Source organism: Acanthisitta chloris, unplaced genomic scaffold, assembly GCF_000695815.1.
Source record: "Acanthisitta chloris isolate BGI_N310 unplaced genomic scaffold, ASM69581v1 scaffold41177, whole genome shotgun sequence".
NCBI lineage: Eukaryota > Metazoa > Chordata > Aves > Passeriformes > Acanthisittidae > Acanthisitta > Acanthisitta chloris.
The window spans coordinates 14,225-84,393 of record NW_008683959.1 but is presented as its reverse complement, the minus strand read 5'-3'; the positions used below and the strand labels follow the sequence as shown (position 1 = coordinate 84,393).

General features: G+C 38.8%; 2 protein-coding genes across 2 annotated transcripts in view; one reads left to right on the top strand and one right to left on the bottom strand.

The window, feature by feature from the left end:
- The first annotated feature begins 13,090 nt into the window (after window positions 1-13,090).
- On the top strand, window positions 13,091-55,267 carry ATP11B (ATPase, class VI, type 11B). The gene is made up of 28 exons (XM_009079109.1): window positions 13,091-13,201; window positions 14,039-14,128; window positions 17,350-17,430; window positions 21,383-21,490; window positions 21,642-21,770; window positions 21,895-21,998; window positions 23,239-23,286; window positions 26,004-26,068; window positions 26,634-26,715; window positions 27,666-27,816; window positions 29,861-30,058; window positions 30,331-30,489; window positions 30,779-30,951; window positions 31,348-31,416; window positions 32,371-32,444; window positions 32,529-32,632; window positions 32,778-32,959; window positions 33,673-33,876; window positions 34,150-34,303; window positions 36,991-37,093; window positions 37,333-37,478; window positions 38,296-38,355; window positions 38,661-38,788; window positions 39,627-39,765; window positions 43,014-43,079; window positions 43,373-43,476; window positions 43,609-43,774; window positions 55,049-55,267. Exons 3-28 carry the CDS (start codon window positions 17,353-17,355, stop codon window positions 55,265-55,267), a joined length of 3,213 nt encoding a protein of 1,070 aa, XP_009077357.1. The 5' UTR covers window positions 13,091-13,201; window positions 14,039-14,128; window positions 17,350-17,352.
- Window positions 55,268-67,840: 12,573 nt separating this feature from the next.
- DCUN1D1 (DCN1, defective in cullin neddylation 1, domain containing 1) overlaps window positions 67,841-70,169 on the bottom strand; it is an 8,993-nt gene continuing 6,664 nt past the window's right edge. The window contains exons 4-6 of the mRNA XM_009079108.1: window positions 70,039-70,121; window positions 69,719-69,815; window positions 67,841-68,430 (exon numbers count right to left, since the gene is read on the bottom strand). Of these exons, the coding sequence (XP_009077356.1) occupies window positions 68,351-68,430; window positions 69,719-69,815; window positions 70,039-70,121 (260 nt within the window). The 3' untranslated portion in view covers window positions 67,841-68,350. The remainder of the gene's footprint in view (window positions 68,431-69,718; window positions 69,816-70,038; window positions 70,122-70,169) is intronic.

Below are 70,169 nucleotides of genomic sequence, written 5' to 3'. Positions count from 1 at the left end.
TGTTTGGGGTCTGTTTTCCCCCTGAAATCCCCCTGGCACGGAGGGCAGCGCCTTCCCTTGCCTGTGCGCCCGTTGGGAAGGGCTCCCCAAACTTCCCGGAGAAATGACGGTGCCTTTTTTTTCCCCTGGACTGACACTTCAGAGATTCGCAGCTTCTTCCTCCTTCCCGTTGCGAAATGTTTCAAGGCTCTTTCACCCGACCTGCGTCTGTCTCCTTAATTTCCCCGTACTCGAGAGCTTTGCAGCCGCTGTGTGCTGTTCAGGCTTGGAAAGTGACGAGAAATTGAAGGAAAACATCCGTGAAATCTTTAGGCGGGGGAAACCTCTGGAAAAAGGCTGCAGTGAGGGTGTCTGTGCCCCCAGACAGGCGCTCCGTGCTGGGGAAACCAGGCGGCCGCGGCTGTAATGTCTGTGCTGCCGTACCAGGGAAGTACCCAGAGGTTTGGTTTGAGGTGTTGGCCAGCTTCCTGCCCCGCGCAGCAGCATTTCTCGTGCCTTTTCTCAAAGGGAGAAATGCTTTCTAAATGTTGTACTTGTAAAATTGTAAAATAACTTGATCCGTTCATGGGAGTCACTTTGCATCACAGATGTCGTGCAGGTTAGTATGAGAGCTCATATAGTTAGGTTTATAGATTATAGTTAAATCTCCTGTCTCACTAATGATTGGTTTGATTTGTTGCGTCGCTTTTTACTAAAAAAAAACCTGATAAAGATTTTTTGCATTTTGGTTTTTTCCTGTTTCTTCCCTGACCTCATTTCCCATGGCCCACAGGTTTTCCCAGATCTGTGTCTGAAGCACAGAGCTTGTGGTGATGGTCTCAATGCCAGCTTGACAGTGCTCACTAGTTTGGTCTGACACCAAGTTATTGACCTGGAAATTAATTGCTCTGTTTGAGCGTTGACTGCTCTCTTCTGTTCCAGTCATACACATGCTTGCTAGAATAAAGCCTGTTCGGTGCAATATAGCTGTCATTTTTTCCACTTGAAGGTGGCTTGAGGTTTGTGTGTCTGTGGCTTTTAAAGCAGCATTCTGATGTTGTCTGTAGAGTTTAGATTAGGACTGTATCAGTGCTAACAACTCACGTATCAAACATGGTTGGTTTTTTCCCTGTGAGCATGCTGACCAGCTTTCCAGAAATCTGTTTGCCCTTAATAGAAAGTAAAAGCTTGGTGTAACAAAATGAGTAATAAACCCTGGCACTTGAAAGGTTTTTGTGCTTCTGAAGGAAACTGATGGGAAAATGACTGTTTAAAACTCGTACTAGTTTTGACAGGGAAGGATTAGTGTAGTAGAAAACCAGGGTAATAAAAGGTCAAGTTTCTTGAACAGACATTTAAATACAGTACTAAGGGGAAAAATATTGCAGTGATACATATTTTGTGTTTTCTTTTCTATAGACATCACTGATGTTAATGGCTTGGTTGTTTCACAGCTCACAAAGGTGAAAAATGGCCTAAGATAGGTATCACACTGCATGTTTCTTCCTAGGGATACTTAGACAACTCATCCCTATGTGTAATTGTTGGTTTTACATAGATCCCACCACACGTTTGCTGCCTCACATGGCTGTGATGTTTAGGTTCTGAAAGAATGTCAAAGGGCCAAGAACATGGGGAAAGATGCTGACAAAATAACCAGAGTGAGTGGGAAGAGTGGGGTGATAGAAGTATTTGACTCAAAGGGTGCCAGAATCTGTGTCTGGTTTATTTCTGATGGAAGAGAAGAATGTGTGGGTTTGGATGCCTTTAGAGGCTCTATTTGTACCTGTGCTTGATGTGGCGACAGGTTTTGACAAAAGTGTTCTCATCCATGCAGGCGGGTTGGAACCAGGCAAACCTGTGGGAGTGATGTAAGTGGGATGTTGTAGTAATACAAAAGAAAAACGTTGGTGTGCAGAAATGCTGGGAAAGTAGTAAAGGATTGGGGAAAGGGGGAGGGACTGGTACTTTGCTGAAGGTGCTTTTAGGTAGTTATTAAGTACTCACTGAATTGTTTTGCAACTTCTAATTTGTTTAAGAGAACAGCATTTCATATACTAAGTGCTCTGAGTGTATCTGGTCATGAGAATGCAAGTTGGACTTGAGTTCTTGAGTTGCAAAAGGGACAGGGAAAATGAGGCAGGTGATCTTAAAGTTAGGGAAGGACCTGGTATGGAATTCAAATTATTTCAGCTAAGTTTTTTAAGTGGTGACTTTGCTGTGCTTTGGTCTGTGAACATCTGTACATGCCTGTAGAGCTACAGAAAGGGATGACCAGTCCTCTGAGAACAGGAGACATGCTGAGAATGTAAGACTTCTTTCACTTTTATTATGGTCTTACAAGTGCATGACAGTTTTCCAGCTAAGGTGTTACATGGTTTTTTTGCAGTGATTTGTTCTATATCAGAAATTGATGATTAATACTGTTGCTCAGTCTTCAGTGCCTGTGTGGCACAAATCATCAGGTTGTTTGGTATCTTGGCCTTCAGTCTGATTTTTTTTTTTTTCCTCAGAAACAATTTATAGCAATCTACAGGGAGAGTTTATTAGTTTTTATTCATCTAATGCTGTCCCATACTAAATAAGCTGTGTAGTAAGTCATTTGCTTTCTAGATAATATTATATTATACTGTCATTATCTAGTTAATAGTTGGAAGTACTTAAGTTTTAGTAATGCAAAACGTAGAGACAAATGGAGTTACAATTCCTTGCTTTGAGTAAAATGCCCTGAGGTATTTCAAGACAAGCTCTGCTCAGGAAAGATGCTTGGGTTCCAGCTCTGTTACCTTGGGATCTCAGAGAGACAGTGGGCATGTGGGTTTGCTGAGGGTTGCATAATGCTACAGGTACAGCCAACTCTGCTTGAAAAAAGCCACCAGATAAACAACAGTTGATAGGAAGCATCATTAATATTCAGGAATAGTATAGTACATTTTATTTGCATTTCCAAATATGATGGGTTAAACTACATAGATAACCTGTACAGCACAGTGCCATTGTGGCTCTCCTAGTCAGGTTTTTGCAGTACCAACACAAAAAGAGAGTACAGAGTGGCATTTGTAATCCTCAGTGACCTTCTCTTCCACTTCTCATTTGATAGGTTTATTAGAATGTTTGTTTGGACTGTGTTGGTGTCCTGATGGAGTGTAGGTGTCCAGCATGGAGTGTAGGACCTGTGGCAGTGGTATTAACAGAAAAGAATGATAACTTCATGTGTCTGGTGAGGTGATCACCAAAAATTGTGATGGATTACCCTTGTATGTATGATTTTGTCTGCATAATTTTGACCTATTAGTTCTGTCAAGTGAAGGAGGATCTCTGGATTTTCCTTCTAGTTGCTATTATGAGGAGTTTGAGCCTTTTGATTAGTTATCTTAACAGCTCTATGATGTATGGAAGATACTGCATGAAGAAGACCTAAGAGCTACCTGCCTGGTCCCTCTTTTATAAATGGCAGTTCAAGATGAGCAGAATTGTGCTGTATTTGGCAGAGTATTTTTACAGTTTAAGAGCCTGAGTGCTGTTGTGCACAAGAATTTTTACGCTATGGAGAGCAAGGTATTGAGGCAAAAGCAGCTTTGCTGTTTAAGTCAAAGATAAAATGTACAGATTAACCAGAAAACATAGTTACCAGACTTTTATTTTGTGATTATAGGAAGGTTTAGATTAGGAGGGATGTTGGGAGTTCCTCTAGTCCAAAAGTTCTACATAGCCTGCATTGAGGGATGGTCATAGGGAATTTTTTGACCGTTTTGTGTGGCAGTCCCTGTCACAGCCCACACCCCCCACAGCCAGCACAGTGTCTGTAGGAGTGTTCTTCATCTTTTGGATATGTTCTAATGAAAGATTTCTTCTATTAATAGGGGAGATGTCCTCAAATAGATTAGCACTGGAGGACTGTATGTTTGGGATGTTTTTCCTTTCAGCTGTTGGTATCTGTAAAGATGTTCTGAGGGGACAGATGGTATTTTGTGATAACTTGCAGTTATCTCCAATCTGAACAAGGTGGACAGCATTTGCTCTCATTGTTTGCACTGACAAGTGTGTATTGTTTGCACTTAATCATTTTATGGAATGCAGTTACTCCCCCCTCCCCCAAAGAATTCCCTCTATTTTCTGAAGGCTCAGAGCAGTTTAAACTAATCCAATGACTGAGAGTGCAGCCTCTGAAATCACCTTGCTTTTCAGGAGTACAATTTCCCCCCCTTATTTGTCATTGAAGCCTCTTCCGTTTTTGGCTAAAATTAAGTGGATGTTTATTGTTGTATACTAGAACAATAAATGTGTATTTGCTCAGAAGAGTTCCCATGGTTCAGACTGCCCAGCTAATACCTTCTGAATTGTCACTGAAGGATCAGTAAAATGCCTGTTAGAACAGCCCAAAGGTTGCATTGCTTTGGCAGAGTAATTTGAGAACTGGGGGTTAGTGACTCCCCTCATGGAACTTCGCACAGGACAAAATGTGGCCCTTTTTTTTTTTTTGCTAGAGATATTCTTTGATCTGCTGGACTTGTCCTCTCATTGTGTTCAGGTCTTCTAACCTTATTTTCTTTTTTGTATTCTGCGACTGCTGAAGGCTAATACATTTGCAGCACAGTGTGTTCCAAAGCCTGCAGAACCTGGCCCTGGCACCAGCCAGCTGTCTGTTCCAAATGGAGACATCCGTTGTGTCCTGTGTGTAATTTTTAAGCCTTACCTCATAAAAATTGCACTCTAAATTTAAAAATTGCCTACCAAACCCTAATCAAACCAGTCTTGACAGTTTCTTTCAAAGGCTGTTCTTAAAATGGGAAGGTTGTCTGATGTGCTGCCTTGCTGTGAGACTTGGATATTTGACCTGTATCTTAGGGTCCTGCTCCCTTAATAACTGCTGTCTGTGTTTTATATAACTAAGGGCGAAGAGGGAGAAAAATAGTATTTTGTTGATGAAGAGCAAAAACTTTGTGTGTTCTGGTCAGTAGGTACTGTCTGGTAGGAATGGATATCTGCTGGGGGCGTGGGCAGGGTGGATGTCTCTGCTTATTGCTAAGAGATTGCTACTGAACTCTCCTCAGAAGGAAAAATCCATAATCTAAGGCAAGTAAATATGTGCTGAATTTAATAACATTCAACATGTGTTTTGAATATCATTGGTATTTGTTTTTCTAGTTCTGAATGGATTGAGTGACTTCATTAAAACTGACATTTGCTTTCCTCTGGGGTGGAGAGATAGGACTTGTGAAAGGAAAATACAATATTGTGTTTAAATTTCATTAAAGCCATCATGACTTGTGCCTTTCACTGGTGATCTGCTGTCTGTTTTTCCTTGTTGTCTTGTGGTGTCCTCAGCAGTTGTGACTGGTTTTGTAACTACTTCACTAGGAAAAAGGTATCTACAGTATACCTCTCAAAAAACCCTTTAATTTCTAGCACAAAATCTCTTTGTAAGCCAGCAGATAAGAACTGCAGCAAAATAGATCTGACAAAGTGCCTCTCTAAATGCAAGGTCATATCTTCTAGCAAAACACAGATGACATATTTGCAGCTAGAGTTATTTTTTTTTATACAAACCTCTTTGTGTTGCTGTTGAAAAAAACACACCTAGTAATAGTGCAGACGATGGTAGAAAAGATAGAAAGTAGGACCAACAGTTACACCATGGTTTCAGAAACAAACCCCTGCAATTCCTTGGCCTCCCACATGCAGTGACTTAAGAGGATTTTTTTTCATGTTTACCTTGTGTAAAAATAAACATGGGAGAGGAGAACTTTCCTGTAAATGGGAAGGAGATATAATGATGTAGACAAAAGACAGGCTGTTTATTCTCATCCTGAAATATTTTACCAGGGAAGGAAGTTTTATATGGTTTATATTGTAAAAATATATGTTGTTGTATGTTGTTGCATTTTGTTACTCCTTTGCATATATTCTTGTGCTAGTTGATAGGTGTCTGTGTGAATTTTTGCTGATATTTACATATCTGTTTGGAAAGAATTACAATAAAACGGAAAGGAAGCTTAAGATTTACCAAGCTTTAAGGATAAACTAGTTTGTACACATGTTTGAAAGCAGGACATTAAAGTGATACTTAGGTCATAAATCATGTTTGAAATGGAATTAAAACTTAAAGTGCTATTCGATGGATGGAGTAGACTCAAAACTGTAATGTTTTTACAGAGCTTTATCAAAGCATGTTACAAGGAAGAGCTAGACAGTTCTAGCTATGAACTAAATTCTCTTCCTGTGAAATTTGTTGAGCAGCAACTGTCAGTATAATTTTGGCACACATTTTGAAAAAGCTGTTAAGATTTATTATCTAGGGGTGATTTGGGGGGAAGAGATTTTTGGAAATGTTTGTGGGTTTTTTCCATGCTGAAGGAAAATGTGAATTAGACTTGCACAGCAGGAGCTGATTGGCATAAGTAGCTATTGCCTACTAGAACCAATCCAAATATTGAAATGGTGGTTTTCAATACTCTTATGGCATAATGGTCATACAACTAGCCCAGAAGAGAAGTCCTTCATGCTTGTGTAAAATACTTCTATAAATGGCTCCTCGAAGCAGCGAGTAAACAGCATTTCCTTTCAAGTGAAAGGGCTGTGTTAGAAAGCCTAACTTGCCTGCTCAGCTCTCTTTTCCTTTCTGATTTTATTGATGTTGCAAGACCAGTATGTTTGGCATCAGTGACCTGTGTAGAGAAGCTGGCGCAGGGAAGTATGTTAGCAGTGAATGAGGCCAGTTTACTTTGCTTATTATGTTTACAGATAAATAAAGAGAAGATAGGTGATTTTTCAGATTTTAAGTAGGGATTTTTGCCAGTTATTTTTGTGGGCATTTTGACAAAATAAGGTAAAACAAGAACAGCAACAGCCGAGTGTAACCAGGACTTTGTTCTGAGCACCAGTATGACTTTTCTGAGTGCAGTACTAGGCCTTTCTGTAACTTTGTGAAAGGAAGGATTATTGCTTCAGGATTTCTCAGGCTTTGTTTCCTAGAAGGTGTGATTTCACAAAATAATGTAATGTGGTTAAAGGTCATTTAGGAGGTTACAACATGGTTTATTATCATATTTTAAACAACTCTAAATACAGTAAGTAGAAAGAGGAAGTTGCATGAAGAGTGCATGGCTTTTAGTACAGTTTTATTTCTTTACTGCAGTGATATTTGAAAGGGGAGGGGCAAATTGCATGGCACTATGTACACATCAGGGTGCTTCAGCTGATTCACTGCTTTAGTTGTTAGAGCAGCGTTTAAAATTGCTGTGAGAGGCTGTTTCTTCCTTCATGCTAACCTTTGATATGGCAAATTCAGTTTGACTACTGCCCAGTTACATGACTGAAAGAATTATTGGCTGACTGTATGGAGTACAAATTTACACAGACTTCTGAAAATGTGCATGGAGTGTGAATAGATCATCTTATCTGACAGAGGGAAAAGTATTCTATGTATATGTAGAAGAAAATCCAAAGCAAGAAAATCCATTTCCTCAAAACACCTTTAATCAAAATATATCTTGACAGCAGTGTAATAGCAGACTTTTGGGCTGTCTGCCAGGAAATGTGTTCTGCTTATGCAGCCACGGTCAGTCAAGTCACTTCCTTAGGAAAAAGGGTTTCTGAGACTGAGTTTTCTTCTGTTTATTGGTCGTATTAAGTAGTATGTGATATTCAGATGGCTGTGAGGGGAACTGCTGTTTCTTAGCAGTGTTCAGTGTGGTTTTTGAAAAAGAGGAAGAGGCTCTAAATGAAACTTTCTTCTTTCAAACCCTTTTCACTGAAACGTGATCACGTACCAGAAGTAGTTCTGGCAAATATGTTTGATTTCCCCCCTGGCTCCCCCATAAAAGCTGCGAGTGATGAATAAGAAGCGCTGGGAGATGATGTTAAAGTGTCCTTGCTCCATGCAAATGATAAGCCAAAATTGCTTGTCAGATGATTTGTAATTATTGATGCATGTATTGAAAAGCTTGACACAGCAACTGATTTGTTGTGTGCCGGTCTCATGTCACTAATCCTTGCTGAAAGACCCGTGGATTTCTGCTCTCTGACTTAGCTCTGCCGTAGAGTGTGTGGGGAGGGTGTGCGTGAGTGCTGCTGTACCTTAACAGTGCTATTGAAATGTTAACAGTCTTGCAGTAGATGCATATATTATAGCAACAAGTTGACCACAAAAGCATCTGTACTTTTCTTTCTTTTCACTTTCAGGTGTTGGGAGGGTCTTTTTATTTGTAGTGCTGCTTCTCATTTGCTTACTCTGTGGTTGCCTAATTCGTTGTACGCGTCAATAGTGCTTCCTCAGCAGCAGTGTAAAACTCTTCTTTCACAGTGAACCCTTTTATTGTATCACCAGGCAATTGGCATGACCATGCAATTGTTTTAGGGAACTGACACAGTAAAAAAATTAAAAAGAACCAAGTGGGAAAATGATGAGGTTTTGGTTGGATCAGTTTTCCAGTCCACCTTACCCAATGGCTGCAGGGCAGTTCTCCTAGGACAGTGGTTGGGTTGGAGACAAAACGTAGGAAGTGGTTGTTTGGTGGTGGCTGTTGAATCTCATTTCTTTCATTAAAGAAATTGCATAAAATTGCAGTGAAATATTTCTCCTCAATTTCCCAGGGTGTGTTTTCTGTGCTGTTTTAAGGGGGCCTAATTATTGCACAGAGGATCTTTGTCTAACTTTTAGAACAGTAATGAAATCACTGCTGAAGAAGTTTAGTAAAAATTGCTTCAACTTTGCAGTCATTGCAGATTTATAAAAAAGGAAAACTGAAATCACTTTTTTTCCCAAAAAAAATTACTTAGATTTGTGCTTTATAAGTCAGCTTGACTCAAGCATCTGTGTATTGTGTGTAAGTGGCATGCCTTCAAAAACAAACATGTCAAGTTTATCTGGGTGCAGAACTTCTACTGGGGAGGTGTGTGCCAAAGATCAAATGAGAGCTGTATTCCAAGGGTAGATAATGCCTAGTTTGTGTTGATAAATCAGCTGAAGGGCTGAACTTTAGCCAATAAATCTAGATTTAATTTGCAGCATGAAGGGAGAAAATCAGGTCATTTTTTCTTATGTTCAATTTTTATTTCAGGCTGATTGATTTAATATATATGGCTGTAATATACCTGATCAAGAATGGCTGTAATATACCTGATCAAGAAGCCTTAAATACCCAGTTTTCTAATAAACTCAGCATTATTTGTTATGAAGTCAATGATTTGTGCACTTGAGTAGAAATCACTTCTCTAAATAACTTCAGGAAAACTTAACTTCTTTTGAAAGATATTGGTGACAACCGTTCTGCAAGATCCAAACTTTAATTTAGGGATTCTCTGCTCATGCTGTTTAGCTGCAGAAATCCTTTGACAAGGGCATGTTACCCTACTTTTGCAGCTGAGTTTGAGAATGACGTTAGAGAAAGAACTGTCTAATAAGTGTAATTAGGAAACTGTGTGCTTTCTGCACTGCTTTGCTGGCTGGGTATAGTTACAAAGCAAAATTTCTTTGCTGGGCAGAAATCTGGATGTACAGATCAGTTTTGTGTCAGGAAGAGGCTCTGTGACCAGCACCGTGGTTAGAGAAGTGTTAAAGGCGTCTCCGTTCATGGACAATTAAGTTCAATGTCTGTGCCGAATTTTCCTTGGAGAGATGTGTAATTAAAATTTCTCTGGAAGATCTGCTTGGTTGTGGTCTCACCAGCTAATTATGTCATGACAGGGTTGTTGGGTAGTTTCAAATGGCCTTTAGTACTTGCAGACATGAAACTTAGGAAATCTGGGTTTTGTTCCCAGCTCTGACACTTATTTCCTGCTGTGACTACAGTCAAGTCACAAAGGTTGCCGGGGATGTGTCCTTTTCCAACCACAGCTCTGACAACTGAAGGGTTTTTGTCCCCAACTTGCCCTGCGTGTGCATTGTGATCTGCTGACTGCACAGCTTCTGTGCTTCCTCTGTGGCAAATGTCAACAAAACGGAATTAAATGTGTATAAACTGCAACTTTAAGCTGTTTTAGCTGCACAACTGCACCTATAAACTTTTATGGCCTGAGTTTCTGATTTGGATGATAGATTTCTTGCTTATAATCAGTTGAGTCTGCTTCAGCAGAGGTATTCTTCTCTGATGGAAGTGCTTGTGCAGTTAAGCTGGAGTTGTAGAGAGGTCTTTTCATATGAAAAATGTCATCAAACTCATCAACTCTTCAGGTGCTCAGATAGTGGCCTGAAAAGGGCATATGAAAAATTCAGTGATACCCTTAGTCTCTCTGAAATATTTCATTTATCTTTTAATAACTTTCAGTAGGTGGCATGGAGATTAACATTTATCACTGTCAGAAAGAAGACTGCCACTTGTTTTTTTGCTTTTTCTGGTTTTTTCCCTTGCTTTACATCTGTTTGCTTTAGAGTGGAATTTTTTCGGCTGTAGAGTTTGACTTTCCAAAGTGAGGATGTCTGGCATTTTGTGAGTGCCAGACATTTTCTGAGATAGAAGGGAGCTGTGTACCTAGTCCTACTAATTAGGCACGTGTTTTCTTGCTTGTAAAACACTTATTGTGGCATCTTCTGGGCTGATTTAGAAATAGTGTGTCACTAATATATCCAAAATGCTTCTGCTACAAACACTGTTCTCTCTTAAATTTTGTGTCAGCACTTAATGGGTTCATTTTTTTTCATCTTACTTTCATGCTTGTATTTTTTTTCTTAAAGCTGTGAACAGTTCCTTTCTTTATGCTTTTGGCATCCTATGTACTTTTTCCTGTCCTTTCCCCTATCTACTTTTTGTGTCGATGCTCCACTGTTATCTTTAAACAAGTTTTCACCCTGGAGCATGTGACTGGACCAGCCTTCCACTGCTAGTCATCTAAAGTTTATTCTCCTTCAAATCTCTTTGCAAAATCTCCCTTCCTTACTTTCCTCCCTTCTTTCTTCTGGACCTCTTTCTTTCTGAAGCAGAATGTTTGTGTAGTAATGATGCCAAATACCAAAATGTGTATGTTTGAGAGGATGTTTTAATTATTCCTTTACTTTAAATGACACCATCCTGAATGCGAACATATCTAATGCCCTGTGGTAGAGAGATTAATGGATTAAAAGAAAATTCTTGATTGGTTATATGAACCACTTTTTATGTCACTCATTGTGCTCAGTGTTCATCATGGGTAGTTTGCTAGTACAGAAGTAGCTTCTTTTGGAGTTCTCTGAAGTGTCAGTTTTAATTTGACATGAAGTGTCAAAGTGCCTGAGTGATTTCACGAGTGAAGCAGTGCAACTCCAATGTAGTTTCCTCACCTGCAGCAGTGGAATTGGTAATGCCCTTTCTAGCTGTTCCACCATTTATCCTTTCACTTGGCATCAGAGAACAAGGCACTTGTGTATACAGTGCAGAGTGGGTTCTGAGATGTGTGTGATGCTGAAATGCACAACTTTACAGACAATCATTGATCCCTCATCGAACAGCTTAACAGTCCAGATTTAGTTTCACTGGTTTATTTCATCTCTTAAAGCTATCTGCTTTATATTTTAGCAAGTTCCTTGGCCTGTTGTTGGAATTAGTACTGTTTTATTATCTTGCTTGTTGTCTTTTGCCCTCACCTGCTTCTCCAGGTCAGAACATTACTGCTAGGAAGGATTCCGGTGAGTCATGTAGCCCCAGGAAAGGCTCAATTAAAGAGAGACTTGAATGACCTAGATATAAGCCCTTGTGTTACAGAGACATTGCAACCTTCCCACGTGACTTTTTTTGGTTTTTAATTATTCCTTTCCATAAGAAAGGAATTTTTATTTGTTTCCCAATATCCAGACTTGAGTTTTGCTACCTGCAATGTAAGCCTACCTACATCTGTTCTTGTTTGTCCTTCAAATTACCCATTTTCTTGATGGAACAGTCTTTTGTATATCAGAAGATTTGCTAGGATATCCCAAGTTTCCTCTCCTCTAGGCTGAATGACTCCAGTTTGTTTGCTCTTTGCTTTTCAGATTGTTCAGCCTTGCATTATATGTCATGTTTTCAGGATCTCTTGTGGCTTATGTTCCACTCCTCTGGGTGCTGTCCAGTTGGTTCACAGTGCTTCAGCAGTGTCTTCCACTCCTCCTCCGGCCTCCTCAGCTCTGAAGGCCTTTTTCTCAGTGGGATGACACAGCTGACTCACATTCAGCCTGTGATCTGCTATTGCCTTTTAATATTTTTCTACAAAATGCCTTTATGGGCTTTTATTGTCATTTTCTAGATGCAGTTACCTGTGGCTAACTGCTGGATCTTTCAGTATTCTCTGCCAGTGGTTGTTCAAGATAATTTTGAATTTTTTTCTTGTTATTTGGTGTTCTTGCAGTCCCAGGGTGGTGCCATATGTAAGTTTAACACCTGTGTTCCCCTTTCCCTCAGAGAGGCAGTTGATGAAAATACTGACCATAGCCCCAACCGGACTTTGGTTCTAAGGAACTTCACTCAGATCTTCTTTGGCAGGAAGCTCTTGATAAGTATCCCTGAGTATGCTTTTTTTCCCTATGACTTTGTTTTCAGTAGTGCTACCACTCATGTATGAATTGGTGGTAATGGCAAGAAATCACATTTGAGATTGGACAAAATGTTTGTTCTTGGAGATAGAACTTGTTTGGAAAAATATTATCATCTAGTCAGATGCATATGCTTTTGGTTTTTAGCTTGTGAGAATCTTTTCAAAATCCAGTTATCACAGCATACTGTATAACTTGCTTGTTTTGACCTTTTATTTTTCTCAATAGTTGTTTTATTAGAGTTATCAGGAGCACAGCTGTGAGGTTTTCTAATTTATATATGTTTTCATCTCCATTTTTGTTTCTTTTTAAGTTTCATAGGGCTTCAAGTTTGCATGGTAGCAAGTGCTCTATACTTGAGACAGAATTTTTTCTCTTCATTTTTCGGAATGAGTACACAACCTCATAACTGAGATTTATTTTTTCCCCAATTTTTGAAAATTCTTTGGACACAGCCTTCAGTTTACACATTACTGTTCTTTACTATTCAAAAGCCACTCTTCTAAAACTGCTGCTTGATAACTGGGTTTCATTTTTCAGCACAAGGATAACAATTCTGAAAAATAGCAGTTAATTAAATAGTGTCTCTTGATCACCTTTTTTTTTCTTAAACTTTTTTTTTAGGGTTTTGACCCACCACATCAAAGCGATACAAGAACTATTTATATAGCAAATCGTTTCCCCCAGCATGGCCATTATGTTCCTCAGAAGTTTGCAGACAACAGAATCATATCATCCAAGGTAAGGAATCAGTTCTTGTGGGATAACCACTTGATGTGCTACTTAAGAAGTTGTGTAGCCAATGTGCATGCATGTATTATGTCTAGTGGCACATACTCAACATTCAAAATGAAACAACCTCTAAACTTCCTTGAGGGAAAGCCAGGTTGCTTCTTATGTAGTTTTTCTCCTTTTCTCATGTTTCTTTCCTCAAAACCTGTTTAAGTACAGAGCAATTGAACATGATGGTCAGGATTTCTGAAGAAAAGTAGGTTTTAAACCAGTGTTGCCCATGTCTGGATGTGATGCCACAAACTACTTAAAAGGAAGGATGAAGCTAGTTGTGATTTTTTTTTTTAAATAGCCAAACTGAAAGCTGCATAAAATAAATCAGCACTGGACTGCAGTTGCAGATTCCCTCCTAGTGTGTCCTTGGATTGAAATCAATAGAACTGATGGTGGGGATGTGTCTTGTCGCTGTAGTGTTGGAGAGAATGCTACAGCTGCAAGGATTAATTTCTTCTTTGCTACCCAGGATACAGGCAGCCAAGTGACTCCAGCTGCCCCTGTCCCAGTTGGTAGGAGAACATTTTAACTTGGCCTGTAAAGCCAATGCAGTTGCTGCCCTTGCTCCCCTGCTAGCTGTACTTAAAGCAGAAGGGAAAGAAAACAACCACAAAAACCGGATACAGCAGTTCTGTGTGGGAGAAGAGCAAGACCAGAAGAAGGTTTGGGGGTGGGAGGATGGAGAAAGAAAATATTTAGGTTAAGAGAGTTTAATGGGAGCAGAACTGAATTTCACTGAAAAATTGTTCAGTGTGTTGTAATTCTTCTCTCTCTCTCCTTTTTTCCCTTCAGTATACAGTGTGGAATTTTGTCCCAAAAAACTTATTTGAGCAGTTCAGAAGAGTAGCCAACTTTTATTTTCTGATTATATTTTTGGTTCAGGTAAGTTGAACAATACTCAGGAAATTGCAATTTATGTTGTAAATGCTGCCACTGATTTTTGTTCTAGGAATTTAACTTCACCACTTTTATTCTGTCTATAAAAGAACACATTTCTAGTTTCTCTGGGAAAAGAACATAACTTTAAAAAGAATTATGTCCAAATTTAAGTATTATCCTGAGGTTTTATATTCATTAGTGCTAATGTATTTAAATGTGCAGCTTCAAAGTCCATTGTACTGCCAGCAAAGGGACTCAATTGTCTGCCTCAAAAATGCAATTTGAAATCTCTTAAGTTAGTAATGAAATTCCAGATATGCTCTTTATTTTTGTGGGCATTGCTGGTGTTTGAATAAACCAGGAGATTTACTCTGTGTTTTTAAGTAATGCAATGCAGACAAATAAGGCAGTGTGCTTGCTCTTGATCTGAGCAGAGATTAGTGAATATTCTCATGGTAGGTGGAATCTCACTTTTGTGACGCAGTTCTAAGATCCTCAAATTCAATTTGGTCGGATGAGATGAACACATCGATATTACAGTTAGCACTGACAGTTTCAGTTTTGAAGACATCAGTTGGTGCTGTTATTGTAATGCAGACAAATAAGGCAGTGTGCTTGCTCTTGATCTGAGCAGAGATTAGTGAATATTCTCATGGTAGGTGGAATCTCACTTTTGTGACGCAGTTCTAAGATCCTCAAATTCAATTTGGTCGGATGAGATGAACACATCGATATTACAGTTAGCACTGACAGTTTCAGTTTTGAAGACATCAGTTGGTGCTGTTATTGTTACAGTGTGGGTCAGAAGTATTGCTGTGGCTTTTGCAGCAGAGTATATTTCTATTAAGAACATCCACAAGTATATTATGACAGTCTGTGAATTTTTGTGATCTTTGCACCTCCAGCTCTGTAATTGTACTTGCATTCTGTGGGGCTATTCCAGGCTTAGTAGGTGAAGGATGAGTGGGAGAAAGGTTCTCAGGAGACATAGTTACTTGTGAAAGATCAATCAGTATTTGAGATGGAGACAAGATTTTGGGGTACACAAACTTTTCTTGCATTGTAAAACAGAATGCTTTGAACATGTGCAGCCCTCCACAGTGATTAACCAACACAGTATGCATCTGAAAACGATGGCACCTCATTTGGCAAAAACCAGAGACTGAAGAATTCGTAAAATTTGCCTGTGGTGGTGCAAGATGTCAGTAGCAGGGACAGTTCTGCAGTTTTTAATCCACTGCCTCCTGTGTCCCTTGATCTGTTTCTTTCACATTTAGAAAGAAGAATCTTTCTAGGCTGAGAGTTCTTGTGTTGGGAATTAGTAAAATCATGTAGTTCTAACTTAGTCTTAACACTGTGTGTTGTCTATCACGTCTTCCTAGTTAAGAATATTGACTGTGTCATTCCTGTTGTGATGTTTTATGCTGTTTAACATATTGTAGCATGAAGAAGATGGGGCTGTGCTGGGGATGAACACAAATGTTACTTAAAGTACCCCCTGACACCTTTGCATTTGTTTCTTTTTAATGCAGATTTACCTCTTCAGTTCAATTTTGTCACATTTCTTTCAAACTGGTAGATTTCAGTCCTGTCAAAATGTGATGTCCATGAACAAATACTGATCTAAAGGCATAACTTTTATTCTTAGTGTAATCCTGTTCCCTCAGTTCTTGACAAGTGGATGTCCTCATGTGTATGGGAAATGTCATCTATGTGTCTGTGTTCTTGGAAACCAAACAGGAGAAAGGCTGCAGTCATTTTTGTCCATTTGTTAGAATGAAATTCTGTTTTCATTCGAATCCCACTTGGAAGTTCATTAATATCTAATACTTTTTTCTTTTTCTAAGGCAAAAGTGCCTTTCAAGTTGATCACCATGGTATCTGTCCTGTGAACCTCATGTGACCAAGACACAGTGTCTGTCATTACCACCTTATTCCACCAGGGATGGCAAGTTCTTGTGTGATTTAAACATATGCAGCACAGTCCAGTCCACACTGTTCACTGCACATATGCATGCCCAGAACATGGTGACAGACTGTGTTTTGGTCACATGAGGCTCCACACCAGGTGTGTGATGGTAGAGGGCCATGGTGTTCTGGTGAAAGAAGCAAAGGGAGCAGGAGACCATGACAATTCCACCAGCACAAAACCTGCTTCATTTTCATACATCAGCCTCTCTTGAGAAAGTATATGAGAGTATAGGTGACAGAAATGTAATGGTTAACCCTATCCAGCCAAAAAGCAGATGCATTTAGCTTGGGTTTTCTTGGACAACATGCAGCCAAGCTGAAATCACAATGCTATAGTTGAAGAACAGACAATATTGCAGGCTAGGTCTCATTTTTGTTGTGTTCTATAAATTGTCTGTTTCGATGGAAAAGAAAATAAACTCTTGCATGTGTTGTAAGGTGGCATAATCTGTGTTTTCTCTGTGAGGTTTTTGGCTCTTAACAGAGTAAACTTCATGTATGATTTCTTTTTTCTTCTTTAATGATTCCCAAAGCAATGCCATAAGTCTCAGGTAAAGTGGATCAAATCAGTGTCTGTGGTTTGGAATAGTTCTTGTGTATATTTTCTTTACAGCACTTGACTGTGTTGTTTTTTTCCAGCAGCAGAGGAGAACCACTAACATCCCCCCACATACAGAGTCTTAGTGTGTACACTGCACTTTTGGCATGCTAGCAATGATAGCACAAGTTGTACAAACTGCATGTTAACTTGGGGGAACCAGAAAGATGCAGTCTGAAAAAAGTGTTCTTTAATATCCAAACCATTGGGAATTACTGTTTTTAACTTTATTTTCACTTCCAAAGTGCAAGATGTTAATCTCTACATTGCTGTTAAGCAGTAGATTGTATAGAGTGTTGAAGCAGCTTCATGAAATGTAGATTTCCTTCCTTTGTAATATACTTTTGAATTCATCTTTCTAGGATGAAAATACATTTTTTTAGTAAAGACTGTTAAAATTGTCACATGCATTACAAATGTGACTAAGGCTGCTCTATGCCCTAGAACCTTTGTTTGCATCATTATTGACATGTATTATTTAGTTGTCAGAAACTGAGTTTTGCTCCAGAAATACTGCAGGAAGTGCAGTAAAAATACTCAAGGTTATAATGAGGGGTTTGAAAAATAGTTGTCATCTTGCTTCATTGGGGTTTTTTTGGAAAGTACAACTATAAATATAAAATTTAGGCTAATTTTCTAATTTTTTCTCTTTTAGCTCATGATAGATACCCCTACCAGTCCTATTACCAGTGGATTGCCATTATTCTTTGTCATTACTGTGACAGCCATAAAACAGGTAAAGGGGAAAAAATCTTGTGGCATGAAGTCTTTCAGAGGTGAAGTTACTCAACAAAGTCTGACCAAGATAATGTTAAGATACTGAAAATACATAAAAAGGTCTAATTATTAGGATTTTGTATTTAATGTTTCTTGTTAGATGCTTGAGCTTCAGTATTTGGTTAGTTGTCAAGCACTCAGTGACTCACTGCAGTACCCTTAAATGGACAGTGAATGACTGTCAGGCAGCATTTTTGTCTAAACATTACGTGTCACTTGTTATAAGACGTTTGCTGAAAGCTCCTCACTTATTCCTTTGGCACACCTCGCTGCATATTAAAACCAATCCTCCCACATCACACACTGAGGAGGGAGCTTGGGTAGGTGAAGCAATGGTGCAGACCATGTTTGTCAGTAGTTAAAAGGCAAATTTTGCCCCAAGGAGTGTGTTTCATGGTGTGAAATACGTGTTCACCATAGTCCTGTTCCAGGTAAAAGGTCCAGTTTAGAAAGCTTCTGGTTTTGTTTTCTTCTTTTTTTGTTGCAGAAAATATTTTGGAGTGCTTTATAGCACTTGAAGTAAGAAAAAATCTTCTGAGTTTAATAGAAATCTTGTTCAAGCACCATGCTGCATTGTTCTGAGGCCTAGAACCCCTAGGTTGAGAATGTAAAATTAAAAGAACAATAAAGAAAAAAACTGTTTTCTTTAAGCCCTTAAAGCAAGAGGAGAAAGAAACAAGCTCATAAATAAAGAGGTGATGTGGCTGGAAATGATAATCTCTTCTGCAGGGAGGTAATTTTCAGGAACTATCCCCTTCAAAGGGTTTGACAGTGCTGTCTGGGGAAGAGATGCAGTCCAGCAACTGAAAAATAAGCAGGAGACTGTTATGGAGCTACAACTGGAATTTCAATTTGCCTTCTGTGCCAGTAAGACTGAAAGCCACACAGAAATAGGGCAAAAGTAAAAATAGTTCTAGCTGTCAAGCAGATAGAATAGTGTTTGGGGCAGAGGGGTTCTTAATGCCAGAGAAATTTTTGAACTAGCATTTCATCTTGCTGCTGTGCAATTTGTATATGTAGAGTGCTTTAATCCTATTCAGTTGCAGTTGTTACCATCACCCCCCCAAAAAATCACATGTTCAAGAGCTATAATCATAAGTAGGCAATGGATAATATTCCTTAAAGCTGTGTGAACTCAGATTATGAAACAGAGTTATAAATATTAGATCATTTTTTTCCAGAAAGAAGTTGGACTTGTGTAAGTCTAAAATAGTATGAAATAATATAACACCACCTTGTTTCCAGATGTCCAATCTTATATCAGGAAATTTAAGTATCTTACCATCAATTGCAAAGAGTAGAGATTCTGTCCTTCCTTCTGGAAGCTTCAAATCATTCAGGACTTGCCAAGCATCAGGAGATTTTCTGGGTGTCTCAGTATCTCTGCAAGGACTGTTTGGAACCACCTAAACTGATTTAATGGACTCTCGTGTTTAGCCTACCTGCTGCAAAGTAGGCAAACAATATTCTCAAGGTATCAGCTTGGAAGGACAATTTAGTATGGCATTTCCAAGAAGCTGCCCTCAGACAAGGAAGAAAGATAAATCTTCACTGAAATGCAGAGGGGAAAATCCCCAGTGTTGTTTCCAAGTCAGCCCCCATTTTCTCTCAAACTAGAAGTGTAATAGGAAGCAGATTTTAAGGAAAGAAACCCCTTTGGAAAGCTGCAGAGCATTGGTTCTATACACAGTTATATCAGGATAAATGTTAAACTATAATTTAGTATTCCCTCAAAAGATGAAGGGGGAAAAATAGAAGCATTAATCATATGCAGGTTTGAGAAGCTTAGCAGTGGGTGGAAAAACTCTCCTCTGCTTCCAGAAGACCAGCTAATGTGGCACCTCTAGCAAACCTCAGAACTCAGCCTTATTTTAATCTTAGCCAGGGAGAACAGAACTTTTTCTTCACAGAAGTGTAATTGCACCTAGGTCAGAAGAAGGACATACAAGACTGCAAAGTGATGCAACTCATGCTGTGTCATTTTGTCTCTTTTGTTAGCCAGAGCACTTTCCTCCTTGTGCCTGTGAAGATCTGTATGCAGTCCTCAGAGGAGTCCAAAAGTAGCAAATAAATAAAAATAAAACAAAAAGTTAAAAGACACAAACTAAACTACAACCAAATAAAGGTATTTCCCAAGGAACTTTAGGAAACTTAGTCCATTTCACTAAGTTCATAGCTATTTAGCTGACTGAACACAGGTGTTTACTTGACTATCAGGTAAATTACAAACAACTACTTTGCAGGTTTTGGTGAACTGTAGACCTAAACTGAGAATGAAAAACCTGATAATATAAAATGCAGGCATTTTCTCAAACACACTGATGCAGTTATGTAACAGGACTTAAGAATAAAATTTAGTTGAGACATTTTAGTCTTTAGTTTCTTTTCATGCAATTAAGCAACATTCCCTGTGCTCCTAATGCATCTTTCTTTGTCACAGTATTTTTCCAATATTTGCAAGTGAGGGTAAGGAACTCTCCAAAATGCCGCAGTAGGTGAATTTGGGGGGAATTTGAACTGACCACATTAAGTTGGCTCTTAAGAATTCCCTGGTGTGAGGTGTCACCCTTGTGTTGTAGGCAGTAGGTGTCAGATGGAGAAAGCGCTGAAATCTGTACTTTCTAAAGAAGGTAAATTTCAGTTCTTTGCCAAATGCCCATATTGCTCAGCTGTTCAGGTTTATGAGACGAATGCCCCAAGGTTACTGGATGTTAGTTAAATCCTTGTTTTCTTCTGTCAGTCACCTTTAACAAGGAGCTGTAGGTACTGACTTTCATTCTGATTAGAAAGGATTCTTAAGGAGTCTTACTTAGGGGCTTTAAAATTCTGATTTCCCAGCATCTCTCTGTATGGCTGCTATTACTACACACTTCTTAATAATTTATTTTTAGGCATTTGGCATACGCAACATCTTTTCTTTTTGCCTTTCCCTCTCTCTTCTTTCTTTCCAAACTCAGGTAGTGCAGTTGTGCTGTCCTTACTCATTTGTGCTGGTAGCAGTGGAGAGGTGCATGAAGGTAGAACTGCAAAACTGTACTTTTACCATACAAAATTCATCATGTAACTTTCTTCCAAATTCCAGTAAACCACAGAATTTTCCGAACTGCTTCTGCTTCAGTACTTTTTGTATTATGTTGTCATGTTTGTAGGATGAGTTCAAATGATGCCTGCGGTTTCACACAGCTCACTTCTTCTGTCTGCAGACTTCAAGGAAGTGTTTTTAACTCTTTCACAGTTTTTATACCTACAGAAAAGTATTATAGGACGTCTCTTTATTACTGTAAGTGAGTCATGGGAGTTTTGCCAGGATATACGAGGCAGTTGAACTTCCTGTATAGATTGATCCATTTTTTGTGCTTCCTCCTGGGGCTTTCCAAACAGTACCTGGACTTGGGGATCAGAGATTATTATGTTATCATTTTCTAATGCTATTGCATTAAATAAGTAATGTGTTAATACTTCAGGAAAATAGGAGGGGAATAAGATACCTGGATTAACAATCATGAATATTTGCCCATGTGTGTGCATGGGATAAAGAGTACTTAAAGAGGTGCTGAATAAAGGAAAATGGCTTAATTTATCAATTAAAAGCTCAGTTGCTGCAGACTCTTCCATTAGGACTCACAAAGAGCTAAAACCTCAGTCATCTTCTCTTGCTATGCAGAGCTGACATGTCACACAAAGTTAAGAAATCTTAATATTTCATGCAGCAGCTATGGCAGTAGCTACAAGAAGTGCTATATGGTATGACTTGAAGTAATTTCAGTCTGTTACTTCCTTAAACTTGAGAGAAGTTAGTAGCTATATTCAGACTATGCAGGAAGTAATTTGAAGCACATTTGCTTAGAAGATATTTAGTGTGGTTTTTTGGCTTTTTGCTTAAAAAGTGAATTTGTATGTGTTTTGCACAGGGTTATGAAGATTGGCTACGACACAAAGCAGACAATGAAGTAAATGGTGCTCCAGTTTATGTTGTCCGAAGCGGTGGCCTTGTGAAAACCAGATCTAAAAATATTCGGGTATGTGGCGAAGGACAACTTGGAAAATTGTTTCTGTCACATAGCTAAAGCTCTTGTTTCATTACCAATCATTGTGGCCTGTGTTTGGTAATAGTGCTGAAAGGAATGCTGCTCTCTTACAACTCTCTTTGCATACTTCTCTCTTCATTAGGTGGGGGACATTGTCAGAGTAGCCAAAGATGAGACTTTTCCTGTTGATCTGGTGCTTCTGTCATCTGATCGAGTTGACGGTTCATGCCACGTTACTACTGCAAGTTTGGATGGAGAGACCAATCTCAAGGTCTGTGTTACCTCTGTGAAATACAATGTAGTTAATTTGTGATGCCATTTTTATTTCAGCCTGTTGACATACCCACCCTGCTGCCTGGTAGTCCTGTACTAACTTCCTGGGCACTGTTTTACAGACACACGTTGCAGTCCCAGAAACAGCAGTGTTGCAGTCTGTTGCCAACCTGGACAAACTGGTAGCTGTTATAGAATGTCAGCAGCCAGAAGCAGATCTGTACAGGTATCATCTTATTAGTAAATGTTTTGAAATTAAATCAAAATGAGGTGTTTAATATGAAGAATGTTATGGTTCTTGCTGAGATAAAAATAGCTTCAGACATCTGCTGCTGATGAAGTTGGGTTTTAATAACTGGATTGTGTTTATACATATGTGTTTGCTGAAACTTACATGTAACAAGTTAAGTGTAAGTATTTCAATAGTAAACCAGAAATTATAGTATAATATTTACCTTTTGTATTTTAATTATGTACATTTCTATTCTAAGCAGTAAACCTTCTTCCAGATTTAAAAAAATTAAGTGGCCTACAAGTCTGAGCAGGGTGAAGAAAGAGTTGTATAAGGTTCTGCCAGGACATTTCAGTACTATATAGGATATTTTAAATTGGAGTTAACTCAGATCACAGGAAATTGTTGTAAGCTTATGTTAATTTTAAGGATATGTGTCAGTCATGTTTGTTTTGCGTATGCTTAAGAGAAGATCTGAACTCCATTCTTCAGCAGCAAAACTTTAGATTAAAAACAGGGATCTGAGTGCACCTTAACATCAGCAAGCAATGTCACAGACCGGGTAAAACAGCATCATGGGTAGCAAAAGTTATATTCCTATCCAAGTTTCTTCTGAATCGTATAATTAAGAAGTAGTAACTAGTAGTTTCTAAAATCCAAGAATATCACAGCAGCTGCTCATAAGTAAGCTTTGGGTTCCTTGAGAAATATTAAATTCTTTAAAACTAAGACAGCTTGAACAGTTATTCAAACACTTGATAATTATCAAGTTAAGGTACAATCACTATGGCAGTTTGTGTCCCTTTCTGTAGTTGTGGTCAAGCTGAATGTGCAAGTGTCTGATTTGAAATGCAGAGTAGATTTGTTGTATTAAATGAAAGTTATTATTCCTGATGGATAATATGCTAACTTCCATTTGTTGAGGAATTCTTACTGAATCATCAAGAAGTCACAAACTGTTTTAAATGAGGAGAAACAATCTTTTGTGGTTCTTAATGAAAGCTAATAGGCTTTCCCAAATGACTATTCTTTTGAAGGATAAATGTTTCTGTTGTTAAATGTCTCTAGTAAAATAATTGCCAGCTTTGAAATACTGGTTTAGTTTGATTGTTAACAAAAGTTGATTTATTTTGTACTTGGGAACCATTTCAAGAACTTTCTTTTAAATATAGAGAGTTTTTTACATTTTTGAATCTTCATGTAGATATTTCTAAGACATGTCCATCTTTCCTAGATTTGTTGGAAGAATAACTGTAAGTCAACAAGCTGAGGAAATAGTAAGGTAAGTAAAATTTTATAAGATGATTATTTAGAACACATGGAGATGGTTAAAATCATGGCCATCACAAATAAGAGTTACTGTTGGATATATGAAAGGGAGAGGTATTTTTTACTTAGAGTATCAGTTATAGCTGGATACTTCAGTTGGAGATGAGGAAAAAATTAGTGAAAGAAAATTCATTGCTACCCAGTTTTTCAGATTTAATCCAACAGTTCTGGAAGGCTCGGCTGTTCTGGAGTGGATAATTTTTAGGCATGCAATCAGCTGGTGACTTTGCTATTTGCTAATTAAAGCATTTATTGATCTGAAACAATTTCCAGTGGCTTATTATGTAGGCTACAACACATCCCTTGTTATCAGAGGTAATGAGGAGGAATTTTTGCTGTTGAAATTCCTAGAAATTCCTGGTCTAAAAGCCTCTGCTACAAATTTTTAGCTTTTATTACATGTTTCAAGCTACAGCTGGACTGTACAGATAAGTGTTTACATCTGGGATAGTCAGCACATAATTGTGTGCATGTAATCATGTGTTCACAGCCTTTCCTTGTGCAGTCACTGCAAGTAACAAACACATGTGAAAATACAAAAATGAAGATGTGAAGCCACTTACAGACCAACATGTGAACTTCCTGAAAAGATTGTTTGGTTGGCCCCAGCTAGCAGCCAGGCATCCACACAGCTGCTCAGTCAATTCCCACCGTGACAGGGGAGGAGAGAAAATAGGAAGAAGAGGAGGGAGAAAGATTGTGGTTTGCAAGAAAGACATGGAAATTACTCACAAGAAATGGCAAATTTTCGGGAATATTTAGCATTCAAATTACTTAATTACTTTGTCTTGAGAGTTGTGGATAAGTCAGGCTTTCAAGAAACCTTGTCACCTCTTCTGAAGAGGTGAAGTGCTGTATTATGATATATAAATTTGTCATAGAAACATGTAAATCTGTTATGTTTCTTTCACTTGTCTAACATACAAAATGTTATCTTTTATACTTCTTTTTAGTGAAATTTGACTTGAATATTAAAGCAGTACTATTTTCCATGTTATGTTTGCCTTCAGTCTGAAGAACTGAAAGTCTCTTGTTAAGAGAGCCTCCTCTGAGGCTGGCAAACATCTGACAGTTTTAGATAGGAGTGGCACTAGAATCAGTCAAGGATTTGTCAGTGTTTTTGCAAGAAATATGGGTGTGTAGAAAGCAGGTCACTTGGCCCCAAGTCCAGTGCCTTAGCCACCCCCACCAAAACCCCCACCCATTCCACCCCCAAAACCCCATTCTGCTGGTTTTTTAAGGTCGCTTTATGTGCTATTTCACTTAGAGCTCTTCAGAGTTCATTACTGCCAAGCCTGTCTGGGATAATCTATCAAAATAATTTAGTTGACAACATATAACAGAGCCAGTTTAAAGGGAAAAAATAGTTGCAAGTTCTGACTGCTAACAGGGCTGTGTCTTCTGTCTGTCAAAGATAAACTTGTCTGGTCTGTGTTGCACTGATTCGGGGTTTGTATTTTAGGTTTGCCAGACTGGTTTTACAAACTTGAATCCAGAAATATAAATTATGTTTCTAGGATGAAAAGTTTAAATGGTTGAGCATTTGGTCCCTTTTAGTTCAGTTTTGCAGTTAAAGTTTCAGTCTAGCCTGCAATATGCACATACATATGTGTAATCTAAAGAACCCATCATAATGTGTGTGCATAATTGGCACACATGGTATTTGTGATGGTAATGCTCACATTTGCAGTAACATGTAAGTTAAACGTTTGACTGTGGGAGGTGAGTTGTTGGTTTGGCTTTTGGGGTTTTGTTGTGTGACTCCGGGTTATACTTTAAGAGGAACTTCAAGTGTTTGCCTAATAGTGATCATGGCAAACCCAAGGGCTTGTATGGCAGAGCACTTAGCATATGATCTTTAGTTCTTTTGCTTATACCCAGTGTTGACCTGGCCACTGCAGTTGTTAGATTTCTGTTTTCATTTGAAACACTGGCAATAATATTTTTTTCAAAATATCAGTCCAACTCTGCTGGCAGTTTCTAAAGATGATACAGCTGCTGATGTAGAACATGTGGCTCTGACCTTATATTGACCTTGCTTGTAACTAGACCTTCATTTTCATAGCACTGTTTACAGTTAACTTAGCCAATGAAATTAATGTGCTGTTGTGGTGGGATAGGTGTGAGTTAAAAACAGGAAATTTTGCTCTTGTGTTAGGAAACAAAATTTGCACTGCCATGATAGTGGTTTGTCCATCTAGTTGTTTGTCTCTGTTGGTATGAATAGCTTTTGAAGTTTCTAGATCATCTTAGTTTGACAGGGAGGTAGAAGTAAGATGGGCTGATTAGCCAAATACTCCTGGTGCACTGTGAGCTTGACTGGTTTCTTGCCTACTTGCTTCTCAAGTAACTTGCAGGTCCCTCTGAGCCAGCCATTTGGGATATTTAGCTCAAGCCCTAGTTATGGGATATGGAACAGTGGTGAGTGAGTATGGCAGTGACCAAAGGAGACATGAAAGGAAATGGAGAGCTCTGGAGATGTGTGGGTGAGGCGTGGTAAAAGGAATAAAGATGATTGAAGGTGGACCTCAGTGAGGATGGGGTTGGAGTTGTTGCACTGGGAATTCCTAGGGGACATAGGAGCACTTTGCATAGAATACTTTATCTCAGTAGTTCAGTGGAATACAGAGCAACTAATTTTTAAATGCTGATGTGTCTGTTTCTTTTTAGACCTCTTGGGCCTGAAAGTCTCTTACTTCGTGGAGCAAGATTAAAAAACACTAAAGAAATATTTGGTTTGTAGACATCTAAATATTTAAAGAGTATTCTCTTTTAAAGCATGTTGATGAACTGCGTTTTAATTCTGCTTGCACTGAAGAAATTGTAATAATCTTGCTGTCTGGTACCTGAGGGGATGTGATTATAGATGAAAGTAATGATATTATGCTGAAGAATCTCTAAGGATATAAAGTTCCAGCTCTGCTCTGTGAAAATATTTGAAGTGGTTCAATAAAGGAATAGCTTAACTTCAATGGATAAATGACTGTTCTTACTATTACCCATTGTTCAAGACTTTCTCCTGAGATTTACCATTCTGATTTCCATAAAATACATATTGAAGAGCACTACAGTCATAATAGTGAACAGTGTTGTAGTAGGTGTTAAAATAACTTCAGTAGTACTGTTTTACTATAGCAAAATATTGTAAACACCTACAAAATACTCTCACCACTGTACTGGAGTAAACACAGACGTAGTATCACCTCTTGATTTTATCCCATGTCTCTTAAAATGAAAAATTCTGCAAATTGTATTTGTGCAGAAAATAAAGTATAACTCTCTCCCCCCCTTCCTTCCCAGGTGTTGCAGTGTATACAGGTATGGAGACAAAGATGGCATTAAATTACAAGAGTAAATCTCAGAAACGGTCAGCAGTAGAAAAGTATGTTTATTTTCTAATGTCTCTCTTATTTGTAGAGTTTTAACTCAGCTTTTCCTCTAACTTTTAAACCCTGATGGTCTTGTCATTGGATTATAGTCAGGGGAAGGGAGTGTTACTTGCTTTATCTTTATAGATTCCTGTTGAAGGCAAAATGCATTTCTTGACATTTTATGCTTTATTGATTCTTTAGTAGTGTACAGAGTAGCAATACCCAAGCTTGCTCATGGTTACGGGGTAGGTGTTACTGTCACAGAGATTTATATGTTGAATCTCTTGATTTATTTTAAAATGAACAGGACTTCTGATGTGTTGCCTTTATTGCAGTTACTAGAATTCTGAGAGAGCCTCCTGGCATTCCTACCCAAGCTTGGAATTGATTATTCTTTTGTAGCTACATGCAAACAGAACTGTAGCATGCACAAGAAAAGTTCAGCCATCAAAGCAAGGGGTGGAGAGATGGTCTGGCTAACATTACAGAATATAGATACAGGTTTGAGTATGTCCTGGTATAGCATGAACTGGAGTAAATAGTCAGATGCACATGGCAGTGCTCTTCTAACTGAAGAAAAAGGGGCAGTCTTGAGTTTCCAATGTGGTTGTTTGTAATGCGTTCACAGCCTTGCTTGATGCTAGGTGAAATAGAGAAGGCTAAGTCAGCCCCAAAATCTTGGGCAGCAATTGTGACACAAGTCAGCTATTGTGGGGTATTCCTGCACCTTAGTCTAGTCTTCATATTGCTATATAGAGAGTTTATGTTAGTCAGATGTAGGATGTCTTTTCCATTGTGTTGCTTGCTTGTCACATAGAAACATCATATCAGGCTCAAGACGTGTTTTTTTTAAAGTGTCCAACAGGTTTTTGATCAATTCATGTAACCAGTATGGCAACAGATCAATTAAAATATACTTATGGTGCTTGCCTTTTTTTTTTTTTTTTTTGCCTCTTTGTAGGTCCATGAATTCCTTTTTGATTATTTATCTAATAATCCTCCTATTTGAAGCCATTCTGAGCACTATATTAAAGTATGCATGGCAGGCTGAAGAGAAATGGGATGAGCCTTGGTATAATGAAAAAACAGAGCATGAAAGGAACAGCAGTAAGGTAAAGTAATTCTACCCAGTTGCCTATGTGAGGAATGCTCAACCAATATCTACTGAACACGATATTTATTATGTCTCTGTTCTTGATATAAGTGTAACTACCATATGATCCACTTGCAAGTTTCTGTGCTGTTCTCTCACTGGTTTTGAGAAAGGTAGTGCTATGTAGCCTACCCATTGTGTAGAAATATTTCTACCTCTGTTACTGGCTGCACTTTTCTTTATGAAAAGACCGAAGTTTCTGAAAATTTAGGGCTTCATTAGGGCATATTTCTGATGTTCTTTGGTTTTGTTACTGATCTTTTGGGTGTGTTTTGTCGTTCTATAAATGAAAAGAGGAGGATGCCTGTTGCTGTGTATGTTCTATTGCAGTGACTTCGCAGTTCAGGAATTTTGTACTTTCTGTGATGTTGAGATGGTTCAGGCAATTTTGTAAGGCTGTAATTTTGCTCCTGCCTCCTGCTTGCCTTCTTGCTTTTCTGTAGAGATTGGAGGGATACTTTGAAGTGTTCCTGAAATCTGCAGTTCTGAGGAGTGTCTCTTTTTAAGTCACTCTTTATTTTGCTGTGTTCTGTTTAATTTTTGATTTCTGTACAAGTCTACCTTTATCCAGAGGAGTTCAGGAGCTTTAATTTGAAGTAGTTGCTATGCAAGTTAGACTAGCCTGTGGAGGCCTTTCAGTTCTGAATAGAACTGGGATAAGTATTTCCTCAATCTTTCCATTCTTTTATCTTTGCTATCAAGAACATAGAGAGCCACATGTATTTCTGCAGTGTCACTCTCCTTCTATCATGTCTTTGTTTTTCTCTCTCCCATGTTTACTTCCACAATCTGCTTTGCATTCTCCACATACTGACATCCTTACTTGGAATGTTTTCCCTGTCCATCTGTCCTGTGTGTGCAGATTGTTGTTTCACAGCCAGTGCTCGAAGAACCTCACTAACCTTAGTTAATTGTCACTGCTTCCAGTATGTCTTCTCTTATATGAATTACTGGTTTCTGTCTTATCTTTTCTGGTTTAGGCACAGAACTTGCTGAGTTCTCTGTCAGACACCTTAATTATTGGTATTGACTTCTATTAAATAATTATAGCAATGCTCCCTAATTAGGAAGAACAGACATTTAGCCTTGCAAACGGTTGTCTGCTTCTATACTCCCTCTATTTAAAATGTTCTCCCAAACCAATACCTGGTTGAGCTGAAAGAGATGACCGCTTTTTTCTCATCTCTAATTTCCCTTGCTCAGTATTCAAGTGTTGGTAAGAGTCTTCCTGAAGTACAGTTTAGATACTAAGCTTCTTGTGCAAATGAAAAAGAAACTTCAGAGACCATAGTGTTGCATTTCAGAGATCGTTTAAATTATCTTACCTAATAAAGGGAAGTTTCTGTCCCATTATATAGGTCTTTGCCTGAAATGTATGTGTTGAACACAATGATTTGAAGAGGCAAAAATGAAGTCTGTGCCATGGGAAGTCCACATGGTCCCTTTCATGTCATGTAGTCTGGATCACTCACATCACTGGGGAATGCCAGCAGACAGGAACCCTCTTACTGCTGTACTGTCCTATAACAACACAGATTCCTCTGACAGCATGGAGTATCAGTTGTTTATCTTCACAATTCATGGTTCATTAGGAAAGCCTGTAGGAATGATGCTATGATGGAATGGGGAACGCATTAAGTTTTTTTGGCTCCAGCTCTTCTTGAAAGAGACATTTGAAAACAGTCACCATGACAGTGAATATTAATTGGCAGCTCTCCTGACATATTCAGCAGAAAGACAAAAATTAATGAACTTGTGAATTGAAACGTTCAGTCATAGCTTAAGGCAGACTTTTTGCATCAGTCTGAGGGTGTGTTACTGGGGCAACCTGGAATTGCCTGCACTGTCACTGGGAGTGTTGTCTCTCTCGTATGTACGTGGGACTTGGTCTTCTCTGACTCTCTCAACTTGTCATTTTTCATGCATATTGAAACACAACTAAGTCATCATGTTTCACCTGATCACTGTGGTAATCTTTACATTTTTTTCTTGTTCTTTTGTAGATTCTGAGATTTATTTCAGATTTTCTTGCTTTTCTGGTACTTTACAATTTTATCATACCTATTTCACTGTATGTGACTGTTGAGATGCAGAAGTTTCTTGGATCTTTTTTTATTGGCTGGGATCTTGACCTCTACCATGAAGAAACAAACCAGAGAGCCCAAGTAAATACGTCAGACCTCAATGAGGAATTGGGACAGGTAAAGTAAAAAATACATTTTTTTCTTCTTTTAACCTATTTTCTACTTAGTTTTTAGTATTAAAATTCATTCCTGCAGGCTTTTTATTAGTTGTGTTTTGATTTCTGATTAGTTTTATAATAAGGTAAAAATTACTGATGACAAAAATTAAAATTCTCACATGATCCAAAAAAAGATGTGTGGTAGAAAGTATGAATTGAGATTATTTTCTTTTTTTTTTCTAATAAGTGCATGCAATTCCAAGTCTGTTTATTTGTTTTGTTTTACAAAAGGTAGAGTATGTGTTTACAGACAAAACTGGTACATTAACTGAAAATGAGATGCAGTTTCGGGAGTGCTCCATTAATGGCATAAAGTACCAAGAGGTCAATGGTAAACTAACTCCAGAGGGATTTTCTGAAGATTCTCCAGATGGAAATAGGCATAGTTTGGTAAGACTCTTCAGTTTTCCCACCATTAGTCATCCTAAGATAAGAAAGTGTTTTCTGTCAGAGAAATGCTCTTGTACAATTAACATTAAAAAAACTATAAATCAGAATTTCTGAATAGTTTGATGTTATTAGGTGTTACTGAACAATTAATATTTATTAAATGTGTTGAGATGTGATTATTTAACAAGAAATACTTGGCAGATTTTTAAGTAAAAACGTTTTTATTAAGTATTTTCAAAAGAGATTTGGGATATAAATATTACAAACCAAGCTTTTTCATCTCCTGTAGGTGAAAGAGGAAGAACTCTTCTTGAAAGCAGTTTGCCTTTGTCATACAGTGCAGATCAATGCAGATCAGACAGATGGTGCCGATGGTCCCTGGCATGCCAACGGAATCACATCCCCATTGGAGTATTATGCTTCTTCACCAGATGAGAAAGCTTTAGTTGAAGCTGCAAGCCGGTGAGCTCTGCTGCCAAAACTAACACAGGGATTGCCTACTAGGGCAGGCAATCCGTGATGAAAGCAGCCTTCAGAATTGCTCAGGGTGTTCGTAAAATCCAGGGCCTGGCACTGTCACTTTGCTGGGAAAACATACAAGTATAAAATGCACAAACCCCTAGGTGTATTATAAAGTGAGGATTTAAAATATTTATGGAAATCCTTGAGAAATGACAGTGGTCGGAGTATGTTGCAAATAAAATACTGCAGAAAGTGGGCATTCTGAAATTTCTCTAGAAGTAGAGAACAGTAATGGGGTATAAGAGTCCTTTTTTTTTCCTGCCAGCTCCCCCTCCCTCCATCAATAGGCATTTTGTCTACAGTGATAATTACCTCTATATTTTCCTTTCTTTTTAGGGTGGGAGTAGTATTTACTGGAATAAGTGGTGACAGTATGGAAGTAAAAAGTCTTGGAAAACCAGAGAGGTACTTGTTTATATTCCTTGTTTAATTTAAAGGACAGAACAGTAATGAAGATTAATGTAGTGTTCTCAGTCCTCTCTGCTCATAAGCAAACCTTGCCTTTGCTCAGCATGCTCTATTTAATGCTTTTCCCTTGATGTCTTCAAGCCAGCTTGCATCTTAGTCCTTAACAATTGTAACTGAGATGCAAGAATTTTGAGTTCCTCTGTGTAGGTGTGTGTTGTAACAGTTTGTCTTTGCCCATTCCTCAAAGGTTGAGACTGTAATCAAGCAGGAAAACTGAATGGCTTATTCAAGTCTTAGAGTTTGTGCTTTTGGCTCTAGAAGTTCCCAAAGTCAGTGTCATCTATGCATAATTTAATTACGTACTTTCAACCTTCCCAAAGTGAGTAGAAATATTATTGGCAACTGTGTATCTGCAGTGTGTCATAGCTTCTTTTGCCCATTTGATCTGTGGCAGTTGGCACTACTTTAAAGTTAAATGTCTAAATTCATTTTCTAAACTAGTGGTAACACAACAAAAACTAGTCCAGTTATCAGGGCACACCCACTCTTTTTTGATAGCATAGATTGTTTGCAAATGTTAGAAACAAAATTTAGTTTTCAGAATTACACTTGAAGTAATCACAGAAGGATAAAGAAATAAGTAGGAGCTGCTTATAATCTCCAGATGTCAAGTTAGTATTCAGGAAACTGTTCCTATTGGTAGAGGGACCTTTTATTCTTACAGAATGAAATTAAGTATATATAAAGTGATGGAAAGCGGTGAGTTGCACAATGACTAATAACAGTGGTTGTTGAACAGTGGTGATATTGCTTTTAGAATTTCTGTGTAAAAATGACACCTGGAGGAAAGGTCTGTGGTGTAACAGTCTATTTATAAGTAATTGTCTTTGGAAAATGCTTTCTAAAAATGTTTTCTTCTTCTTCCCTCTTTTATTAAAACACAAAACACAGGTATAAATTGCTGCATGTTTTGGAGTTTGATCCAAATCGCAGACGAATGAGTGTCATTGTAGAGAGTCCCTCAGGTAGGTGATCAGAAATTGCACAAGCTACAGTTGAGTAATTCTTAAATGGTATATTCTTAACTTCTGTTCTGGCTTACTTTTTAGGGGAAAAGCTGTTATTCACAAAAGGGGCAGAATCTTCCATTCTTCCTCGTAGTAAGAGTGGAGAAATAGACAAAACAAGGATACATGTGGATGAATTTGCTTTGGTAAGTGTATAAGCTTGCCCAGCAGATCAGAAGGAAATTCATCCGGTATAAATTCTGTGACTTGAAGTGAACAAATTGCAGGTGACAACTTCTTGTTGGATCAGAATCTTGTCTGCTCTGAATGTGTTCTTTTGTTTTCTCACAGAAAGGACTAAGAACTTTGTGCGTAGCCTACAGAAGATTCACACCTGAGGAGTACCAAGAAATTGGCAAACGCCTTCATGAGGCCAGGACTGCCTTACAGCAGCGGGAGGAAAGATTAGCAGACGTGTTCAACTTCATAGAAAAGGATCTGGAATTACTTGGGGCTACAGGAGTAGAAGACAAGTATGCAATGGAGTTACTGCTAATTACACTCAAACCCAGCGGGTTTTGATTTATAACTGAAATACAATGTATGGAAAACTCTCACATTGTGGCCAGAAGTTCTGTGCTATTCTTGTTTAGTATGTTTGCCACTCTCTGGATTGAGGAGCATTCAAAACACAAATTGTACCAACTGATTTTTGGCTTAATACTGATAACATACAGTGTGGTTTCATCAGGAGAGTTTTCATGTATGTGAAACAGATTAGTTGCAGTTAATGTTTAGGGTAGCAGCTAATTCATTGGGAAAACTTCTATACACTGCAACTTTGCAAAGCATTCTGCTTGCATGGGGAATATTCCCAAAGTCGGAGGGTGTGTTGTACATGGGAGTGTACCAGATGGGGCACTTAGAAGCTTGTCATGTACCACAGTACATAGTGGTTGTTGTGGACTGATTTAAAGCTTCTCAAGTGCAGTGATAGTGCCTAATTTAAGTCAAGATACTCGTTACAAATTTTTTGTCCCTTAGCAGGATTGAAGTTTAGGTTTTGTTTCTTCAAGGCCTTTGTTTTATTGCTGGTAACAGAACATCAGCTGCCAGACTATGATTCTCTGAAAATGCATGCAACATTGGAAATGCAGCCTTAGCTCATCGTGACAGTGGTAACATGGAGTTAGTGTGAGCTTTTTTTTGGTAAAGACTGGTTATTTAAGATTTTTCTTGTTTCTAGACTGCAGGAGAAAGTCCAGGAAACTATAGAAGCCCTCAGGCTGGCTGGTATCAAAGTGTGGGTGCTCACTGGAGACAAGCACGAAACAGCTGTCAGTGTCAGTTTATCCTGTGGACACTTTCACAGAACCATGAACATCCTTGAGCTTGTGCAACACAAGTCAGACAGTACCTGTGCAGAACAACTGAGGCAGCTAGCCAAGAGGTAAAATACCAGAGATGTCACTATCTCAGTGATGATCTTAGCTTGGTTTTCTTTCATTTTTAAATTTTATGACAATCTCTTTGATGTATGTGCCAAAGAAATGAAGCTGTGTTTTAAAATAAATGATTTATTAATATAGTAACAGGCTTGAAGAAGCAGTCTGTCTGTCAGGCTAACCCCTTTGCTTAATGTGTGGCCAATGACATAGTTTATAGCAAAACTGAAAATTTTCCATGACACCAATACAAAGTCAATGTTTTTGTCCCTGATTAGAATAAAGGAAGACCATGTTATCCAGCATGGACTGGTTGTAGATGGGACCAGCCTCTCTCTTGCACTCAGGGAACATGAAAAATTGTTCATGGAAGTCTGCAAAAACTGTTCTGCAGTGTTGTGCTGTCGCATGGCACCCCTTCAGAAAGCAAAGGTAAGTGAGAATATGGTCAGGATTGCCTCCTGAGTGTTTTTATCATGCTTTGAGGAGCCAGGGATTTCTGAAACTGCTTTGTTTGTTTACCTGACCTTTTGTGTGGTTTTGGAATCCTTGTAAAGTTCAGTTGATCTGCAGTAGTTTGCTCAGAGGTTTCTACTTGAGCGTTTGAAAATTTTCAGGTGAATGGAGAAGTCAGAATCCTGCCACCATGCAAGAAAAGGCTGATCCTTAATCTGCCTCTTGAGTGTTGTGTAGGCAGCAGCTATCCTGATGACCTGCATGCTTTTGCCTTGCCTGCTCCATTACTTCTCCAAACCAAAAAAATCTAAATTGAAAATTAATGAACCTGTAAGGAAAAAGTGTGCTTCTCTAAGTGCTTTAAAGTTTGAGGAAGAAATAAAAGGGAAGGGAAGTCAAGACTTAGTCTCCAGGGGAGGTTTGCCTTAATACTCTTAAGACCATTTTCCTTCACACATAAAATTAAGAATTTTGCTCAAATATAGGCAGGATAAAATTCAAATTCAGATTGTGTGATTTTTATGGTTTTTTTCACTCCAGAAAGCTAACCTCTGAAGGACTATAATATTTATTCTTTCCTTTTGAAATTCTCTCTCTTCATGAGAAGACACCTTATTACCTTAAAGCACTAGGAAACCCTTACATGAGGTACTAGATGTGCCAAAGAGGGCAGGCTGTTCTGCTATAGCATGAGACTTGTTTTGAGGTCACTTTTCCTGCTTCCAGCACTTTGCCAGAGTTCTAATGCAGTCTTTTCAATCACTTCAGTGTAGAACTGTTCAGCTGGTATAATATTGTTTTTGATAAAATGTTAAAAGGAAGGTGTAACTACTATGAGTAAAACAATTTGTTGGATATGTCCACTTTATAATGTTTTAGATGAAATTTTTACCATCCCTTCTCTTTAAGGGGCAGATAGTTGCTGTGTTAGTTATGCTGTCCTCATTCTTGCTTTGTCATATAACTTGATTTATAGTGTTCTGTACTGCTTTTCTAATTCCTGTCCTGTCCAGCAGATAATGGAGATTACAGTAAAATGTAATTTTGATGGCAGTGACTTTTTAATTTCAAACATTGAAGTATATATATCTCTGAGACAAATGCCATACAACATGAAGGGTAGGGAAATAAGTGTAGGGCAGTTTAGTCTAGCCTTGCACATGATTTTTTTGCTCTAGGCAACCTTTTTGTCAGCTTTATTCCAAGGTTAAGCTGGAACTCAGATTAATGGTTCCTGCATCTTTAATGCTTGTTAATATATGATTAGCGGTCTCACTACTAATTTTGATGTGTTTTATGGCTCAAAATCCTTTTTTAACATCACCATGTCAGTCATTCAGAGCTGCTGTTGATTGCTGCTGCTGCTGCTAAAATTTGCCAGAGGATTTGTCTTGACCTTTTCACGTAGATGTTTGCCTTGTCTAAATTACCACAGCCTTGGGGAATCTCAGGAGAGCTGATCTGGGTGGCACAGCCTTGTTACCTCCTTAAGGCTGTTTCCTAGGATCTAATGCTAAATGTACTTGAAATAATTACCCCTTAGGAATGGGGAACCTTTTAAACTTGAATATTAATACCTGCAATTAGGGAATGTATTCCCACAATCAGGTGGATTTCTCTGAGCTATGGACTGTATTTAATCACCATTGTGTTCCTCCTGTGAAGTGAGTCCCTTCTCCTGGGAATCGATGCCCTGACACTGCTACAACTTACTTTTTCCAATACAGCTTTTGGTGTCTGCTTACCTCATGCAGTTGTTGCTCTGCTGATACATCCTCTTTGGGCTTTCTGGAACTTCAGGGGAAAATGTTTTTTTCATACATATTTATTTTACTGTTTTTAGAAAGCCTCTTGGTCTGCATTCATACCTTTAGCTCTGCAGCCTGTTTACAGCTCAATTAGTGAAGCTTTTGCTTTAAGCTAGAGCTCTCCAGGAGGTCAGTGAAATACTAATTCTCCTTAACCAAAAGCATTATCTAACTAACTCCTTTGTATTTAGAATATTGTTGGCACTTTCATTAAAGCTTTGATTCCTTCCTGTGATGAGCAAGATATTGCTGCTCCTCTTCTGAGTATTTTAGGGCTTTATATGTAAACAATTTTTTCCTCATTCTGTCTTCTTTGTCTTTTCCAACTGAGACTACCCATTGGTGATAATGAAATTGCTTTAAAAAAGAAACTGTTTTCCTTTATAGCAGCACATTGATCTTTTAGCTAATGCATTTGCTTTTTCAAATTCCTCTTTTACCTGGATTAGTTCCATTAATTATAAATATGAAGAATCTGAGCCTGTCTAGTAAAAAGGCATGAAATCTGTATTATTCTGTATTTGTAAGCAAATTTTCAGTTCCAAGTTTTGCTTAACTGTTTAGTATGATAAATTAAGAGTTGTAAAAGAACACTGGAATAAAAATAGGAAGATGAGCCCAATGCAGGCATAATATTTAAATAAGGCTTGTGCCCCAAAACAAGCAGGTTTTCTAAAGGGAGTGAGTTTGTACATGTAATAGCCAAACATGTTTTATTTTATCCAAGCATACATGTTCATAAAACACATGAATTATATTTGCAGGTAGGTAGCTAACTGAGATACTGGGGAATTGGGGATATGGTTTGCAGATAGACTGTCCAGTCTGAAAATGTTTGATTTCTTTTTTTTCCAGGTAGTGAGACTGTTAAAAACATCTCCAGAGAAACCTATAACATTAGCAATCGGTGATGGTGCTAATGATGTGAGCATGATACAAGAAGCACATGTTGGCATAGGTAATTTTGTCAGAAGCAATAAAAGCTTTTTTTATTTGAATCAGCATCAAATGAGCAGTTTTCCTTGGCTGTGTGAGGAATAAGACCTTCTTTTGCAACAGAAAGTTGCTGAAATCTTTTATAATGTTGAAGTGCAGGAAAATGGCATAGTAGCTTCAGATGAATGTTGTTGAGGTTTTTAAACTTCAATTTTTATAATATTTAACCTGTTTTCTGCTTTTGTTTCCCAAACATTGCAGGAATCATGGGCAAGGAAGGAAGACAAGCTGTAAGAAACAGTGACTATGCAATAGCACGGTTTAAATTCCTCTCCAAGTTGCTTTTTGTTCATGGGCACTTTTACTATATTAGAATAGCAACCCTTGTACAGTACTTTTTTTATAAGGTGAGTCTTCTAAGAGTGCCTCTGAAGTTTATAGAAAAATGTGTAACTTTTTCTCAGCAAGAAATACATTTCAGGTCTGAGATTTTTGTTGCGATCAGGTTAAATATCTCTGCTCAAACATGGTTACTGGGCTTTTTAAAAAAATAATTTACAACCAAATGCAGTAGTTTAACTGTGAAGTTGTTTAGTCCTTCCACCTAGAAATAGATTTTAAATACCACAGTGAGTTTATCTAGGCTGAGAGGCAGATGTTTGTGCTCAGAAGGCAGCATTTCTTAATTTGTTTGTTTTCTTGATCATCAGTTTTCATAATCAAAATTCAGTACCATACTTGAATTTCATCTGTGATTTCAGCTTTGGCTCCCAAGTCACTTTTTCTGTTCTTTTGTTTCCTTTCACTTAGAGGCAGCAGCATGGTGTTATGTTTTGTTTTCTGCTTTGTCTGCTCCCATGCAACAAGCTCACATGTGCAGGGCACAGCTTTCTTGAATGAAATGTGGAATATATTTTGCAAAGAAATTCTTAGAAAGAAACTGAGGGGAAAAATCAATGAGTTTCTTCTCCTTTCATACTACTTAGACTCCCATAGTGAGATGTGTTCAAGCACATATAAGTAAGTTCATACTTTGCAAGTCCCAAAGGACAAACAAAATATACTTTCAAGCAAAGCGTATTACTTCACTTTGCCAAGTAAAATGCTGAAATATTTTATGCTCTCCCTGTGTCTTTTTACCAGCTTCTAAGAGTTAGTCTTTCTTTAAGATTGTGAGGAATATATTGAGGATTAACTGTTTTCTTCACTTTTCTTTTTTTTCAGAATGTGTGCTTTATTACACCACAATTTTTATATCAGTTCTTCTGTTTGTTTTCACAACAGGTAAGTACTGGATGCTTTATATGTTGGTAAATGTATTGATATTAGCAATTAGTCATTATTAATTATTAATAGCTAATAATAAAATAAGGAGCTACAAAGGAGTGGCACATATTTTACACTTAGCAAATATCCAGCTTCATTTCCTGTATTTGATAGTTTGATATTACTAGGTGGTTGTGTGAATACAGGTTTTTGCCTAACAAGTAAATTCATCTAAGTAATGATCTGTTACTGCTGTTTACAGTGCATAAACAAACACCTTTGTTCTGTACAAGACTCAGAATAATTTTTGTTCTCCTTTCCAGACGCTCTATGACAGTGTATACCTGACTTTGTACAATATTTGTTTCACTTCCCTGCCTGTCCTCATATACAGTCTGTTTGAGCAGCATGTGCATCCGCATGTATTGCAGAGTAAACCTGTGCTCTATCGGTATGTACAGCTTCCATATGTTCTCCCAGCAGCACATCAGAGCAGTAGTGGCCTCTGCAGAAGTCTGAACTTGCTGTTAGGACTTACTGCCTTATTTTTATCTGTACTTTAGGCATTTTTAGTAACTATCTTCATGAGGAATCATTGCAGCTACATAGCTTTCATCCTAAAAGTTAATTACAAGAGTATTTTAAGAGAAACATCTTTTGTGTCGGTCATGTTAAGAATGGAAGAGCATTGAGCACTTGGTTAGCTTACAGGATTGGCAGCCTCCTCCATTACATGCAGGAGGTGAAAATCACTCAGACGTGCAGATGAAAAACTAGGGCACTGTGGTTAGGGGAATCACCACAAAAAAGTCCTTTATTAAGAGAGATGATCTCCTGTAGAATTAGATGTCCTCCCAGTGGTAGCATGTTGCACTGCATAGTGCTTTTTGAAGAAAAGGATGTATTTCTGTTAAAAGAGATGTCTCTCAGATGTTTCTCTTCTCGTAGAGGTCTTTTAAGCAGTACAAGGGGTAAGTATCAGGAGATCTGGCTTTTTCTTCCTCGTGCAATTCCACCTCCAGGGACAAGAATTCTAGTTTGTGCTATTCTGAATGTGACCCATTAGAGACCCATGCCATTGGTGACTGCTGCTTAAAGCAGAGCCAAGGCACGAGAGCTCAGAGTTCTTTTTGTGCCCATGATTTATGCATTCTTTTCACATCAGCATTTGTTATGTGTCTCAGTGCAGTGGAAAGTTTCATTTATTCAAAGCAGTAGCAGTCATGCAGTGAGGGTAGCTGGTTTATATAAAGACCATATGAAATCCAAAATCTGTTTTATTTCTGCAGAGACATCAGTAAAAATGCCCATCTGGGGTTTAAACCATTTCTTTACTGGACCATCTTGGGCTTCTTTCATGCATTTGTTTTCTTTTATGGCTCGTATCTTCTAATGGGAGAAGACACTTCTCTGCTGGGAAATGGCCAGGTACAGTATCATGAGTATTATTCTGCTGCTGTGCTTTTGGTGATATTTCTTCAAGTGGCCAAAAAATTTTGTTCCTGTGAACTACATAATTGTCCAAGATCCATTGTCAATATTTGGTTGTGCTCTCAAGAGTAACGTTTCTTAGTGTGGAAGTTTTAAGACATGTTGTCAGAAAGTGTATGTCCATGAAGAACATATCTTTCAAGATAATAAATGTATAATGGTTGTCTTAAACTTTGTTTTGTTTCGTATACTGTTTTTGTCCAAATTGTATGTCATAATGTCAGTAGATGAGAATTTATATTCGCTCATTCAAAACTCATTTTGAATTGGACTTAATTGCAGTGTCAGGCAGTAGCTTTTCTTTAGTAGCTGCAACTGAGACTTAAATCTGAAAGTTGTAAAAAATTCTTAAATCTTCTCCTGAAAATATATTCGTTTAATCGCTCAGAATATTTTAAAATCTAGAGGTGCAAGCTTCTTTCAAATTATACTTCTCATTCAATAAATGTTTTTAAGACCATAACTTAATGAAATTGTCAGATACTAATTTGACACTTTCTAGTTTGAATATGTTAAAGTTCACAGGAAAAGTCGTTTAATAAAAGCTCTAAAGCTTGGATGAAACCATTGCAAATCTGTTTTCTCATTTCCCCTGGTTCTGAGTTATTTGAACCAACTTAGAACAATTAGATACTGATTTTTTTTCCCTCATTAAACATAGGTAGTAAAGTAAAAATACATTTGCTTCTCATTATGCTATTCTTAATACTGACATGAAGTACTTGCTGATTCTCATCTACTGCTTGACAGAGTTGGGAAGGTATGGCCCAAGGTACAGAGAGAGCATCATGCTGAATTCACAGAGGTTACCTGGTGATGGGGAGTGTGCATGAGCTCAGGAAGTTTAGTCAAAACTACAGTTGTGTACAGACAGTGGACAGAATTGTCCTGAGTGACTGAAACCAGAGAGCTTGGGGTTGGCAGCATCCCTGCAGAGAGAGGAGCAGTGAAGAGGAAGTGGTGCAGCCAGCTGGAGTACCTATTTCAGCGTGGCATGTTTGATAAGAACAGCAAAATAGTTGTTCTTTAGACTAAAATGTTTCTTCCAGCTGAGGTATGAGTGTGTCCTCTCTTGTCACTTGTTACCAGCTGTGTGATTTGAAGTTCTTGTGAATTGGTAAAAGTCCTTCAGGACCCTTCTAATGAGGTAATTTTAGTCTATGAATCAGTGTGTTTTGGTGCATCCATCTTAAGTTTTCAAAGCACCTCACTTCAAAATTACTTAGTAAATGTCCACAAGGCAGAAACAGACTTACTTTGTTGTATTTAGTAACAGCTTTAGTTTGAGGAATTGGCAGATGCCCTTTGGCTTCTCATGTCATGTGACTTCAGACTCTTCTCTTTTGAAGTTACTCCCCTAGTTGTTTGCTAAATGATGATTATTGGAACTGGTAGAACTGTGTGTTGCAGTAAAATATCTGCAGTGCATAAAGTTTGTTGTAAATTTAATGTGTGCCTGAAAAAGCCAAAATTAAGGGCAAGAGAAACTTGTGTACTCCTGAAGTGCTTTCTGAGTCCTCAAGAAGTGATCACCTGTACAAGTCTGTGATACAGGGTAGTGTCAGTGCAAGGCCTCACATTTCCATTCCAGGTTCTCAGTTCAGAGCACAGTAGAATAGGAGAGATTGTAAATAATTTGTTAATACTGCTGGTTTGTTAGGTTTACCTCAACACATTGTCCAACTACTTGATCTTTTAGTTCTTTTTTCTTCCCCCTTTCTCATGCTGTGCATGCCGTCAGATATTGAAACCTAACAGGCAAATGGTAAGAGTTTAGAAGAGGAGGAGATACAAAATATTGTATCTGTTACTTCACAGGATTAAAGGATGCAGCATCCACGGTGTAAATGTGTTCAAAAATACAATGGTGGCAAGAACCTGTTTGTGTTTTGCATTCTAACTCTGTGACCATTGAGAGCAGTGTTAGCAAAGACACTTTCTTTCACAGGGCTCTCAGGAGAAGTTTAATTTTACTTCTAAGATTATTATTGCAGCAGTTAACAAGAAGCACATTATTTGCTAACCATTGCTGTCAGTGTGACAAGTAAACAGAAGGCCTCAGATGATGTGCTGTAGCACAGATCTATAACATTATCAGTAAATCCAGACTCATGACTGCCTCAGTTTTGTACCCTGTGTATCGATGAGAGAGGCAGTTGTGAGACCTGTCATCAGGCTGTTGGGATTTTTTTGTCAGAGCTCTGTAACAAGAACTACAACTGTGTGAATCCCAGTTCCGTGCCTCTATGCCCTACTGACAAATCAGCCCTAGGATGACTCTGGTTGCCTGTCTGCATGTGGTACCTTCCTCCTTGCTTGCTTAGTCTGCTACTGGGAAATACAGAGTGGAGGATTTGGTCATTGTTCAGTTTGTCAGTGGCAAAAGTAACTGTGAAATAGCAACCTCTTCCGTTTCAGCTCCCAACCTGCTTACAGGAGCAGAGCAGTGGGACCTGATATAGAATGGCAGCTCTGTTGGAGTAGCATGTGTGTAGATACATACAACCTCAGCATCCCTGCTTGGTTGTCAGAGCTGAGATTTTATTGTTGTAGAACTTGTTCAGAGTTTTGATAGTTTAATTTACTTGCACAAGAGAATACAAAAGCGACAGATTCAGTGGTTTAGAGTTGAAACTTAATTTTGTCTTCATTAGCCTTGAAACAAAGTGTCTTTTCCTAGAATTTTCTTTGAAAAATACAATGGCACCATTATTTTTGAATTTTAAAATTGTGCTTGGGGTAAAAGTGAACCTTCAGGTGATGCTGCATGTTGAAAATTACCTGGAAATGTTTAAACTCAAAAGTGTTTTGCACTTATGTTAAAGTCAATACCTTCCACCCAATGTTTCCTTTCTATTGGTTTCTTATAATTAATTGATCAAATTGATACCTTCATTTTCCTATCATTTCATGTTACTGTTTTAGACTTTTTTTGTACTTCATGTAGCCTTTGTGGTGATTTGTTTTGAACCAAGAAGAAAGATGACTTGTGGGTTGTTAATTTTGCTCTTATCATAAGCTGTATTTTGTTCTGGTAGTTTGTGTTGTATCCTCCTTGCTTTTTCATGACAATTACTTGTCACAAGCTTATGTCTACAGACTTATTTCTTTAGCATAGCTGACTTGAGAAGAATCTAACTTACCATGAATGCTCTTAACTGATTTTTGCCTTGCCATTTTCTCAGATGTTTGGAAACTGGACATTTGGTACTTTGGTCTTCACCGTTATGGTTATAACTGTCACGATGAAGGTATGAAGTTACACTAAGTACTCTCACTGTTTGGCTATAAAAGCAAATATGTAATAAAGCAATAATTTAACTTCTGAATCCATTTTATACAGAAGTAATTGATTTTTGAGGGTTCCATATAAGTGACTTTTATGTTTAGTTTCAACAGTGGTTGAAATTTTGCTTTCATTTTGTGTGTTTCAACAATGTGTAGTGTTTGGGCTGGAATTTCATAAGTATGTTCAGACTGGTGTTTATCATTTTCTGTGAAGTGGATGGTAAAAGGAAGCTCATTGAAGTTATATCTATTTTAGATGGCACTAGAAACTCACTTCTGGACATGGATAAACCATTTTGTTACATGGGGATCCATTGTATTTTATTTCATATTCTCCTTGTTTTATGGGGGAATTATCTGGTGAGTGATTCTTTTTTTTTCCCCCATTCTATAGCTGCTTGATGTAAAATAAGATACACTTGAGACAGCCTGTGCTGTACTTTTGTTTCCAGAAGTTCCTTTTAGTAATTGCCACTTCTTTTAACTTTTCAGGCCATTTTTACATACCCAGGACATGTACTTTGTATTTGTTCAACTGTTGTCAAGTGGTTCTGCTTGGTTTGCCATAATCCTCATAGTAGTTGCTTGTTTGTTTATTGATGTTGTGAAGAAAGTGCTGTACAGACATCTACAACCAACAAGTACTGAAAAAGCTCAGGTAATGTTTTGCTTTTGTATCTAACTTGCCCAGTAGTTCTCCTCTTGCATTGCTGTCATGTTTAATGAGTAGAAGTGTTCTCATTTCAAATTATAATTGTTCCTTTAAGCTTACAAAAGTGAGGACACCATTTTACAAGGCAGTAATGTTTATGTTTAAGTAACTAATAATAGCAAGATCAGAATCATTTATGAAAGGGCCACTCAGTCTTTTGCATCTCAGCTTGCAGCTGTATGAGAGGGTCATACTACACGTATTTGTACTGTTTTAAAGGTGGCAAATTATTCTCATTTTTGTCTAGGTATTAGAAGCTAGAACTGTAATTGGCACTGAATAGTTCTTAAAATGTGATGGAAACAATAATTTTACAAATTACTTTATTGGGACTTGTTTTAATTGGTGTTTCATACATCTTGATCACATCACATGCCGTGTGTTTGATGATTCTGTAATTAAAGCTAATTACCTGTGTGGCATTTTCACAGATCATAGACGAAGTCTGTGCTGTGATGAATCTACCTTTTGCCTGACATAGGCTACAAAAAAATCCTTTCAATCATTCTGTTGAAATTAGTCTGTCTTTTAGGTAAATATCTTGTCTCTGAGTGTTTTCTTCTTTTTAGTGACAATTAGGAGAAGTTGTCTTGACCCATTGTTCTAACAGTGACTGTCTCTCTGGTTTCAGTTCTCAGCATTTTCTCATTTTAAACTCTCTTTGCTAAACTGAGAATCCTTCTCTTACAGTTTTTCTGTTCATTCACAATTAGGTTTGTGATCAAGTTAATTTTTGCACTGATAGGTAGATTGGACTTGCATCTTTTGTCAAAAAGGTTGTTTTAAAGTCTTTTCATTATTCTTGTGTTTCTCCTGTAATCTTCACCATTCCTCAACCTCTGCTTGAATTTTGGATTGCTCCAGTGGCTGCAGTATTCCAGCACAGCTGGCATCAGTGCCAAGTATGGGAATAATGAATCCCCCAGCTGTATTCAGTGTACAGCACACAATGCATCAATAACGTGTTGTCTTCTACATCTCCTACTCATCTGCAAGTGATGATGTTGGTTTCTTTCAGGTCATTGATGAGAGGTCAAATAGCATAGGACTAAAAAAAAAAAAAGTGAAAGTGAATGAAAACAAAAGACATCCCACATATAGTTATGTTCTGAAACCTGTTAGCAGTTTTTAGTCCATTTGTGTGACAGATTGATTTTGTGGTGTCCTAGTTGCTTAATCCAAATGACACTGAGCTCTGTGCCATGCAGAACTCCTGACTGCATTGCATCAGTGCTGTTATCTTTAGCATCTAACCTTGTAATTGCATTGATGTAACTGCATGTTGATTTATTTAAATTATATTACCCTTCTAATTTGTACGTTAAAAAAAAATTCTACGTGGGATGTTCTCGTAATTTGCCTAGGATCAGCATCATGCTGACATGCCTAGTGCTAGTCAGAATATCCCAGTAGTCCCATTTCAGAACTGGACTGTTAGCTGCTTTTTCCTGTCTTGGAATTTAGGAGCTAAAAGCCAAGGTAAATAACCACTAGCTTTCAGCTAGACCTGCTAAGGCTCTGGGTTACAAGTTACTGCTCTTCTTGGATTAGTCTTGATGTAGGAAAAATGCTATAGCTAATGATACTTACCTATCTTTCTTACTCCCTTCAGAAACTAGTGCCAATATTCTTCAAACACTGCCCTTTCCTCTCTTCCTGTACATCAACTGTTTGACAGTGTTTCGGGGCAGTTGTTGAGGTTTTTTATGTTCCTAAAATGCTCAAATTAAAACCCCAAAAGCCGCATGATTTTTCCCTGCCTTTATCTTTAAACTTCTTGCTGCATTCTTTTGCTTCCTGAATCAATTCTAATGAATTTTTGGGCTCTGTTTGCTTCCATTACACTTGTGTTGTCAAGGACTCAGTAGAACTTATTATTAAGAAGGAATCTTGATGAATGTCTAACACCTTTCCTGTGGCTATAGTTGGATTCCTAGCCATGGGGATTTTGCTTTGTGCATCTCTGTTAGTCATCTTTTTTTATTCCTTATTTGCTCTCTACTTTGCATTGACAGAGTCAGCATTAGGGTCTGTGTTTACCAAAATACTGTCTTTCCTTCTAGACACCCTTAATTCCCAGCACTGTGAAGTCAAGGTATCTAAAATCTGATTTGACCAGAAAATCTTCCGCAGCCATCCTGTGGTTTCTCTGTGTCTGTGTGATAGTGAAATCAGACTTAAAGATGTATTTGTGAGAAGAAGGCACTTTTTCCTTTCTTGAGGTGTAACCTGTTGAGAATTTCCCATTCATGATGGGACAGTCAGCTCCACTGAATTTTGTCCACTATTCCTGTAGCAAGGAAGTAGACATAAGTGAAGATGAGCAGATGATCAACTTTGCACATTTATTGTGAAGTGACAGAATGCTTCTTTCCTGATTATTCCTCATTAGATTGATTTAAAATTTCTAGTAAATATTTTTACTTTTGTTTCAAAGGAGAGGAAGGGACTCTGACTTTCAGATAGAAAGGGTTTGGAGAATGTCTTTGTCCTAAATGCTAATGATGATGACTAATGACTAATGCTAATGACTTATGTGGAAGTCATTGAAAGAGTAAATGTGGAACTTTGTATCTTCCCCTTTTAAATGTTGTTTTCCATAGTGTAGGTGCACCCTGTGTGTAGCTGAGTATTTTAAATTATTAATTTTAAATTGTAGGACTAAATTAGTATGTTTTCATATTGAGGGAAAGAAAAAGTTTAGTTTACAGTTACCACATTTTTATCAGGACAAGATAAATTGTTACATGAACCAGTCACTTGTTTTTAAATCACAGCAAATGAAGACATTTCCTTCTCTCTGCCATCATTTAAATTCTGAACTATTCCCAGGAGCAATGAGCAAAACAGGTTTCTCAGCTGAAAAAGTTTGCCCCTGTGGTTTTAATTTTTCAGAAACCAAGAGCACATGAGTTGGGCAGCTTACCCAGCTTAGTGCTCTGAATTCACTGGATCTGTAGGCATCTGCCTTACTCTGCTTAATACATAAGGATGTTGATTTTGTATCTTTTTCTTGGTATAAGGTCATAGCATCAGCAGTCAGTCTGTCTCTGATCAATTAAGTGCTGCATGTAGCTAAGTTATTCATAAGAGAGCAGAGAAATTTAACTGATATGAGAGAGAAACACTTGATAAACTTGTAAATGTAAATATTGTTCTGTCACAGCAACTGTCTCATTTTGGGAAATCAGTGTATTAAAAATTTGACAGACAAGCATGAGTTGACTTCAACTTCTCAATGCACTTAAGGTGAATGTGTGTTATTTCACTTTTACTGTTTTCCAAGGCTTTTTTTGCTGGCCTAAAGAAAAACCATCTTATGTTTGATTGAGGTCAGCTGCCCTAAAGTAGATTATGGGTGATTTCTCACTAGAAGTCTGTTACAGGGTCATGTAGGAGGAAGTGGACAGAAAGGTAAATGTGAATCAAAATATAAATCTTTGGGTAAATATAAATCACGGCATTATTGAGGGGAGAAAGTAATACAGAATAAAGATGTCTGGTAAAATACAGTTGTAAAAGTGTATAGGCCTTTTTTCTCAGCATGAAAGCAAAGGTAGAGTTAAGAATGGTCCTACCAAACAATAACTGGCTGTGATGATCCCAGGAGCTGTCTCGAAGGTACCAGGCTTGTGTTCTGTATATGATGTGTATTCCACTTGAATAACAAATGTCTTGTCCTGTGTCTTTCTCTTAGAAGATTACTGCTGCTACTTACTGACATGTATGTTCCATCCCTTCTCTGTCCAATTGTAGATGTACTCCAACAGAGTTGCTTTAAGTGACGAGTTCATCGCACTGCAGCCATTGTCCAGGGCAAGGAATCAGCTGAGCAAAATTAGGTAGAGTAGGAGGGACAGTTCCTCATCAACTCTTATGCATGCTAAAGGTGAACTAACCAGTGCTGAGAGAGATGGGAAGAGGCATGAATATTAGTGGGTTGAGAGGGCAATACTTGTAGTGCAGAAACATTCAGTTTGGTTATTTCTTGGCTTTGCTCTGTGTTTTTGAGCCAAATGCTTCTCCTAAGTAGCATGTGTTGGACGTGCTTATTTGTTTTCCAGAAAAAACATCCCTAGCATGATGCTCAACTTTCAGAATACAGATCTAGCTATTCTTGCATCCATTTTTAAAGAATCATAGTTTCTAGCATGGTTATAATGCGTTTAATTTGTTTTTGATAAAAATTAACAGTGCTTTTTGCATGCTGGATTATTTCAGCTTCATGAGGCCGTGACAGGAAAGTTCATGTATTTCAGGGAGCAATTTCTTGCAAGTTGTTTGCCCATTTTAATTTGCTTTCACTTGTGTTGAAAGAGCAGAAAATATTTTAAGCTTGGGTGCATACATACCCTTGTGCAGCTAAGGCTTTTTGTGTTTGTTTTGTGCAGCTATAAAGTGAGTGTTGTTTGTTTTCAATGTGTATAGATACATATTCCTAAAGGCATTTGGCTACAAAGTCCCAGAAAATTATTCAAGAAAAGATCAAAGTGTACATGTGTCTGTGTAGGTAAAACATGATTCTTGAAACTCTTCAAATGCACCAAGTTTAGTACATGAAATGCTGTCAAGTGCTGGTTCTCTTTCTAAGACTGAAGCACTCATACACATCCGCGATGTCTCAACCTGTTTGATGCTTTATCCCACCAGTAGCTACTTCTACATTGTATAGAAGAATTAATGCAAAGATCTGATTCCTTTTATATATTTTGAAGGTGACTTTGTTGTTCAAAATGTACAAATAGGTGCAAGGAGAACCAACCAGCCTACATTTGGGACTTAACTGCTGTTTGTTTAACTGAAAGAGAAAAGTTTTGTATTTCCTTAGAGAGTCCACTACACCTTTACAAGGCAAAACTTGAAATGGCCATTGTGTTTAGCTGTTAGCAGTCCCACTGTGAAACATGTCACCTTAGATTTCCAAACACCCAGGGAGATAGTGGTGGGGTGGTTTGGTTTGGCTTGGTTTTTAATTTTGCATTTAATAGCTTTAGAACAGGCAAAGTACAGTATACCTGTGGAGTGTTAGTAAACTTAGCAACATACTGGGGGGATCCCTCTGCAAAAGCCTTTACAAGTTAGCTTTTAAAATCCTTGGTTCACCAGTGGCATGTAAATAAATTGCTTTTTTAAAACTTTGGCTAAATATATTTCCAAGAACCTCTGTTTTCTCAATAAATTGTTGAAGTGAGCTATGTCGTGTATCATATCTGCACCAAAGCTTTTGTAACAGAAGATCTGTTACACTTTTCCAAAGCTAAACACATTTTAAGGGTTATGCAGCTGAATAGTCGAAGAAAAGCTGTCTAGGAATGCAGCACTGTGGTTATTAATATGCTAACACCAGGACACTGCTAACTGGAGGCAATTTGTCTTCATACTACACTTAGGGAAGGGCTTGAAAATAAGGGAAGTTTATTTTGTCCATGAGTAACAAATGATTGTGCAAATCCAATTCTCTTGTGTGTCAGAACTTTTACACTTGAGTATCTAATAGTGCCTGAAATACAAGCATTGAATGCCTTATGTTCTGCAGCTGAACTTGTAAAGTGCAACAAGAAAGAAACAAATGTTGGGGTTTCTCTAGTTTTTTTGTTCTGTCTTTGCACAAAGTTCAGAATTTAACCTGTGGATCCTTACCTAAAACAGTAAAAACTTCACTCTACTGAATAAAACTAATCTGGAGTGAAGACTATAGGTTGGTTTCTGTGATGTCCAGGGCAGCTGTTTTCCCAAAGCAGTAGGGCAGGGAAAGCAAGGAAAACTGTGGGAGCATGAAACAAAACAGCTGCTCGGTGAATATGTAGCTGTAAGCAGCTAATCTGTCACACCTCATTTGTACATGCCCACCCAGTAATCACATCCTTTGTGCCTACAGAATGCATATAGGGTGATGAACTGACTTTGGCAGTTTTTTGTTGTTTGTAAATATGTATCAAAAGCCTCGAAAGGAGCATAACTCCTGGTTAATCTGATTTATGACTTGTTCTGCTAATGTGCTTGCTGTTGTGTTGGGATACAAAAGGAGAATCCCTTTATGAATGCAAATTAATAGACAAGTATATTATAACAATTTTTTGTCTATAGGCTTCACAGTGTGAAAAAAATGTTCAAGTTTATACTGAGTGCATTTGTGATGTACAATTAAGAGCTTTCAGGGGCGTCTTCTGAGTGTCCATGTGATTCCTGTAAGTCAGAATTGCAGTCTCATGTGTGCCTGTTAAACTCTTCACTCTGAACTTTACTGTCACTTTTGTCACTTGGGATGAAGAGCACAAACATGAGGCAGCACAGGTCATGCACAGGTGTTATGCTTAGCTCAAGTCTGGCTGAGCACTGCTTTCCTCTGTAGCTGTCTCTCCTGTTCTTGGAACGTGTGAAATATGTATCTTAGGGTACTAACTGGGTCCCATTGTATCTCATTTCATATTTTTATTTGTAAACAAAGTTTTGTGTGTGCATGTATGTCTACCTGTCTCTGTGCTTATAAGAACTGTCTGAAATCTTAAGCCACATGTGAGAAGTGTTGCTTGGACAGATGTTTTAATTCTGCTTACTGATGGGGATTAACTGTGTTTTTAGAGCTTTTTCCTTTGGACAGTGTGTTATGAACTGTACACATTACTAGGGAAATGTAAAGCACAAAAAAGGGATTTATTTGCAGAGTAGGTTGTCAGTGGCTAATGTTGTATCTGGGGCTCAGACTGTTAACATTTGCCCCATCACAGCCAAAATCCTGTTCTTTACCCTTCTACAGCCCCATGAGACTGTTGCTGCCTGGTTGTCCCCTCATGTCTGTCCAGATCTGCTCTCTTTAGCTGTCTCCAGAACTCCAGGCTCCTAGCCCTGGCTTTATGGCCTTCATTACCTGTCTGTATTTTTAACTCTAGTTCCTGTTTCATAGGACTCCCCTCCTGGCAGCTTTCAGAGCTGACCCAGCCCAGCTGTGTAGTTGAGAGCAGACAGGTCTCTGTTCCTTTTACAGCATCTGGTTTTTGCAAGGAACATGTAATTTCCAAGAAGACTATTCAAGTGCAAGTGTGCATTCACACTAGTGAAGTGCACTCAAACAACTTACGTGCTAAACTTTGGTCAAGGGTACTCTCTTCCTTTCCAGGTTTGTACATTGTGTTGCAATAGCTTGATGCTGATCTGTCAGCTGATCCATAGAATCTATTGCAGGAAGAGGGAATACATGAGAAAGGAATGCACCATTTTGTGTTTGTCTTCAGTCACAAAAATGCACATATTCCTTACCTGAAGATAGTTTTGTCTAATGACTTTTTCAAATCATGAAATTTGGCATTTGTAGGTTTATTTGATTCAGAGACAAAGACTAGAAAGATTAGAGAAGTGATAAAAACATAAGTTTTATATTTTTTTAAAAAAATTCTAAATCTAATTGTTTGGGAGTTTGGCATAAGGTATATTAAGGGTTGAAGAAAGTGAACTTTCCAGTAGGGAGCAAGTTTTAACTTAATTGTGGAATAGAAATAACCATCTCCTGTATGTTTTCTGAAGTGGTATTGGACACATTGCCAGCTAGGCCCTGGGATCAGGAAAATATGTTGCAGTGCTCTTAGCTTGGTGTGCAGGATTAAATACACTTCCTGTTCCACAAAGTCCCAACTGTATACTTCAGCGTGATTAAATGTTGAGTTGAAATGTCTGTCTTATGGCATCTAGAATAACCTGTAATAAGACAAACAAACTGAAATGGTCCTTTCTATTAGAAGGGGGAAAACAAATAAAACTCCTAAATCTGAAAATCTAAAATAGATTTCAAATTTGTTGGGTTTTCCCTTGTTACAGTCTGTGGTGTGCAGAAAGATTGAACACTTCTGATAGTTGTACACTGAGAAACCATGTTTGAACCACTGATGAACGTGAACAAATTGCCTCTTCACCTTGTAAATATGCCTTGTTCTCTCAGGAACAGATCTGTGAAATGAAAGTTCATGTAACAATGGTAACTGTTTTAAAGCAATGCAAGCATGGTGCTTTATAAGATTTGTTGCTTTTCTGTCCTTCTAGATGGAAGAAGATAAGGGTTCAGTCAGCTCAGCATGTGACTTTGCTGAAGGCAGGCACAGAGGGGAGGACAATAGGCAACTGCTAGATCCATCTAGCCTGCCCGACAGTTCTTACGTTCACTAGGTAGTACTCCCACTCTACCCTAATGTGTGTGTATCTATATCTACATATGTCACATATAGACAGTCATGGAGCCATCTCCAAAATGCCCATGGTTTTGGGATCTACAAGAAAATTTGCATCATAGTATGTGGTTTTGGTTTTTTCTTTATCAAGCTTAATCATCCTTTAATTTTGCACTTCAGTTGCTTTTTGATTTATTACATCAAATGGGCCATTATCACATAAAGTATAATGTTTATTTGAGATCCTAGATCTTACCTTATGAAAATACTTTATTTCCAGCCCAACTATTAATAATATCTGATATTTCTCTATACTCATTCTTTCTTTAAAGCAGTGTCTGTCTGCCTTGTGTTTCCTGAGGGTTTGTTTCAGGTCTTCAGAGAACATTATGCCTTACTGCCTTGCTGTGTCAGGTTTTCCTTTCATGTAAAACTATGAGCATAACAGTCCATCACAGAGAGAAAAGTGAGAAAAGGGACTCTCTAGCATGTCTGTCTTTCTTCCATGTTCACCAGGCAGTGATGCACCATATTTCTACATGCAAAACTGAGTTTGTCTTTTTGTTGTCATTAAAACTCTCACAATATTACTTTACAGTTAACTGTGAGTTTGATGAAACAGAATTGTTGTTTCCCGGCTTATGTAAGGTCACATTTACTGTTTTTTGAAATAGAGTGAGGATAATAACTTTCCCTAACTTGTGGTTCAAGCATGTTCTTAGCTTTTTGTGTCTAACTTGTGAAGAATAAAGGAGATTCTTGTGAAAAAGAGACACCAGCCCTCTGAAATCCAGAGCTGAGGGTTTGCTCCTTGGAAGCTAGTTTGGGTTGCTCTTGGTTCCTCTTTCTGACAGTCTTTGAATAATATCTAGGACTGCTAGCTCTCAGGTTAGCAGATTCTGGGGGAAAAAAAATTGCCTGGTTGATCTGAGCCTGCATACAACCACTGTAGTATGACCTTTTGCAGGTACTGTAAAGGTGTTGCTTGGTCTGCTTCAAGATGGACTAAATATTCTTCTTGTAATCCTAAGTGTAGGAATGTTGAGAGGCAGTTTAGTATTGCTGTGAACAGAGCCATGAAGATCACTGCATGTGCAGCAGGAGTTTGCTTGCTGAGCTCCAGATAGGAATTTCTTCTGCTCTGTAATTTCTTGTCTGATGTGAAGGTCATACTTGCTGGTACTGCAGTGCTGCAGACTGTGCTGTTCCTGATTATGGTGTCTTCTGTGACAGTGCAGTTGTGATGAGATATGATAGTCACCAAATAAGAATGCTCAGAGTCTCAAGCTCTGTTGAGGTGTGTTTTGTTTTGTTTGTATTTTAACCAGACCCTCTTTTAGACCTGTCAGTTGCAGTGCTTCTGCTCCTGTCTCTCAGGTACTTACAGAAGTTAATTGTCTAGAAATGTTCCTTTTGTGTCTCGAAGACCTCCCAAATGAGTGTGAGTTAGTGTGTGTTTCACTGTGCTCATACATGTTCTCCAAGGTGCTGCAACCACAGCATTGAGGGTTTTAGTGTGTAGAGCTTTCTACACACTCAGACAGCTGTTGACTGACAGACCTGTAAGCATCACATCAAGTAGTGTGACAGAAAGGTCTGCAGGGACCGTGTGCAGTGCAGCACAGAACTCAGGAAGGGGCAGGATAGGAACACCAGTTCTGCCTGTGTTCTCCCTCCTTGTCCTACCAGTTGGGATTTTTCTCTTGGATTTCCAAATGACTCTTGCTCCTGTTGCTGCCTCTTTGTAGTACAGGAATTGTTCTGTTCTGAAGCTGTTACGTGTCTAGCTGCCTGTTTTGGGGGATGAGGAAGGAGTGTGTCCACTCAGAGTAAACCATTCCCATAGGGAAGTCTGAGATTCTTTGCTCTTCTTGCAGTGTTGGGCAGTTGTGGGTGGCATGAAAGAAATTGGGGTTGGAAACCAGAGTCTTCAGACAGCAGTCAGGGACCTTTGGTCACATGGTGAAAAGGTGGGGGAAGCTCCTGAGTGAGCTGTGTCCTGTCAGACTAAGATGCCTCCTCCCAGAATTCTTCCCTCACTGGTGTGAGGAGAGTGTAATGAATGCCTAAACTTAGCCATGTGTTCAGTATTTGTTTGACAGGATTCTCTCATGGAGGGTTTCAAATTAAATTAAAAAGCATCCCCATGCTCCACATTCACATTCCTATTTCCTTTTGGAAAGGATACTGAAGTCAGTTTAGGGTAGTCTCTCTCTAGAAGTACAAGATTTCAGTGATGCTGCAGTTGACTGGAGTGCAGCAGTGCTATAGAGGAGCACACTGGTAGGTGGCACTTACACCCAACATCTCTGTTACTGCTTTTGTTTCTTTTATTACTTTTATTACTTTTTTTTTCCTCACCTACAAATATGAACTGTATATTTTGCTAATGGTGAATTATTCTTCATGCTAGCATGAACATGACTGAACCTTTCTGACATCAGCCTTGTTTGCATTTAGATAAATAATGTTTACGAAATCAGCAATGTGGTTTTGTTCCATACCAAGCCAAAGGGTATCTATGGTAGTGATGGAATGTAAATTACTGTAAGAAGTTCCATTGTACACTTCTGGAGGAAAAATTTTTACTTAGGATCAGGTTGCTGCGTCGTGTTCCGCAGCCCTGGCCTGAAGCTTTCTCTTGATAGATTTCCCTTAAAATAGGGCAGAGCTGAGCTTGTATAAATTGTTGTGCTGCTGCTGAGGTGAATTTGAGGCATCCCAGCTGAAACTGCATGTGCTCTGCTGTGGGGGTTTGTTAGAGCTGGAACACAGGTTTGCTAACCAGTTCATGTCCAACATTAGGCAGACATGGTGCTAAACCATTTCCATATGCTCACCAAGGCTGCATTCAAACCTTGGGGATATAAAATTTTAGTGGGTATAGACTTGGGGAAGGGAGGTAGCAATATTATCATCATTGTGGTTCTGCTGTAAAATTGAAAAATAGTCAAAACACTAAGAAAATCTGGTTTTCCTGAGTGTTTTCTGATAACATCTTCATTGCCAGAATTTGTGAGTACTGATTTTTGTTTGTTTTGTTTTTATTTCTTCCTTCCAGCTTACTGAGGCAGGTTCAGGTATCAACTGCTTGGACTCCATGTGCTGCTTCTCAGATGGGGAAACAGCATGCACATCTGTTAGAAGAATGTTGGAACGACTAATGGGAAGATGTAGTCCGACCCGGGTCAACAGGTGTGGCATTTCTCTCAATAGCCTTTGCTGCAGACGATTCTCCTATAAACTGGAACCTGATGAGCCTGCAGCAATAGATGTCTAGAAATCAGCTGCAGGTTTTGCTTATCTAAATAGGAAATGCAACTCTTTATTGTACTTTTTTTCATCCTAAAAGATTAGTTTCTTCTTTCTTTTTGAGTGGTTTCTTTTGGGATGTGGAGGGGGAAACGGTTTTCAAAAGATTTCTGTTAAAGCATTTACTTTGGCTTTACTGCCAGTTCTTGTGTTGTATCTGTCGTAATTCCTCTTGATTTGTACATTCTTCTCTTTAGAGAATCAAGCCTTGCTGCTGGTTTTGTTCTCCTTTTTATGATCACTTTTTTTGCCTTCATGAATCAGGAGTTGTTTGTAAAGTCGAAAGACTTTTCCCTTTGGTTCTTGATGTACAACCTCCAAATATTTACCTTGGAGCTTGCATTACTCCTGAAGATATACAAAAGGCTCACACTCCCCCCCTTAAATATAACTTCATTGTTAGAAGGAGAGTCTTTAAATCTTTCAGCCATTGATTGATATGAAGATGAAATATTTTTGTAGTAGAACTTTTATAATCTATTTCTAAAATCAGAGTAATTGACACAACAGAGTCTTCAGGTTCTAAGAATTTTAAATGTTTTTCGGTTCTAGGAGGTATATTGTCAAAACCATGTGTGTGCCATTCCAAAGTATGTGCTAAATAAATCTTTCCTTCACAAACCACATGTGAAACAAATGTCAGTGGGATAAAAACACACCAGAGTAATGGAATGCATCTGATGAGCAATAGTGCTCTGCAGTGTGCATAAATGTGAGAGAAGCTCTCACTGAGTCCACTAATGTGCCATCTCCCCATTCCCAAATAAAGAGGCATAATGAACAAACATGGAAATATTTGGGGGTAGAAATATAAACAGTCTTTTGTACATCGTAATCTGTCAGTCTTTGAATGATATCATGGTCCTTCATTGGCCAAAAGGCAAACCTGAAAACATTGAACTTCACACATTTTCAAGGAAACTCATTTTGTATTTGAACAACTTTGTCTCTTTCGGTTAAAGGTTGTGATATCATTCATTTGGTATCAGATCTCGTGTGGGTAATTTTCACTGACAGCTTTGTCAGCTCTGATTCTGCCTTTAGGTATTGCCTGGTCTGTAGTACATCTCTGTTGGAACTCTTGTGTTGAACACAGTGTCTGTGGTTTCAGTCAGTCTCTCTCTTCTGGCTTGCTTATGAAATTTATTCAATGTTTCTACAAATCTAGGGTATGATTATGCAAAATGTTTCATTCCATATGAAAAATGAACTGTTATGATTAAGTACATTTTTAATTCAAACTCGCTGTATAGAAAGTGGGCATGATGTGTAAAATAAACAGTTTAATAGAATTTTTAATCTACAAGGTGAGCATTTAATTGGTCTAAAAAATCAACATTTTGGTAGCAGTTGCTTTTAAGTTTTTTGTTGGGGTTTTTTTTCCACTTCTCTGTAAAACTGCTTTCCAAATGAGGAATTTCTTGTGCTGCTTTTTTTCATTTATTGTTATCTAATTAGAGCAGGTGTTTAATTTACATTTGCCTTAGTAATGTGTAGTCCTATAAGGTAGGTATTCTGTGTTTTATTTTCTGCAGTACATTTATAGTTCTACAGTTTTCTCTTTTTTCCACTGAATTTTTCTTTCCTCAAGAACTTTCAAATATTTAATGAAGATAACTCATATTTGACAGAATATTAAACACTTTGAAGACTGCTTTTCCTCAGGTTTCTTGTCTGCTTACCTCATGTAATTTTCAGATGAAGTTCCATCTAGCCAAATACTTTTAGAGCTCTTAGAACACAGATGTTAGGATTATGTTTAATGAATATGCAAAACTATCTTGGTGCTACACTAAGGGCTTGAAGTTCTGTGGGTTTTGCTTCTGCCTCTGGTTGAAATTGCCCTGAACAATTTTCATTTCACTTAAATTTATGTACAGTACAACTAGAAAAGAGATCTTTTCAAGTCAGTTGTATTTGCTTTCTTCAGCTCGTTCCACTCAGTATCGAGACTTAAAACAGTCTAAAAGCCAAGGAATAGTTTTTCCCCTTACACTTTCCTGGTAATATGAGAAAGTATTTGTTCATTTTTTAATGTATTAATTGCTTAAGTCACATGAAGCAGTTACAAGTTGTGACATGCTGAAGGTACTGCTAAGAAATCTATTGGGTGATTTAAAAATGCTTGTAAAATTGTTTAGGCTTTGGTCATGAGCTTGAGCTACTTTGGTTTTTATCCAGATCTTCAGGAGATTACACAGCCCCCAACAATTTGGTCCTTTGAGTACTTGTGCTGTATAGAACAGCTGATTATTCAACCAGGAGGTAGCTGCAAATTATTTTCATTGACCTAAGTGATGCTGATAAATACATTGTCTGTGAGTGCTGTAGATTGCAGAGCACTACTTTCAATAACGTTGCTGTAGCCAAGCTTGTGTTGTACTCTCTGCTCCTGATATTCTGTCAAATATGACACCTGAACATGAAATCAAACATGGTTTCAAATTTTGATAGAAACTTTGATGAATCAAAGTTGTACAAATGCTTGGAGTAGTGGGCCACAGGAATATAGTCTCTTGTGCTTGATTTACTGCTTGTAAAATGTATCTGAGAAGTATTTTCTATAGCTTCATTCACCAGTTAGAATATAAAATGTGTGGTGTGGTATGTTAAAATGCATTTTTGTCTGTCTGTTCCATTAAATTGTCTGTCAGCTTGTCAGTCACTAAAGTATTAAGAATGCTGGATCACCTACATTTCTTGTACAACAGGATTCATTGCCAATTGTTGGGTCTCCCATTAGTGGTACTCGTGTCGAGGCACTGCATGTAACAGGTCTAAAGAAACAGCAGATTTCTGACAGAGGCTAATTTGGAGGACAAGTCGGTTATATTTTGATTTTCTGCCTTCCAGCCTTTTCCAGCTTTTCATGTACAGTCCTGTAGCATTGTTCAGCCAAGAACAGCATTTCTTCCCAGGCAGTAATTTGTCCTCAAGTGAAAGACATTGCGAGATCCCATCGGAATTAGCAGCTGTGACATGTTAGGTAGTTTTCCTGATGCCTTAACATTTAACAGTAAGGGATGAAATAGATTCATGACTGTGGGTAAGCTTTGCCTACCCACTGAGGCCAGTGTGGATGTTTCCCATGAGGACAGCAGTGTGCTGGGCTGAAGGGGGAGCTGGAATGGCCTCAGGCTGTACTGCAGCATCATGTTCACAGGGCCTCAGTGTGCACAGGCAGCATTCAGAGTCTCCTCGAGGCACAGTAGTAAAACTTCAGTTGCAAAACTGGCATATAAACCTCTGGTAGGTTTAGTTCGTAGCAGTGAAAATACCTGTAGCTGTGAGTAAACGGTTAATGACACAGTAGGCATGAAGAATTGGCTTCTGTTTCCAAAGGTTGGAATGAATTGCAGCTGCCTACATGAAAAGACTAGAGTAGTCTTCTAAAGAGGTACATTTTCCTAGTCTTGTAGCACTTTTACCTTTTGCTTTCGTAGACTTTTCTCCTCACCTCTAGAGTATAAGTTCCCCATCAGCCAAACTTTTCTTTTATTGTTGCTTTAGATCATGGAGTTCCTCGGATCCCTTCTATGCCAACGACAGAAGCATCTTGACTCTCTCCACAATGGACTCAGCCACTTGTTGACAGGGACATTTGTAGATGCCTTGTGGAAGCCATGTATGTGGTGCTCACACACCTCTAGTAGGTTCTGAGGCGAGTTCAGTGTCCGGCGCTGCCCTAGGGAAGACTAGTGTGACTGCTCAATGAGCCTCTGGCTTGTCTGGCCTGGCATGAGTCATCTGCACAGCCATTGCTTCCAGTATTTTTTTCTAATTACATCTACAAATTGTTAAATAATTACTTTTTTTTTGGCAAGGAGTGCTTTTACCTCTGACCATTTGATCTCTTTTTCTTACGGTATGAGCAGATTGGAATCCTGCAGTTAATACTTGAGACGTCACTAGTACAATGGCAAAATCCTCCTCCCAAATTTTGAGTGATCCAATTGGAATCAATTTGAATTTGCACAATGAAACTTTTAAAAGTGACATTTTTCATGATGACCCTTTCACTTTAAACACACACGTTAATTTTGAGCTGTGTCTCGCAGATGTTGTCGTAGCTTTTTGCAAATCAGTTTTGTTGTTTCTATGGACAGTTACTGTATTCTATAAGCAATCAGTTTAGTTATTGTTGAGAGTTAAATGCAATTCAAATATTTATGCTGGTGTATGAGTGGCAATATAGTAGTCATTGCTTTGAAAAACACTGTTAACTGTGACAAATTAGTAATTTGGAATAATGAGGGATATAACAGTTCACTCTTCTCTCAAAGTATCATTCAAAGCCAGTCATCTTTTGTGATGCCCTGGGCGGTTTGTTAACAGTTCTTGATCCTGGTATGGAAAAATGTGTTAAGAATCGGTGATTCTGCAGAATTCTCACTAGCATAAATTTTTTGAATTATTAATCCTTTGAAAGTTGGGGAATTTTTGCATGTTTTGTTCTTTTACGTGTATTTATATTTGGCCATGTTGTACTTTGAAGATATAATTAATGCTTAATTATCCTCATCTATCGGAAGGATCCGAGACCTTGGTGGCAATGTTTTGATACCTGAGTATGCCAATAAAAACAAATTGCACAGTTGGAGCTCTGAATGTTGCATCTTGCAGGTACATCTGTGGTCCCAGTATGGATGTGTCTGTGTGGGGGGGACTGGGCAGCAGCAGCATGTGCCTGTTCCTTCAGCCAGGATGGCTGATCCTGTTGGTTGTGTTGGATGTGGGAGGTGAGGTGGAGGTGCTGCCACAGGGATGACCATGGAGCATTGCCTTAGGCATGGCAGTGTTTGGGGCTGGAGGCTGGCAGAGGCACTGCTGCTTTGGGCATCCTGTTTTCAGTCAGTCTCTGACACTGAAGTTCCATCAATAACTGGAATACTCTTCCAGTCAGACAGTGAAAGATGTAAAGCTCCACATTAAGATTAGCTCTGGGTGTGAATAAAACACAGACTGTCAAGAACAGCTCCAAGAACCTCTTTAAGGAAGGTGTGGTTAAGCATAGGATTCAGACAAAGCCAAACTGCTGCTTCCCCTGCCTGGGTGAGTTCCTGCTGTTGCCTTCAGTGCTGTCTCCCAAGCACAGCACATGGCAGGTACTTTGTATTTCATCACTCAGACAGACACATCCTGCCCACCCTCCTGGTGTGACATCCCAGAGAGGCCTGGGCTGCTGCCAGAGGAGTGTAGCCCTTGTGTTATGGTCATCCCAAATTCCCAAGCTCAGTGAGGAGAGGGTGTGTTCAGGAGGCCCAACTTTCCTCAGATCCTTTGGGTGTTCTTTACCTATAAACAGCTCTGCTGTTTGTTGTTCTGTTGGTGACTTTAACCAGTGTTAGTTCAGCTCTGCTCTTGAAACTTTATTTTGCATTAGTGACTGGCACTGTTCACTCTGAGCTCAAGGCTGTGGGTACCGTGGGGGTTTCAGCATCTCAAGGCTCAAGGCAATGCTTGTGTAGGAAAGAAATTGTCATTACAACCTTGTTGTTAGACTTGTAGTGACTTGGATGTGCAGTATGTGAGGGTTTTTTCCCACTGGTGTAGATGAAGACAGTTCACATATGAATTGAGAAGCTCTAAAAACAAATCATGAAACAGAAGAAACAAAATACAGCAAACTTTCCTTTAAATACATATTTAATTCAGCATTCACAGTTCATCTCTGTATCATGTCTTAGCTGCTTGAGTGCAGTGAAGCTTGAGCATGAAAATGTCAGGTGTGCACTGGATCCCACAGCAAGTGTCCAGGTGATGAAGGATTGCTGAAATTGAGCCTTGCCTTCTCCATGCAGCAGGTATGAACATGGGACTCAGCTGGAAACCTGGATCCAGTGCAGAGATGCAACAACCTGATTGTCATCTCTCCAGTTCCCAAGAAAACTTCCCAGATACGTAGTAATAGCAAAATACACTTGGATTTCACCTACTCATATAACTTCCTTTATATTTCATATCTGTAATAGTAAACCTCGGTTTAAAATAGCTATTTCTTCATAGTAATTTCCTATTCTAGAAGTCTTCATACTGCCATGGATACATAGCAAATTATTTCAAGTGCTCTAATCAGATATCTGCTGTTTAGTTGTCTCTTTTCTACCTAAATCAGAGTGTTTCACTTTTCAGCAGTGCTTGTTTGTCTGTGTCAGCCACAGCTTTGTCCTGTCAGTGTGTGTGACCTCATCCATCCGTGTGGTTCGTGTATCCTGCAGTGACACCCAACCTGTGGTGCCTTTGGGGCAGTAGGAAGCAGAGGCTTTGTGCAGCTGTCCCACTCCAAGCATTTCTGTTGGCTCAGCTCTCAGTGTATGTATTTTGGCTTTTGCCACACAAATATGTTAATTATATTTGCACAAAAGCAGCACAGTCCTATATTTGAAGAATAATTTGCATTCATTATGTGTTTCTTTTTCTTTCCCTCTCCCCCTCCTTTCCCTTTTCCCAGTGTGTGTAAGGTTACCGAAGAAACATGCATTTAAACAATTCAGGAAGAACTTAAGAATCCATCTGTCTGCCAAGGTATACTTTTCTATTTGCAGTAAATCTAAGTTAGTGTTGTCTCATTGAGTTAGAACATAGACGTGGTTTGCTTAAGAGCAGATTTTGTGGTCTGACAAATCCGTTGGATAAAGGAGTGACTGGGGTTTTGTGCTGATGTCACAAATGTTTTAAAAATGCTTTATTCAAGGAAGAAAGACTTTGTGTATTTCCTTGACAGCTAAAGTTTAAGAAACAGCTCACTGTGCGTTGGGCACAGTGCAGAATCCTTCATGAAGAAGCTGAACAAAACAGCTAATTGAGTGTGACGTTGGCATTGGGCTCCAAGTTAGAGTGTGAGTGGGTGGGGGAGAATTTGCCATGGGGAGATGTTTTATTGTTACCTCTTAGCTTGAAATCCATAAAAGCCTGTAGTGGGTGTTTGTAGTTCAAAACTGGAGTGGTGTGTGCTCAATTTACTATGCAGTGTCTGAAGAAGCACCTTCTCCATAGCCACAGCCCAGGGGGATTGTGTTCTCAGCAGGGCAGTTCTCCTTCTGGGGAAAACAAGGTTTGGGTTTGTTACTTAGAAAAACTTATTTTTAGTTGCCAAACGTAAGCTTTTCAAAGGATGCAGTGGAAAAAGACTTAGATGCGAAGATGTTCTGAATTGTTTCATGAGCTAAAATAGAAATATTCTGCTTAAAAATAGTCTGGAGTCTGTTTATCAAGGTTCTGGGGGGAGGGAGGGGGAACAAAAGCTGCAAGGAAGGAGTGCTGAAAACTTTGGCTTTACATGTCCAGATTTCTTGTTTTCTAGTGCAAAAGGTTATTTGAGAAAAGCTTATGCAACTTAGAGTGCACATTAGGCACCTATCATTTCTTACTGGAAACCTTTGTTAATACTTTCAAACATGTTTTTATGACAGTATATCTTTTATGACAGTATATCTTCTATATTGGAATAAAATATCCTTTTCTAGTGTTAGAAGTGTCGCAAAGCTGTAGTCTAAATTATTTTTAATAGTTCTGTACTTCCAACTATCTGTGATTCTGGTGAAACTCAGTGTTCAAAACTGCTCAAGCATAATGTGCTTCTGGACCATTTACTGAGCTATTTGGAGATTCTCCTTCCTTTGGTGCAGAATCCCTAATAACTCACCCCCATCGCTGTACTTGGCACTGCCTTCTTACACAGATGTCACTGCTTAAAGCAGCTGTGCCCAGAGCTGGGCAGAGTGTTCACTCTGGACTCATTTTAGCCTTTGGTCTGGTCCTAAATTATTTCCCAGTTAGACTCCTCTTTGCAGATCTGGTTTCTGGGGATTTTTTTTTTCTGCAAATGTTTTTTATTGTTGGTTGTTTTGTACGTTCTTTGCTTCTGTTGTTTGCTTCCAGTGGCATGATTTGTCTGGTTTCTGCTCTCTGGGAATGCCTCAGTTTGTAAGAGGAGGAGGAGAGGATGCTCATGGCTGTACCAGCTCTTGCCGCAGTCGTCTTAGAAGTGCATTTGCATCGGTATTTGCAAGGCTTCTGCTTTCCATAGATTTTTATTTTTCCTCCAGCTAAATGCTGCTCCTAGAGGCAGCAGGACTAAGTAGAGAGCCCATCTGTGCTGCCCGAGCTGCCGTGCTGCTCGTTCAGGGGGTGCTCCTGTCACTCCGAAGCCCTGGCCTGGCTCTAGCCCTGCCCTGCTCTGATGTATTGCCATCAATACACAATCGTCATCGCTGTAGAGAGGACCTTGTTGTTGTTGTTTCCAGTTTGTGTGAATGCACAGATGTGAGGGAAGGCTGAGGGGCCACAGGCTGAAGATCTCTGCGTGGAATGTGATGTGGAGAGAGGTGAAATGAATGCACTGTTGTTATGGCACAGGGTGTGAGGTGTCTGAAAGAAACCCTGATGTGCACCTCAGTGCCCTGGGGCTGTATTGGCTTTTCCTCAGCAGTTTCAAAGGAAATTACTTCATACATCAGCAGGTTCTCAATCTTTTTTGCATTCTGAGGATGGGGTGAAAGAGAATCTGTGGGGCATATAGCTTAGAAAAGGAAAAATGGTTAAAACTGAGGCTCACTTTGCTGCAATATCTTATTTCTAGCTCAAAGAATATATTTTTACAATTCTTAGTTGCAGTCCTGTGAGAGATTTCAAGTCCTATGCATACAACAAACAAATCATCTCAACTCTTGTTTTTTCACTGATGTGTTATTGAGTTCTGCTTTTTTGAAGAAAAAAAACCCTGCAATGGTATCATCTTTGCAAGAAGTACCTTTTTAAAGGTGTTGGTCCTTAATTTTAGGCAAGCAAGGGGCTTTGCCAACTGGAAACTAGCAATAATTAGTACAAAGAAGTTTGGACCTCTGACACTGTGGCTGCCTCATGTTGGTTTTGCTCCTCTGACAGTGAGGCTGTGTGCTTGGCTCCTTGTACAGCTTGGGCAGTAGAAGTTGTTCTGAAAATGGTTTATGAAAATTATATTTATTAAAGAAAACTTTCACTTCTAGCTGAGTCATTGTTTTAATTATATGTGTTAGAGGGAAACCCAGCAGCGTAAAGCCAGGCCTGCTGCACCACGGGCCCAGGATCAGGTGCTAGCAAGGCTGGAGGTGCAGTCCCAGCTGGTGCAGGTCTATGGGGGTGTGTGGCCACCAACATGGATCACAGACACTCCACAGCACTGACAGGAGCAGGGTGAGCACCTCTGGCCTCACCTCACCCTGCTGCTGCCTTGGGCTGGAGAGGTCTTATCAATAAAGAAAACAAAAACCACCAGCCCTGAGAGATATCCACCGAATTCCCCAAATTTATCCACACACGTAGAGCTGTGTCCCTCCAGCAGCTGAGCTCAACTGCAGTGCCCCAGACATGGGCTCCCTCCGGAGCTCCAGCTCCCTGGAGGCTGCCATGAGGTGCAGGCAGCATTCCCTTTCCTCCAGCAGTGAGTGCAGTGCAGTGTTCCCTCAGCTGCTCAGCCCCAGCCTGGGCCTCTCCCCACACCATGTTTACAGCCCCATCACCCTCACAGGCTCCCAGGCCAGGGTTAGCCCTCTGACTCCTGCCAGTTGTCCTTGAACCACTGAAGGCTTTGAGGGACACAGAACTGAGGTGCAATTTCATGCAAAACATTCACATTACATTCAGGAGCTTTTGTTAGATTGAGGACCTGAAGAACTTCCAGTTTAAATGGTCAGACTTGGGCCTGAGGCATATCTGTTCCTACTCAGAAGCAAAACTCTTGGCAGATACTTTGACATCTTGGTACTAAACCAGCTATGTATTCAAAGCTAAGACTTACGTCGGATAGATAAATTACAACTGCATCAAGGATTTAATGGGGTGCTTTGCTCTTGGAGAGCTCAGAGGACTGAAGGGCACTAGTTTAACCAGAGTCAGTGTACCATACTCAAAGATCTACAGAGACTTCTGGCAACATCATTTAAATAAAGTCTGAATGACAAAAGTTTATTAAATGCATTCTTAAAAATTATCTTTCTTAAATAAGGATTTCTCAGTGTAGATTTCACTGTAGAACAGTTTTGAAGCAAGTCATAAATTACTTATTAACAAGTTGACCAATAAAAAGTCCCTTCACTGCTGTAGGGTGCTCTTCAGCCACATTCAAACCCCCACAGTGTTTGGTGTCTTCCTTCACATAGGGAATGGCAGTGCCCCAGGGCTGGGGAAACCAGCTCCTACTCAGAAACATTTAGAACAAGCAGTAGCTAAGGTGTTGCAGCAGTTCTTAGATTATTTTTGCCCCCAAAAGAAAAAAGACTTAGCACTAACCTGTATTTTATGCAGGAGCCACATATTCCATGCTTTCCCCCCTGCCCTTAGAAGCACAGTCTAGAAATAATTCTCACAAATAATACAATGCAGGAGAAGCCTCAGTCATGGCAATTTCACTGGAGCTTTATTGCCTCTGTTGGTAATGAGAGGGATTGTAAGAAGTTACATTTGAACTTACAGAGATATGTAAATGATGGTTTTTTACTAAATATAATCTCGAGATTAAGTGTTTTATATCAGGGCACTTCTAATTTCGTACATATTTCATGTATAAAAACAGGTTACAAACGTCGATGTTTGCCTTCTCTTTTTCCTTGACATTTGGCAAAATGAAATGGATCCATTTAGGGGGAGATCATCCAATTGAAGACAGAAGCACTTACGAATCGAAGCATCCAAGGAAGCAAGTGGCTGCAATAATGGCCTACCATTTAAAAAAAAAAAAAAAAAGAAAAACCACACAAATATATAAAGGAAAAAAACACATGGCCACATCTGAGCACGGTTCAGTACAAAATACTCCCTGTAACCAGGCATTTTGTCCTTAGAACAACACCCTGTTAAAGCAATGTTTCTTCCAACTTCAGTCACTCATTTTGAAAAGCTTTAAGATGCCATCACAGCACAGATAACCCTTTTCTGCAACATAATCAGTCAAAGTTTCATGTATTTCTTTATAATTACACAGTAATTATAAGCATGTAGTACCAAACTGATGACAACACTATTTTGTTGAAAGGATCTGCATTCAGAAGGAATAAGTCTTTAAATCACCACGGGCATTTGCCCCTGCCCAATCTCAGACTTTTTTGAGGGACAAGTCTGTATTGGGATAAAAAGAAGTCAGTTCTGCTCTCCAAACACAGCATACTTGAACTAATCAGCCTGAAACGGGACCAAACCCCTCAGGACAGAGAACAGCACGCAGAGATACCTTGTCAAGCTTTGTGCCACCCCACCCACCCCCACAATTTCGTGTCCCCATTCATATTTACATAAAATTGAGAAAGGAAATACTGAAAAGCAGCAAAACACACAGTTTTTGGCATAGCCAATTCCAGTAGCTGGAGCAAGTTTGCAATGGTTTTGTGGAACTGTTATTTTTGAAATAACTGCACACCTGGATTTGCTAAAAGGAAACTGCTGCAAGGGGATTCAGCCTGGAGGGCAACTTCAGAGAGTACGAATAAAAACTTTTAGCCATTTAAGAGTCAATTTGTCCCTAAAATACTTCTAGCATCTGCATAAAACTGTGCTGCTGTTCAGTGCAAGTACCAGTGATTCAGTTCAAAAGTAATTCTGGCCTTATCACAGCACTACTTCGAGCACAGACTTAACCTCTCTCCTCACTGGTAACTACAGTCTCTCCTCCTGGAGCTTGTCCTGTGCAGCTTGTTTTACAGAGCAGGATTTATCAAACCTCTTCACAAGTAACTAAGTGAGGAGTAAGAGACCACGATCAGCACAAAAGCAGCTCAAGAGCTCTTGCAATATTCAAGAATTGCATCTGATAAAACCTGCTTTGAACAATGAACTTGATTTAGTTGCACTCAGTAAGAAGTAGTGATGATCCACAAAGTAATTTAAGCAAACCAAGCCAGTGTAGTAGTTTGTATCCAATCTGGGCTTGTTTGGGAAAGCTTCACTCTTAATCCCTTCATTTGGCAACCACAGTGATATGTCAATTTAAGGAAAACTCAACAAAATCATTTTTAAAGGGTGTCACCCATAACAGCAGTACCTCTGTGTTGGGAAGATTTCACTCACTTGTCAGGATGATGGTTCAAACCTGGATTCACATCAGCCGCACCAGCTGCTCATACAGCAGAGCCCTTTGCTCAGCCTCCCTCAGCCACAAACGTGACGCGTCTCAATTTAAAACACTGCGTTGCGTAGCAAACACACAAATTCAGCACGTTCAAGTTTTCAGTTTCCAGAGAAATGAAAAACCTCTCTCTGACAGACAGATAAGCATTTCAAAACTGCAATGAAATCTGATTTTGCAGAGAACAATCTAGAGAATATTCGGTTCTATCAGGACGCACAGAGCTCCCTCTGAGGGCTGTGACACCACCACAGGTGCTGGAAGTGCACGGGAGTTGTGTGGACTCCAACTGTCCTCACAGCCAGCTGAGGTACAATCAAACCAGACAGGCACTGAGATATCCCCCAGTATCAACAGCCTCGAGTTTTCCTGGTTATTTCTGCAGTTGTTTTTACCAGATACTCAGAACTCACTTGGACGTTACCTGCACTTTTCCAGAACAGAAAAAACCTCGGACCCAGTACACTTAAATATATCACTCTTGCAGGAAGTGCTATTAGTACAGTCTTTGCAACTAGCCCCAAGTGTATATTTAAGGATTCTTTTAAAAACTGCTTTGATGTTGATCTGTGTAATTCAGATGCCATACAACAGTTGTCTGATGATGACCAGCATTGTGCTTTATGTGAAACCTCAAAATAATTATAAAGCTTCTAGGACTTATGGGAGATGAAACTAGGGTGATCCACCAACAAAAAAGAAATCCATGATGAAATCCACAATGTTGGAATTTTAACGGGCAAGAGTGGTCCAGACTAGAAGAAAAGCCCAAACCACCAGTAGAAGAATGAAATACGATATGGTCCAAGATGTATCCTTAAAGGTTTGTCTCAACCCTCAGCCATAGTGTGAGGATTGATCTTCAGTTCAGTCCAGCCAGCAGAAATTGACTGTGCAATTTTCCATTTCAGGTTTTTGTACAGACTATGTACACTCTAGAAGGGTCCTTTAGTGCTACACTGTCGTACTTTTTGTCCCAGCAATTTGAGGGCGTGCAAATTCCACAAAGTCATCAATAAGAACTGGCCATGCCCCTGGAAGACAAAAACACCAGAACGTAAGAACTCTGTTCCACAAGAGATTCTTTTACAAGCTTCAGATCCAAACAACTGACTTTCAGTCTTTAACCACCTCTTACATTTCAAGCAAAAACATCCAATTGTAGGTTACAGTCCCAGTTACTACACATCTTTCAAGGGTCATCTTCCTGACAAAAAAACCCCAAACAGAACAAAAGGAAAACAAAAGCAAAACCTGAAACCAAATTAAAAACCCAAGCAAATAAACAAAAACTCAAAACAAATGCTGACAATTCTAGCTTAAATCTGTCCTGGTGTTGGCAGCAGAACTCAGCCTTGACCTGCAGGATGGCAGTAGCTGCTTCAGAGATGTTGAACATTGGATGAAGCAGTTGATGTTGACACTGTAACACACTGCACAGCACTTACTGCTCACAGTATGGCATGCATGAACACAATGCTCACCTTGGCACCAGCACAGCAATGCTGTTGCTCTCATACACTATGTACATGACACATAATCGTGGGTTGGGGTTTGATAGGCTTTTTTCTCCTTAAAATATTCCTATTAAAATGTATTTTCTGCCTTTAGTCTTTCTAAGCTATGTGGATTTACTGGGGCAGCCTGTTTGCTCAGTGCCACAGAAATGAGAACCATCCATAACTTGAACAGTTGTAGAAGTTTGCTCCTCTGCTCTGGGGGTAGCACAGGTTTACAGTTTCCTCCACTCACTGAACTCATCTGCTGCCAACAACTGAGGGTAATCAGCTGTTCTTGGCTACAGATGGACTGGAAGAGAAAAGATCAATGTAAAAGCTTACAAGAAACAGCTCTGATGGGTCTGACTGTGCTGCCAGCATCACCTGCATGTTGCTATGTGCCCAATCCTCATGTAACTGAAGCAACCAAACTTAAGAAACATTCTCAGCTAAGAAATGCAATGCCCAGAGGACCCTACACTCAGGCCCTGGATCAGTTACTGGGATGAAGATGCCAAGAACTGTGCCAACAGGGAATCTGTGGAGTTTACATGGACAAATATTAGGGTTGGTCTCAATAAGAATTAGTGTCTGAGCTCAGAAGAAAAAAAAGAAAATGGATTCTATGAAGGTTTCAGCATTTCTTTTTCAAACCTGCAGTAACAAACAGCTGATTACGAGATGTATTAAAGCAGCTCTGACTGGACTTTAGACCACCAGCGACACTCTAATTTTGCTGTTGTTGGACAGCTCTGCCAAAGAAGATACACAGTAATAAATGTAGCACAAAACACAGTTAATAAAAGAAAATGGAAATGTTTACCTTCCTCATCATAGTTAGACATATCATCTGCTATCATTGTACTAAAGTCTAGAAGAAGGTTCCAGGTATCCTTAGGAATTGATCTTTTATGGTGTTCCTGTATTTATAAAAAAATAAAGTAAAACCCATTAAAACACATTCATTTTCCTGTCCTGGACACATCCATATCCCCAAACATATTTCTCCTGCACACACTATGAAGTGCAGTGTCTGGGATTTGGGTCAGAACAGTTTATTTCATCTACTCAGTAATTTAAGCATGTTTATCTCCCAAGGTTTGAAAATACTGCAGTCCAGCTTATGTAAGGGTTTAGACTTACCAACAAAAATTTGTTCCACAAGTCTAGAAATTTAAATCTTCCATTAAGTACTAAATTCCAGTAGGCAATGGCCATTTCTAAATCTGTAATATTAAAATATATTACTTTTAGAGATACACATGTCAAATTAT

Coding starts and splice junctions, on each gene's coding strand:
- ATP11B (XM_009079109.1), top strand. CDS start 17,353: ATGATAGATACCCCTACCAGTCCTATTACCAGTGGATTGCCATTATTC. Junction 23,287..26,003: donor CAAGCTGAGGAAATAGTAAG/GTAAGTAAAATT, acceptor GTTTCTTTTTAG/ACCTCTTGGGCCTGAAAGTC. Junction 34,304..36,990: donor CACCCCTTCAGAAAGCAAAG/GTAAGTGAGAAT, acceptor TTTTTTTTCCAG/GTAGTGAGACTGTTAAAAAC.